We start from the raw sequence: 72,089 nt of genomic DNA, 5'->3' as shown, positions 1-72,089 counted from the left end.
TATTGTCATGATCCCTTGCTTCATCTCGCCTTTTCTTGCAGCTATAAAATTGTCGAGAAGCATTCTCGAACTCTTCCTCGTAAGATTTTTCTTCTTTCATAAGACCCCTTCGAGGATGCCTAATTGACTGAAGAAAATTCTGATCCGGTCTCCGTTGAGATTGCTCAATTTGATCTAACCTCTCATGAATAGGCTTAAACGCATTCTCTATGATTCTCTGCAGCTCTTCCACCATATATGTAGGCAAATCGACTCCAGTCATACTCCTGAAGAATTCCTAGGAATTTATCAATTCGTCGCTGAACAGGTCAGCCAAATTCAACCCTTCGTTTTAAGCATCAAACGTCCTCCAATCGTATTTTTCCCAGAAATACGACTTCTTCGTCTTCGAGAGAGCTTTCTGTGACCACCTGTTTCGCCTTAATCCAAGCTCTGTACAGAAAGTTATGGCCGTTTTTCGGAGACTGCCAGAACTTGATTTCCTGCGAAAATCTGGATACGAAACGCGGCTCTGGTGCCAAATGATATGATCCTTGCCGACCAATCGAACACTATGCAAACGGAAGACTTGAAAACACGAATAGAAGATGGAATCCCAAAACCTCTGAATCTAACCCACGGAATGATTTAGGCGAACGAATCCCTAAACCCCAACGTGAAGTTGACGCAGCAACTCGGGGAGGATGAATGACACGCGACGAGGGATGGTTGACTCGCCGTTACGCCGGATAAATGAACTCTCTTGGAATATACAAGAGAAAATTCGAAACTCTCAAGGAGAAGTGATAACTCACGAAATTTGATATAAAATTGGTTGATAATTCGTTCATAACAAGAGGCCTATATATAGGCAACAATAAAGAGACCTAGTCTAATAAGGAAACAACTAAACCTAATCTAAACCCTAATTTTCGTCCATCATAAAGACTACAAATAAGGTATGCGAAAACCTAACCAAACTAAGAGAATAAACATGGAAAATAACTCATAATCTAATAAGGAAACATATCCTTAGTCAAAACAATGTATAAAACTCAAAATTGACTCAACTAAGGCCTAATTTCAGCCACCCTAACATAACCCACGAAAATTATAAGATAAAACAAAATAAAATATTAAATCAGCCCACATATGCAACGTAACTTGGGCCTCCATGGCATGCATCAATTATTAATCGAGTTTTCTTTAATAACTTCTCACTGATTCTTCATAACGATGAAGGTCCTTTTGGGAAGTAACGACTTGAGGGAGAGAGTGACGATACTCATTGATACAGAGACACAACGAGGTGGGCTTTCTTAAACACGTATATAGAGATCCCCTGCATACAGGCCTCTTATACGAAATGAAATGAATGACATGATATAATTGTGAAGTTTCGATTTTATGAAAATGATCAAATGATGAATGGTTCTTTATGAAATGAAATGAAATGAAGGGAATTATTATATGATGGATGTTATATTGAAGTTATTGCATTGCCAAATTTTTGATGTTTTGGTATGTTATCTATCTGCTTGAGATGAAGAATTCGGTCCTATGCTAGTATAGATACTAGTAAGGATTTGTGTACACTGAGGTGGTCGTGAGTCATCGAGCGGGTTGGCCGATCACAGTGCTGCAGAGGGAGGCCTCCCTCTCAGTACTTGATGTTATAACAGATATGATACTTACCTGATGAGAAAAGTCTGCGCAGACAACTTTGAGGAAATGAAAATGAGTTTAGCTAATACAAGGCCTTTCTACAAATTCCTTGTATTATGCATATGGCAATGACAATATTTACAGCTTTATAAGCATGAGATGAGATGAGATGTTTGGCATGTGTTCACTGAGTGCTTTTGTACTCAGCCCTGCATATGTTTTTCAAAAATGTGCAGGTTGAGCTGATGTGATGATGGTGCTGCAATGAGCGGAGTCTCCAAGGTTGTTAATAAATAGTTAACCTGTCTAGAATATGTCTTCATACATATGTCTAGCTACTTTCCGCTGCAAAATGTTATGATGTTATAGTATGTTATGTCATACTTCGAGTTTTAAGAGAATGGTTTCATATGATGTACAACTTGATTAATGATATTAATTAAGTTTTTATGTTGTCTTTCATAGACTGTTTAAATGAGTATTGATGAGGAATTATGACGAGTTTTCTTAAGTTGAGCAAATTTTACGGTTCCAAATGACGCCCCTTTCTTCCCCTTATTCTTTAATCCCATCCTTAGTCGTAGATCACTCGTCTTAACTATCCTTAGTTAGGGCGGGCTGCAACAGGAAAGGTGGTCAGAGCTGAAAGTCAGCTTTGGAACGGAATGACAAAGCTGAAAGTCAGCTCTGGTGCGTCAGCTCGGGAAAGGCAGTCAGCTCTGGCGAGAATGGGCAGAGCTAGAAAGTCCAGAGCTGAAAAGTCAGCTCTGGCGAGAATGGGCAGAGCTGGAAAGTCCAGAGCTGAAAAGTCAGCTCTGGCGTGTTTACTCTGGAATTTTAGCTCTCGAGTGTTGACTCTGGAAATTCAGCTCTGGATCGTTGACTCTGAAAATTCAGCTCTGGAGCGTTGACTCAGGCGTACAGAGCTGAAAAGTCAGCACTGGCACTTAGCTTTGCTCTGCTCAGGAGATGTATGCTCTGCTCTAGAGATGTTGGCTCTGCTCTGGCGTCGCGTGCGCTGAAAAGTCCAGAGCTGAAAAGTCAGCTCTGGCGGTGGACTCTGGCATTTTACTCTGGCGTACAGAGCTGAAATGTCAGCTCTGCTCTGGCGAGTGGGCCTTCAGCTCTGGCGCGGGCCTTCAGCTCTGCACACCAAAACACTTTAAAAAATGCCAATTTCATCCACAATTGCACTCTTCCATCTATAAAAATCTAAATATCCTGCAAAGCATAAAATGAACCATAAAACGCACCAATTTCCAGAAGATTAACTTAAAATATGCGCATTCAAACCCCAAAATTTAGCACAATTAAGCATAAATCACAAAGCTTTTCTCTCTTGTCCACAACCGCAGAGGAGATGATCCATGGCAAGCGCAGAGGAGACATCTCCAAAATGAGAATGAATCCAAGCCCGACGATCCTGATGTGATCCCCGCCAGTAATCAGAAGAACTTCGCTGGACTAAACAATGAACACGCGCGGAAGAACAGAAAACGAGAACTGAACAAAATAAAGTATGGAATTTATCCCAAAACCCCTGACCTAATCTACGAAGTTATTTAGAGAACGGATCCCTAAACCCCAACGTATGATTGATGCAGCAACTCGGGGACGCTGAATGACACACGACGAGGGATCATGAACTCACTGATACGCCGATAAGATGAATTCGACTTGGCACAATCAAGAGGAATTCGACGAACTCAAGAGAGATTAACTCACAATTTCATATATCAATAATAGTTAAACGTTTGCCCAACAATAAACAGCCATATATATAGGCAACATTAAACCCTAATATAAAGAAGGAAACAACATGAAACAAAGGAAACAACGAAACTTGCTCAGCAAGCTAAAATAACACTAGCGAGAAAGTCATCTCCAGGAAACGCCAGCTCTGAAAACTCCAACTTTGGACACTTCAGTTCTGAAGACTCCAGCTCTGAAAACGTAGCTCTACTCTGAACTAGAGTCAGCTCTGAAGCTCACCTCTACTCTGACTAGAGTCAACTCTGAAGTTTAGCTCTGCTCTAACTCGGCAAGTCTACTCTGCTGTGCTCTGCAGTTCTGCTCTGCTCTGCAGTTCTGCTCTGCTCTGCAGTTCTGCTCTGCAGTTCTGCTCTGCTCTGCAGATCTGCTCTGCTCTGTAGGTCTGCTCTGTAAGTTACAAGGTTTACCACACTTGAACTCTGCTCTGTCAGCCTGTCTCCAATCGGCTTTCTCAGCTCTTGCTTCCAGATTTCTTCCACTAAAGTCATTAAGTTAGCCTTGAACGTCTTAGATCTAGCTCTCGTCACCGGACCAATGATACTCGGCGTCCGGGATCCCAATCCTGTCAACCTGCCGGTAGCCAAGCCAGCTATCCATCCAGAACAAAATAGAAGAGCTAGAGCCAATAGAGCAATGGGTGTCATTAACCAAAGAGCGGATAGAATCCCGCGAACCCAGCCAAATCGTAGAAGAAAACCAAGGGGAACGACGCCGCAAGCAGGAGTCTAAATAACATTGTCGGAACAACTTAAAGCCCAAAGACTCTGAAGTGATCAACAACCACCCCAACCTAAGCATGAAGCTCTGACTGATGTGAGAGAAAGACTTAACGTTGAACCCACCCTGGTCCTTAGGAGCACAGATTATATTCCAAGCCATCGAAGACCGTGGCTTGGATGTGGTGTTGCCCGTCCAAATAAAGGAACGACAAGCCTGATCCAGGTCATGCAACAGCTTAGCCGGCCACTTGTAAATTAACATGCTATGAACGATAGCACTTTGAATGACAGAGGTGACCAGACAAATAGGACCCGCCATAGACAATTGCATGCCTTGCCACTTAGGAAAGTGAGAAATGATGCGATCCCGAATGCAAGCTAGTCGAGCAGCCGAGGCTCGGCCTACGAAGATAGGTACCCCCAAATATACAAAACGGAAGAACTAGAGAAGAAACCCAAATCCCTTTGAAGCCGGCGCCGCAACTGCAGGGGGACCCATTTGCCAAAATAAGCCGTGGACTTGGCTTTGTTGCAGAACTGACCAGAGACATTAGCATAAATCTGAAGAATACTCTATCATCCTGCAACTACGTCTGTCAGCCTTACAAAATAAAAGAACATCATCTGCATACAGGAGATGGGAAGGGAAAAGCATCGAACGGGACATCCGCATACGAGCGATGAAGGCCCTATCCGCAGCATCCAAAAGAAGGCGGCTCAACACCTCCTCAGCCAGACCAAACAAGACCGGGGATAAAGGGTCCCCTTGCCGAACCCCACGGGAGCAGCTAAAAACCCCATGTTGCTCCCTATTAAAGAGGACAGAAATCCGTGCCGACTGAAATATGACATTGATCCACTCATGGAAAAGGTGAGGAAACCCAAAACTGCCCAAAACAACATCCAAAAACACCCAACTCAAAGTATCAAAGGCCTTCCGGATATCCACCTTGAGGGCCATATTTCTCCCCTGAATCGAATGTTCCATGCAGTTGACACCTTCTAAAGCAAGCAGAATACACTCCTGAATAGAACGGCCTGAAATAAAGCCGAACTGATTGGTCGAAACAATCTCTGCCGCCACCGTATTCAACCGAGAAGCCAGAATTTTGCTGATGACTTTGAAGAAGAAATTACCAAGCACAATGGGCCGAAAATCCGAAACAAGGACCGCCTCAGCCTTCTTGGGAAGAAGGCAGAGAAGATTGGAATTGAGCCCATGAGGAAGATAGCCATGAGAGAAAAACCGTCTCACAGCCGCAACCATATCCTCCCCCACCACCTCCCAAGAATGTTGAAAGAAGGCACCATTAACCCCATCTGGGCCAGGGGCGCTATTCCCATCCATGGAGAAGACCACTGAGCGAATATCATCAGCAGAGGGGAGCGCAGTAAGCATCTCAGACTGGGCCAAGGAGACAGACGAGGGAATGTAACCAGAAATCCAAGATCTATCCACAGCCCCAGAAATTGGCTCAGCAAAAAGATCCTCAGAGAAGTGAACCACATGAGCCGCCATGGTGGCACTATCCTCCGACATAACACCATCGATACTAAGCTTCTTGATGGTTTGATTGGAGCGACGCCATTTCACCATAGAATGGAAAAAAATGGGTATTCCTATCACCATCAGAAAGCCAAGAGACCCGACTTTGTTGCCGCAGGTGCTCAGACTTGCGCAAAAGGATCGTGCCAATGCGAGCCTGCAAACGAACCTCCTGATCAAAAGTATCATCCGTGTAACCCTGCTCATCAATTCCCTCTTGAAGGGAGCTCAAATCCTGTTGCTGCTCAGCCAAGGCAGAATTATAATTCCCGAAGACATCCTGGTTCCAGGCCTTGAGAGTCGGGCGAAGACGTTTCAACTTTTTCATAACACGGACCATAAGACAAAGATAGTCCAGCGGCGAAGACCAAGAGACACGGATCTGATCCAAAAATCCCTCATGAGAGCACTACATATTTAGGAACCGAAACCATCGGCCAGTCGGAGTAGAGGCCGTATCCTGGCATCTCAATAGAATAGGAGAGTGATCGGAACCCAGCCTAGGAAGAACCAGCGCAGAAGTGGAAAACCAAATATCAAAGAAGTCCTGAGAGAAAAGAGCTCTATCCATAACCGACTCAATCGGAGAAGGAAACCTCCGCCGATCCGTCCAAGTGAAGAAAGGACCAGATGAATCAGGCTGAATCAAGTCGTGGTCCTCAATGAAAGCAAGAAACTCAGAATAAGGTCTAGAAGCGGAGATCTGCGACCCCGCCGCTCATGAGCACCCAAGACAGCATTGAAATCGCCAATCATAAGAGAAGGGCCAACGATGAAAGGGTCCACATCCAGCCAAAGCTGACGACGCTCAGTGTAATCACAGGAAGCATGGGTGAAAGCTAACGTGCAAACAGTTCCCAAAAGAGCATCTAATAACCACAACCTGAGAAGAAGAGAAAACCACATCCGGAGTCAAAGAAGGATCAGCAAAAACCCAGATATTAGAACGACGTCTGCCACGATCATTCTGATGAACCGGGGAAAGGTGCAAAGAACGCCAGTAAGAACTCAGGATTCCAGAGAACCGAGATTTAGACTTGAGAATGCCAAGGAAACTCGGTCTATAAGTGCTGCAGTACTGAGAAAGGAAAGACATAGAGGAAGAAATGCCTCTAATATTCCAGCACAACACATTCATTGAGAAACCAGAAGAAGGCCTTCCTCCTAAAGAGGATCATCAGCAATGTCAACCTCATCATCTCCCCATCTCGGTGGAGTGGCTCTAGCAGAGACCTCTGACATCCTCTGAAAGGCTCTGAAAGAAGATGAGTCAATGGTGAAATTCTTAATTACTGCGCCAGCCGATTGAGCAGCCGCAACTTTCTCCAAGAATTCCACTGGCTCAGGGGAACAGCCACGACGTGCCGCCATTAAAGGTTTGTTCCCTCCTTTCTTCCCGGGATGATCGATATAAACTCCTCCTGTCGGGGAAGAGCTCTTGAAAGAGACATAATTATACCTGCCAGAGTCAGTGACCAACGAAGACCGCCCACCCCGGCCCTGAGGTATAGGAGTACGAGCAGCCAAGACCTTCTTCGGATGAGGAGAAGGCGAGCCAAAATCATATGATCCTTGCCGATCAATCGAAACTACGCAAACGGAAGACTTGAACAACGAACAGAAGATGGAATCCCAAAACCTCTGAATCTAACCCACGGAATGATTTAGGCGAACGAATCCCTAAACCCCAACGTGAAGTTGACGCAGCAACTCGGGGACGATGAATGACACGCGACGAGGGATGGTTGACTCGCCGTTACGCCGGATAAATGAACTCTCTTGGAAAATTCGAAACTCTCAAGGAGAAGTGATAACTCACGAAATTTGATATAAAATTGGTTGATAATTCATTCATAACAAGAGGCCTATATATAGGCAAAAATAAAGAGACCTAATCTAATAAGGAAACAACTAAACCTAATCTAAACCCTAATTTTCGTCCATCATAAAGACTACAAATAAGGTATGCGAAAACCTAACCAAACTAGGAGAATAAACATGGAAAATAACTCCTAATCTAATAAGGAAACATATCCTTAGTCAAAACAAGGTATAAAACTCAAAATCGACTCAACTAAGGCCTAATTTCAGCCACCCTAACATAACCCACGAAAATTATAAGATAAAACAAAATAAAAGACTCTATTAAATCAGCCCACATATGCAACGTAAGTTGGGCCTCCATGGCATGCATCACAAAACTTCGCTGAGAGCCGGACGTAAGAGGACCTGAGACCGTCTGCCGCACCGAGAGCGAGTTCTTTTGAGGCGAAGAACAAACCAACGTGGCCGAGGTAGAGGAAACCGCCGCCACCACTGCAGCATCTAAATTATTGTTCAAGGAACCCACATCAGCCGAGGAGCTACCTAAGGAGACAGACGAGGGAATGTAACCAGAAATCCAAGATCTATCCACAGCCCCAGAAATTGGCTCAGCAAAAAGATCCTCAGAGAAGTGAACCACATGAGCCGCCATGGTGGCACTATCCTCCGACATAACACCATCGATACTAAGCTTCTTGATGGTTTGATTGGAGCGACGCCATTTCACCATAGAATGGAAAAAAATGGGTATTCCTATCACCATCAGAAAGCCAAGAGACCCGACTTTGTTGCCGCAGGTGCTCAGACTTGCGCAAAAGGATCGTGCCAATGCGAGCCTGCAAACGAACCTCCTGATCAAAAGTATCATCCGTGTAACCCTGCTCATCAATTCCCTCTTGAAGGGAGCTCAAATCCTGTTGCTGCTCAGCCAAGGCAGAATTATAATTCCCGAAGACATCCTGGTTCCAGGCCTTGAGAGTCGGGCGAAGACGTTTCAACTTTTTCATAACACGGACCATAAGACAAAGATAGTCCAGCGGCGAAGACCAAGAGACACGGATCTGATCCAAAAATCCCTCATGAGAGCACTACATATTTAGGAACCGAAACCATCGGCCAGTCGGAGTAGAGGCCGTATCCTGGCATCTCAATAGAATAGGAGAGTGATCGGAACCCAGCCTAGGAAGAACCAGCGCAGAAGTGGAAAACCAAATATCAAAGAAGTCCTGAGAGAAAAGAGCTCTATCCATAACCGACTCAATCGGAGAAGGAAACCTCCGCCGATCCGTCCAAGTGAAGAAAGGACCAGATGAATCAGGCTGAATCAAGTCGTGGTCCTCAATGAAAGCAAGAAACTCAGAATAAGGTCTAGAAGCGGAGATCTGCGACCCCGCCGCTCATGAGCACCCAAGACAGCATTGAAATCGCCAATCATAAGAGAAGGGCCAACGATGAAAGGGTCCACATCCAGCCAAAGCTGACGACGCTCAGTGTAATCACAGGAAGCATGGGTGAAAGCTAACGTGCAAACAGTTCCCAAAAGAGCATCTAATAACCACAACCTGAGAAGAAGAGAAAACCACATCCGGAGTCAAAGAAGGATCAGCAAAAACCCAGATATTAGAACGACGTCTGCCACGATCATTCTGATGAACCGGGGAAAGGTGCAAAGAACGCCAGTAAGAACTCAGGATTCCAGAGAACCGAGATTTAGACTTGAGAATGCCAAGGAAACTCGGTCTATAAGTGCTGCAGTACTGAGAAAGGAAAGACATAGAGGAAGAAATGCCTCTAATATTCCAGCACAACACATTCATTGAGAAACCAGAAGAAGGCCTTCCTCCTAAAGAGGATCATCAGCAATGTCAACCTCATCATCTCCCCATCTCGGTGGAGTGGCTCTAGCAGAGACCTCTGACATCCTCTGAAAGGCTCTGAAAGAAGATGAGTCAATGGTGAAATTCTTAATTACTGCGCCAGCCGATTGAGCAGCCGCAACTTTCTCCAAGAATTCCACTGGCTCAGGGGAACAGCCACGACGTGCCGCCATTAAAGGTTTGTTCCCTCCTTTCTTCCCGGGATGATCGATATAAACTCCTCCTGTCGGGGAAGAGCTCTTGAAAGAGACATAATTATACCTGCCAGAGTCAGTGACCAACGAAGACCGCCCACCCCGGCCCTGAGGTATAGGAGTACGAGCAGCCAAGACCTTCTTCGGATGAGGAGAAGGCGAGCCAAAATCATATGATCCTTGCCGATCAATCGAAACTACGCAAACGGAAGACTTGAACAACGAACAGAAGATGGAATCCCAAAACCTCTGAATCTAACCCACGGAATGATTTAGGCGAACGAATCCCTAAACCCCAACGTGAAGTTGACGCAGCAACTCGGGGACGATGAATGACACGCGACGAGGGATGGTTGACTCGCCGTTACGCCGGATAAATGAACTCTCTTGGAAAATTCGAAACTCTCAAGGAGAAGTGATAACTCACGAAATTTGATATAAAATTGGTTGATAATTCATTCATAACAAGAGGCCTATATATAGGCAAAAATAAAGAGACCTAATCTAATAAGGAAACAACTAAACCTAATCTAAACCCTAATTTTCGTCCATCATAAAGACTACAAATAAGGTATGCGAAAACCTAACCAAACTAGGAGAATAAACATGGAAAATAACTCCTAATCTAATAAGGAAACATATCCTTAGTCAAAACAAGGTATAAAACTCAAAATCGACTCAACTAAGGCCTAATTTCAGCCACCCTAACATAACCCACGAAAATTATAAGATAAAACAAAATAAAAGACTCTATTAAATCAGCCCACATATGCAACGTAAGTTGGGCCTCCATGGCATGCATCACAAAACTTCGCTGAGAGCCGGACGTAAGAGGACCTGAGACCGTCTGCCGCACCGAGAGCGAGTTCTTTTGAGGCGAAGAACAAACCAACGTGGCCGAGGTAGAGGAAACCGCCGCCACCACTGCAGCATCTAAATTATTGTTCAAGGAACCCACATCAGCCGAGGAGCTACCTAAAGGAGCCAGAGTAGAGTCTTTGATGATGCTCATATCATTCGGCCTCTTCTCTAACTCCGTCTCCATCCCATCATCAAGAGCCTCAAAGGAATTGAACGTCGAAATGCCCGAGGAAACAGCCACCGGAGTGTGATGGGTCTCCTCCGAGGGAACCCCCAAACTGTTTTCTCCGTCACCCCCAACGGGTCAACCGACGTAACATGTGGCTCAGCCCTACCATCTGAGGTCCTACTGAGCGAGGTCGCCAAACGGACAGGTTCCTGGCATGTCTGCGTCGAGACTTCTTCCTGCGCCCCCTTCCACGCCTATCATTAGTAAGCACAACAAGCTGAGTCGAAGAAGATGGCTCCGTGCCAGAAGGATCTTTCTCCGAGAAGAGTTTCCTGCAATTCTCAGTAGAATGGCCAAGCGTAGAGCAAAGACAACAAAAAGAAGGTAAATCCTCATATTTGAACTCAATTTCAAAGACATCCTCATCGCATTGCACATCAATAAACTCAGGAATATTTAGAGCCAAATTCATCTCAATAAGCACTCTGGCGAAATAACCAACAGATGCCTCTCGCAGACAAGCCATCATCAAGTAAGGGATTACCAACATGCTTAGCAATGCCAACAAGAACTTCAGGATGCCAAAACTCATGTGGTAAGTTAAAGATCCTAACCCAAACCTGTGCCGTGGAGGATTCTAGTTTGTTAGGGTTGAAATTCGCAGTCCAGGCCTATAGAAAGAGAGTCCCGACACGAAGACGCCAAGCAGTCTTAGCAAAAGCAACAACAAAGTCCTCCGGAGAGGTGAACTTCAGCGTGAAATATCCCTTGCTAAGAGGGATAACCTCCCATGCAGACGACGGCTTCCAAATGGCAGAGAGCTCCGAAAAAGATCCGCAGCAAACCGCGGCGCCTCACCTTTCCTGAGAAACATCCGACCATGAATAGCATGTTGGAAGACTTAATCTGCCTTTGTCGGAAAGTAGAGGAAATTGACAGGCATGGGCGGTTCGCCAACATGCCAGGCTTAAGGACCGTAAAATTGTTTGAAGGATCCTATCATTATCATATCATTTGGTACCAAATTATATCATTTGGTATCATTTGTCCGGGTAGACGTTTTTTAGGGTTTCCCATTTTTCCGTGACTTTTGTTTCTGTATTTTTTCGTTTTTTCCTATTTACTGCGTTTTAGGGTTCTGTCGTTTCTGTTTGGGTTCTGTTCATAATTTCATTTGTTGGAACGTTCTGTCCTACATATATAATCAGTTTTTCTCGTGTTTTAGGGTTAGACGTTTAAGGTTTCAGTCCTTATCTTTTTTGTGTTTTCATATATCTTCCTGTGAGAAGTTTCGACCATGCCTAACAAGGAATTTCCATCTGACTGGAGTATTACTGACGCCGATTTGATGTATATGAAGGAAGAGGTGCGGAGAATGGTAAAGGATGCATTTAAGCCTATGTATGAGAGGTTCGATCGATTTCTGTAATATCACCAGAGATCGGCTCGAAATTTTCGAAGGGGTCTTATGAAAGAAGAAACATCTTTCGAGGATGACTATGAGAATGCTCGTCGACAATTTTATGGCGGCAAGACAAGACGAAGTGGAGCAAGGGATCGTGAGGATATGAAGTATCCATCCATCCAAAAGAAACACCATCATCCATCGTATCTTGGAGGAGTGTGGGATAATTGGGATGAAGACTTCGAGAATGCTCGTCGACACTTTTATGGCACCAACAACAACATCAATCAGCGCCAGACTCAGGGCCATTGGAGGCAGTCTCAACCAGTTTCTCGTGGTTCCTCGTCAACAGGGAATCCATGGAAAAAGGAGGCGCCCCCACGTGATGACAAGAGGCAGTTCTTTAGGTCTCAGACGGAGGGTGTGAGTTCAGAAAATCGGGGCACTCCGACAGTTTCCGATGGTTACAATCGAGATAAAAAGTGTTTCACGTAGCAGGGATTCAGGCATATTATGAGTGAAAGTTCGAACACACAAGTTATGATCATGAGAGATGATCGGGAGGTGGTGACTGCTGGTGAGGAGACTGATCCCGATATGCCAAAATTGGAGGGGTCCGACGAAGAAGTGGCAGTTGTGGTGGATATCAAAGATGAGGAGTCTAATTTTCAGTTGCTGGAATTGAAGGATTCACGTGAGGAAGGGCGTGAGGAATCTACTCCATCTACTTTGGAAGCAAAGGCTTTGATGCAAGCTAAAAGCGTTGAAAAGGAGCAGCGATGCGATGTTGCCAATAAGTTAGGGATGATCTTGTTACAGCAACCAAAGCTGCAGTGGATGAATGATATTGGAGATACCAAGTTGATGAAGTTGGTGAAAGTTCCGTTTCAAATAAACTCGTATAACAGTGCAGTCTTTTGTGATGAAGCGTTGATGCACGCTACATACAAATGGTTGAAGCAACCATGGCTGTTCGAAAGAGAAGTGAAGCATGGCGGTAATTTCAACAACAACTTCTTCATGTTCAAGGTTCAAGAAAAATTAGAGTTAGAGCCGAAGCATCTGGTTTTTGATCCCGGCAAGACAAATGATGGACAAGAGAGAAAAGCTATGATCCAACAGTCGTTTCTTGCAACAAACGAAGATTTGGTTTTTGATCCAGGCATTGGCATTGACGACTTGGAATTGAGGATAAATCCTCTTCAAGAGGAGGGGAATGATGCAGCCCGAACAGAGCCAAGCTCGCGCCAGAACAGAGCCAAGCTCGCCAGAGTTGAAGTCGTTCTGCCAGAGCAGAGCAGGTCCTCAGAACAGAGTAGGGTGGAGTATCCCAAAACCTCTTAATCTAATCCACAAAATGATCTAGGCGAACGGATCCCTAAACCCCAACGTGTGATTGATGCAGCAACTCGGGGATGATGAATGACACCCGATGAGCGTTGGTTGAACTCGTTGTTACGTCGATAAATTGAATTCACCTTTGGCAAAGTCAAGAAGAATTCGAAGCTCTCAAGAAAGAATAAAACTCACAATTTTTATATATCAAAAGTTAATTGATTTCGTTCAACATGCAGCAGCCTTATATATAGGCAAAACTAAACCTAACCTAATTAAGGAAACAAACGTAGAAACAAGGAAACTTAAAAACAAGGAAACAAAAGAAAAAACTTGTTCAGCAAGTTTTGACAATTCTGGCGAGAACGTTAGTTCTGGAAACGCCAACTCTGGAAACGCCAGTTCTGGAAATATAGCCTACTCTGCTCTGGACTTCAACTCTGGCGAGAACGCCAGCTCTGAAAGTATGCTCTGCTCTGGCAATCTGTTCTGCTCTGAAGATATACTCTGGTGTCTGGACTTCATCTCTGAAAGTATGCTCTGCTCTGGCAATCTACTCAGCTCTGAAGACCTGCTCTGTTCTGACATTCTGCTCTGGCACTCTACTCTGCTCTGAAGACCTGCTCTGCTCTGGCATAACGACTTCAGCTCTGGCGAGCTTGGTTCTGTTCTGGCGCGAGCTTGGCTCTGTTCTGGCGCGATCTTGGCTCGTTCATGCTGCATCATTCCCCTCCTCTTGAAGAGGATTTGTCCTCAAATCCAAGTCGTCAATGAAAATGCCTGGATCAAAAACCAAATCCTCGTTTATTGCAAGAAACGACTATTGGACCATAGCTTTTCTCTCTTGTCCATCATTCGTCTTGCCGGGATCAAAAACCACATGATTCGGCTCTAACTCTGATTTTTCTTGAACCTTGAAGATGAAGAAGTTGTTGTTGAAAATACCACCATGCTTCACTTCTCTTCTGAACAACCATGGTTGCTTCAACTATTTGTATGTAGCGTGCATCAGCGCTTCATCACAAAAGACTGCACTGTTATACGTGTCTATTTGAAATGGAACTTTTACCAACTTCATCAGCTTGGTATCTCCAATATCATTCATCCACTGCAGCTTTGGTTGTCGTAACAAGATCATCCCTAACTTATTGGCAACATCGCATCGCTGCTCCTTTTCAACGCCCTTAGCTTGCGTCAAAGCCTTTGCTTCCAAAGTAGATGGAGTAGATTCCTCACGCATTTCCTCACGTGAATCCTTCAATTCCAGCAACTTAAGATTAGACTCCTCATCTTTGACAGCAACAACCTCTCTATCGATTTCCACCAACTCCTTTGGATTCAGACATGCCTCCTTTTTTAGAGCAACAACCTCTCTATCGATTTCCACCAACTCCTTTGGATTCAGACATGCCTCATCTTTGATAGCAACAACCTCTCTATCGATTTCCACCAACTCCTTTGGATTCAGACATGCCTCATCTTTGATATCCACCACAACTGTCACTTCTTCGTCGGACCCCTCCAATTTTGGCATATCGGGATCGGTCTCCTCACCAGCAATCACCACCTCCCGATCATCTCTCATGATCATAACTTGTGTGTTCGAACTCTCACTCATAAAATGCCCGAATCCCTGATACGTGAAACACTTTTTATCTCGATTGTAACCATCGGAAACTGTCGGAGTGCCCCGATTTGCTGAACTCACACCCTCCGTCTGAGACCTAAAGAACTGCCTCTTGTCATCACGTGGGGGCGCTTCCTTTTTCCATGGATTCCCTGTTGACGAGGAACCACGAGAAACTGGTTGAGACTGCCTCCAATGGCCCTGAGTCTGGCGCTGATTGCTGTTGTTGTTGGTGCTATAAAAGTGTCGATGAGCATTCTCGAAGTCTTCATCCCAATTATCCCACTCTCCACCAAGATACGATGGATGATGGTGTTTCTTTTAGATGGATGGATTATTTTGCCACTTCATATCCTCATGATCCCTTACTCCACTTCGTCTTGTCTTGCCGCCATAAAATTGTCGACGAGTATTCTCGTAGTCGTCCTCGAAAAATGTTTCATATTTCATAAGACCCCTTCAAAAATTTCGAGCCGGTCTCTGGTGATATTGCAGAAGTCGATCTAAAATACTTGGAGTTTTTGATCCTACGTTTTTTTTAAATGAAACTAGACTCAAAGAGGTTTCATTTGGTATGGAGTACGACTGCAGTGGAGTTCTGTACCGAGTCTGGTGAGGTTTTGAAGTCGAGTCAGTGCAGAGTGAAGGTTGTTTTTGACTTGTCTATGTGTGAATTTTATATGCTTATGTGTTTATGCTTGTTTATGTGCTTGAATGCTATGAGTATGATCCGACTTGAGTGTTAAGTCGAGAGTAGGACGTGTGAATCCTTAGAAGTTGAGTATACCTAGGGATTGAGTTTTAGTGGGTAAATAGACGTTGAATGAGAAGTTATGGTTTGAGATGAGATTGGTTTTAGTAATGAGTTCTAACTAAGGTTTGTTTTATCACATGAACCTTCGATGACGATGATGATGAATTATGAAGGCCGAGCTAGATGAAGATGTAAGTCGCCTGATTTCTTTCCCGATTTTGCGAAGGACTTCAGGTGGGCAATATTTTGAGTATACACATATTACGAGCTTTCTAAAATGATTTAATGATGTTATGAGCTTATCAAATGATTTGAGATAAATGATGTTTGAGAACTGTTTGACTTGCCAATTTTTGATGTTGAGCTTGTATGTTACCCTCTACTGATGAGATGAGACGAATTCGGATCCTGCTACAAGCAGGGTTGTGTACACAGAGGTCACTGTGAGCCGTCTTCGGGTTGGCCGGTCACGGTGCTTGAGAAGGAGGCCTACTTCTCAGTACCTTTGATGATGATGAGTTGTAGATGTGGTGCATGCATGTTGAGATCTTTGACAGCTGTCATTCGTTTATTCTTTATGGTGTTTATTAAAACTGCTTACACAGGTTCATTTACGCTAAACTTATTCCTGTGTATTGCTGAGATGTGGTAAGTTTCAAACATATAGCTCTAAGAGCACCTTTCTTGTTTTTCAGCGTTTGCCCACAGAGTATTATGTACTCACGCCCTGCATGTATTTCTAAATGTGCAGACTAAGCAAGGAGCGAGATTGGACTGGTGCTGGTGGGGAATTGTTAGAGGATGTATTTACTTTATCGCATTTCCCTTTTGACGATAAAGTCTTGATGATTAATATACTTTGATTTTCTTTTGAAATTAAGCAATGTACTCACGGTTATATGTCTTCATACATATAATCGATTCACCTTTTGCTGCGATACTCCTTACGAAAAATGAGCGATACCCGATTTGTTTTTGTTCGTGAAATTCCTGATATTTACGAAGTTATGACGATGTTGACGTTTTTACCCTTGGGTTAATTTATGATGATTTTTCCTCAGCATGCTTTGATGCGAGCTTCCGCATGATGTTCAATCTATTCTTCTTATCTTTTATTCTTTTAAAAATAGTCGTATCGATACTCGTACCCCGCTATCACTAGCGTCGGGAATCGGGCTGCGACAACTCTGCTCTGAAGACCTGCTCTGCTCTGGCATAACTACTTCAGCTCTGGCGAGCTTGGTTCTGTTCTGGCGCGAGCTTGGCTCTGTTCTGGCGCGAGCTTGGCTCTATTCTAGCGTGAGCTTGGCTCTTGTTCTGGCGCGATCTTCGCTCTGTTCGGGCTGCATGAAAACCCCTATCCGCAGCATCCAAAAGAAGGCGGCTCAAAACCTCCTCAACAAAACCAAACAAAATCGGAGATAAAGGATCACAACTAAATACATCCTCTAACAATTCCCCACCAGCACCAGTCCAATCTCGCTCCTTGCTTAGTCTGCACATTTAGAAATACATGCAGGGCGTGAGTACATAATACTCTGTGGGCAAACGCTGAAAAACAAGAAAGGTGCTCTTAGAGCTATATGTTTGAAACTTACCACATCTCAGCAATACACAGGAATAAGTTTAGCGTAAATGAACCTGTGTAAGCAGTTTTAATAAACATCATAAATAATAAATGAATGACAGCTGTCAAAGATCTCAACATGCATGCACCACATCTACAACTCATCATCATCAAAGGTACTGAGAAGTAGGCCTCCTTCTCAAGCACCGTGACCGGCCAACCCGAAGACGGCTCACAGTGACCTCTGTGTACACAACCCTGCTTGTAGCAGGATCCGAATTCGTCTCATCTCATCAGTAGAGGGTAACATACAAGCTCAACATCAAAAATTGGCAAGTCAAACAGTTCTCAAACATCATTTATCTCAAATCATTTGATAAGCTCATAACATCATTAAATCATTTTAGAAAGCTCGTAATATGTGTATACTCAAAATATTGCCCACCTGAAGTCCTTCGCAAAATCGGGAAAGAAATCAGGCGACTTACATCTTCATCTAGCTCGGCCTTCATAATTCATCATCATCGTCATCGAAGGTTCATGTGATAAAACAAACCTTAGTTAGAACTCATTACTAAAACCAATCTCATCTCAAACCATAACTTGGCAGATTATCATTTTCTCATGCAGCCGGTCTCGGATTATTATTTTGACGAAACTTGGCACTTCACTCTGAACTTCGTGCAGGCTTTTCCGGATATTGCTGTTGACATTGTATCAACTCCTATCAGCGGGGGGGAGGATTGTCGTGCTTGGATTCATTCTCACTTTGGTGGATGTCTCTTCCGCGATCGCCACAGATCATGTTCGTCCTTCTTGCCCGAAGGTGAGCTGGGGCAAGTGGATTTGGGCCTCGTTTATCCCGGTGCGTCGCTCTATTGTGACCTGGAGGGTTATTCTGGGCAGGCTCCCTACGGCCAGCGCTTTGCGTCGTTCGGGTTACTGCGGTCCGGGTTGGTGCCCTTTGTGTAAGAATGCGAGCGAAGATATCTGTCACCTTTTTTGGGAGTGCGAGGTTGCTAGACAAGTTTGGGGTTCCCTTTTTACCTGGTTCAGGATGGACGGTTCTGGATCCCAGGAGATTGGAAGCTTCATCATTTGGGCCATGAACAGAACTGTGAGCATGCAGGTGAATAACCTCTGGCGGGTGGGTGTTATGTCTACTATTTGGAGTATTTGGCATCTGAGGAACAAGGCTATTTTCAATGACGCTCCGGTGTCTGCTATGGCCTTAGCTGTGCAGATCAAAGCTTTCATTTTAGAAGCCTCTCGCATCAGCCTGGGGGAGATGGCGAACTCTGTGGACGATCTTCTTGTTCTTCATGGTCTTGGGGTCCCGGGTCGCCCTCGCCGGCCTACTTCCTACATCTAGGTGGGGTTATGCGTGACGCCTCGTCTGTTCTTGGTTGCTTCCATTTCTCTGTTGGCCGTGGTTGGGCGTTTGAAGCCGAGCTTCTTGCCTTCATCATCGCCCTGGAGCAGATCATTGCTCAGAGATGGGATTTCGTGTGGATTGAGACGGACTGCACTTACATGGTCGATCTCCTCCGTTCGCGCTCCCACACGGTCCCGTGGAGATTTCTCAGTCGTTGGAGGAAGGTACTTTCTTCCATTGCTGATTTGCACATTATTATCACTCACATTTACAGGGAAGGAAACAGGGTTGCTGACTACATGGCCTCTTCGGTGACGAAGGAGGGGATTTGGCCTTTTGCGATCCCGGATATTCTTCAATTGGTGAGAGATGACAGAAGAGGCCTTCCTTACATTCGTATCGTCCCCTAGGTGCGCTGGGTCGTACAGGGAAGTTTCTGTCTTTTCCTATTTTTGCTATTTTTTGGTTTTCGGTTACTTTGGGCTGTCGCTTTCGGGTCTTGCTCTTGGGCTCCCTGGATCCGCTGGTCTTGGGTGGTAATCTCTTCTTTGCGTGCCGCTGAGCTACTTCACCGCTTTGGTTTTGCCCTGGCTTCCGAGGCTCTGGCTTGTGTTGGGTTCTGGTGGCTGATCTTGGCCTTAAGCTCGGTGCATACCTTGGGTGTGATCCGGAGTTTACGGTTTTGGGAGGCAACGGATGGATGAGCTTCTTTGATGGGATTTGTCCGGTTGATGTTTGCAGGAGTGTCTTCATGGCAAGCTGGTTTCTCTGGTTGTGTTGTTTGTTTCTTGGTCTCTGCTCCGATGACAATCGAACCGTTATGAGCATGGGAAACCTCGCGGGAAGTCTTTGGTGATCCCAACTACTTCATCCCGTGAAGTTGGCCTCCTCTTGGCCTCTGCTCCTATGATGGTGGTATTGTTATGAGCATGGGAAACCTCACGGGTTTTCTTTGGTTACCCCAACTACTTCATCCCGTGAAGATGGCCTTCAATGTTTATGTTTAAGTTTGTTGGTTGAGTTTCTTAACGGCTTCGCTTTAGGAAACTCAAAGCTTGCGGGGAACCGGGTCTGACCGGATTGGTCGCTTTTCTTGATGTTGCCTCCCCGGACTTTTCTTTGTTCTCATCCTCGGTCTGCAATGCTTGAGGCAGGTCTGTTTCAGGCTTGTTTTGGTGGGGGAGCCTCGTGAAGCCTTTGCTTTCCGGAGTCGGTTTGGTGGTTCGATGGAACGATTGAGGTGTTGATCCACCCTTGACCTTTGTCCCTGGGGGGAAGGGTCGGCTTTTCGCTTTGTCGTTCTTCTTTTCTTTGTTGCTCCGTTGCGTTTTGGTTTGTTTGGTCTGCTTCTGTTTTGTTTTTTGTTTGGCAGGTTTGCTCTCTCTGGCGCTTGATCTCTCTGGCGCTTGATCTCTCTGGCGATTGATCTCTATGACGCTTGATCTCTCTGGCGCTTGTGTCTCTGGCGGTTGATCTATCTGGCGCTTGTTCCTTCTGGCGCTTGATCCCTCTGGCGCTTGATCTCTCTGGCGCTTGATGATATGATCTTCGCCGGCAATTACCGGAAAATTATGAAGTTTCTCCAGAAATCACAAACAATATCGCAAAGAACTGGAAAATTCCGATCTATTTGATTTGTACGCGGAAGACTGAAATTGAAAGGAACAAATTGAAATTACAGATAAGAGATGGAATGCCTCAAAACCCCTGAATCTAAACCATGAAATGATCTAGGCGAATAATTCCCTAAACCCCAACGTGCATTTGACGCAGGAACTCGGAGACGCTGAATGACACACGGCGAGGGATGGAGATCTCGTCGATTCGTCGATAAGTTGAATCCTTGTTTATCAAGAAGAATTCGAAACTTGAGAGAGAATTAAACTCATTGTTTTTAATATCAAAATTGTCTAACTTTTCAAACACATAACAGCCCTATTTATAGGGAACGGGAAACCCTACGTAAAAAGGAAATAAACAGAAATTAAAGAAATAACGGAACTTGTTCAACAAGTCAAAAGAATCCCCAGCGAGGACTCCTCTGAAAAGCGCATTGGAAACGAGTCTGCTCTGGCAAAGCCAGAGGAATCAAGTCTTCTCTGGCGGGTTGAATCTGCTCGGGCAGACTCCATTTGAACTCTCTGCTCGGGCAGACTCCACTTGATTTCTCTGCTCAGGCAGACTCCACTTGATTTCTCTGCTCGGCAGACTCGCTGTGACTTCTCTGCTCGGGTAGGCTCGACGTGAATTCTCTGCTCGGGCAGACTCGACGTGAATTCTCTGCCCAGTCGGTTCTTCCCGGGGGTAACGATTCCGCTCCTCTGGCAAGGCCAGAGGAATCGAGTCTTTTCTGGGCGGCATGATTCCGCTGTTCTGGCAAAGCCAGAGGAACCGAGACTCCTCTGGTGGTTCAACTCGGTAAGCAATAAGGTTTACTACCTTTGAGCCCTGATCCATCGGTCCTTCTCCAATTGGCCTTTTCAGCTCTTGCCTCCAGATTTCCTCCACCAATGTCTTTAAATTGGCCTTGAACGTCCGGGCCCTAGCTCTCGTCACTGGACCAACGGGTACGTGCACCGGATCTTCACTCTGTGCAGCCTCTGAAATTCGGCTCTGCTCTGCATCCTGGCCTCTACTCTGAACTGCATCATTCCCCCTCTCTTGAAAAGGATTTGTCCTCAAATCCACAGCGTCGCCTACATCAAAGGGACTTAAGTCAGTTACATTGAATGTAGCGCTCACATTATACTCACCGGGTAAATCGAGTTTGTAGGCATTATCATTGATCCGTTCCAAGACTTGAAATGGACCATCTCCCCGAGGAAGTAACTTGGAACGCCGCTGCTCTGGAAATCTTTCCTTGCGCATGTGCAGCCAAACCCAATCACCGGGCTCAAACACCACTTTGCGACGACTGCGATTAGCTTGCTCGGCATACTGCCGCGTGCGGCGCTCAATGTTTGCTCTGGCACGTTCATGGATCTGCTTCACGAAGTCAGCTCTGTTCTGTCCATCCATATTAACCTGCTCAATCTCGGATAACGGACTCAAATCCAAAGGTGTCAGAGGATTAAATCCATACACGATTTCAAATGGAGAAAATTGAGTAGCAGAATGAACAGCACGGTTATAAGCGAATTCCACATGAGGGAGACACTCTTCCCACGATTTAATGTTTTTGTGAATAATGGCTCGAAGTAAAGTAGATAAAGTCCTATTTACTACCTCTGTTTGACCATCAGTTTGTGGATGACAAGTAGTAGAAAACAAAAGTTTAGTACCCAACTTACACCACAAGGTCTTCCAAAAATAGCTCAAGAACTTTGAATCCCGATCAGACACAATAGTCCTAGGCATGCCATGCAATCTAACAATCTCGCGAAAGAATAGATCAGCTACATGAGATGCATCATCAGATTTATGACAAGGGATAAAATGTGCCATCTTAGAAAAACGATCAACAACCACAAAGATGGAATCCCGACCACGTTTAGTCCTAGGTAATCCTAACACAAAATCCATAGAAATATCAATCCAAGGTGCGTGAGGAATAGGCAAAGGAGTATACAAACCATGGGAATTCACCCTAGACTTAGCTTGTTTACATGTAACACATCGACCACAAATTCTCTCCACATCACGTTTCATATGAGGCCAAAAGAAATGCTCTTGCAGAACAGCCAAAGTCTTAGCAATGCCAAAGTGTCCCATCAAACCCCCACCATGAGACTCAAGCAATAATAACTCACGTAAAGAACATTGAGGCACACATAACTTATTCCGCCTAAAAAGAAAATCATCATGCCTAAAATACTTTCCACTAGTAGCTCTCGCACATGCTAGATAAAGCTCACCAAAATCAGCATCATTCGCATACACACTCTTGATACATTCAAAACCAAGCAGCTTAGCATCTAAGGTAGAAATCAAGGCATACCTCCGAGAAAGTGCATCAGCCACAACATTCTCTTTACCTTGCTTGTATTTGATGACGTAGGGAAACGTCTCAATGAACTCCATCCACCTCGCATGCCGCTTGTTCAACTTGTGCTGCCCTTTCAAATGTTTCAACGACTCATGATCCGTGTGAATGACAAATTCGTTGGGCCACAAGTAGTGCTGCCATGTTTGCAAGGCTCTCACCAACGCATACAACTCCTTATTATACGTTGGATAACTCAACGTTGCTCCATTTAACTTCTCGCTGAAATACGCAATGGGACGTCTCTCTTGCATCAACACTGCACCAATACCAACACCAGAAGCATCACATTCAATCTCAAAAGATTTGGAGAAATTTGGAAGAGATAATACCGGGGCATGGGTCAATTTGTATTTTAACTGCTGAAATGCATCCTCTTGCGCTTTGCCCCATTTAAACTCCACATTCTTCTTGATGACTTCCGTCAAAGGTGCGGCAATACTGCTGAAGTGAGGCACGAATCGCCTATAGAAGCTAGCAAGACCATGAAAGCTTCGGACTGCTGCAATGTTCCTCGGTGTTGGCCACTCTTGGATTGCTCGGATCTTCTCCTCATCAACCTGTACACCTTGTGCACTAACAACAAAACCAAGAAACACAAGCTTGTCCGCAGCAAAAATGCACTTCTTGAGGTTAGCAAACAACTTTTCCTTGCGAAGTACATCCATAACAGACCTCAAATGATCAACATGCTCATCAAAATGCTGGCTATAAATGAGGATATCATCAAAGTAAACAACTACAAATCTACCAATGAAAGCACGCAAAACATGATTCATAAGACGCATGAAAGTACTAGGCGCATTAGTCAAACCAAAAGGCATAACTAACCACTCATACAAACCAAGTTTTGTCTTAAAAGCAGTTTTCCACTCATCACCTTCCTTAATCCTAATCTGATGATATCCACTACGCAAATCGATCTTAGAAAAGACACAAGAACCATGTAACTCATCAAGCATATCATCTAAACGAGGAATGGGATGGCGATATTTTACCGTGATGTTATTGATAGCTCGGCAATCACAGCACATCCTCCACGACGAGTCTTTCTTTGGTACAAGGAGAACTGGTACCGCACAAGGGCTCAAGCTTTCCCGCACATGCCCTTTGGCCAACAACTCGCCAATTTGCCTCTCCAACTCCTTCGTCTCCTCCGGGTTGGTGCGGTAGGCTGGTCTGTTCGGCAGAGTAGCTCCGGGCACAAAGTCAATCTAATGCTCAATCCCTCGAAGTGGTGGTAAGCCGGTAGGTGTATCTTCGGGAAAAACATCAACAAATTCCTGCAACACACCACGAATAGAAGGGGGTAGAGAAGAGAGATCGTTAGTCATAAGCAACGTCTCCTGATATCGCAACAGCAAGATCGGCTTCTCCTCCTGAACACACCACTTCAAATCACTAGCCGTAGCAAGAAAGGACTTATGGTTCAACCCCTGCTCCTTCTTCTCCACAGGCTGCTCCTTGGACTTCAGATTGTCCGCCTCCCTTTGCAATTGCACTTGATCCTCATAAACTTGGGTAGGAGTAAGAGGAACAAGCGACACCTTCTTCTGCTTGCAGGTAAATGAGTATTTGTTGGTGTAACCATCATGAATTGCACGGCGATCAAATTGCCACGGGCGCCCCAACAGGATGTGGCTCGCTTGCATAGGGATCACATCACACACCACCGCATCCTCATACGTCCCAATGCGAAAAGGGACCTTCACTTGCTTGGTCACTCTGATAATGCCAGTCTCATTTAGCCACTGCAAACGATACGGCTTGGGATGCTTCTCCGTGGTTAGCCCCAATCTCTCAACCATGGCTCTACTAGCCACATTCGTGCAACTCCCGCTATCGATGATCACACTACATACCTTGGCTTGAACAAGACATCTCGTGTGGAAAAGATTCTCCCTCTGCTCACGTTCCGGGGGTGGAGTTTGGACACTCAAGGCTCGCCGAGCTACAAAAAGTTGTCCATTGGGCGCAAAAATCTCCTCACACTCCTCCTCATCAGCGGTATCATCGACATCCTCCAATTTCGGCATATCAGGGTCGGTGTCATCCCCATCCGTCACAACTTCGCTGTCATCGCGCATTATCATAAGTCTCCTGTTCGGACAGTCACTCATAATATGCCCGAACCCTTGGCACTTAAAACACTTCTTATCGCGATTTCGACCATCGATAACGGTCGGACTACCCTGATTCGCTGCACCGGAGCCCTCTGGTCGGGACCGAACAAATTGCTTTTTCTCCTCGCGCGGCGGGGCTTCCTTCTGCCAGGGGATCCCTCTGGACGAAGAACCGCTGGCAACGGGTTGCGACGACCTCCACTTGCCTTGAGTCTGGCGCTGGTTGCTGCTGTTGGTGCCCCTCCGCTTGAGTTGAGTCTCTATCTTGATGGCCATGTGGACCATGTCCTCCAACTCAACGTAGTGCTGCAACTCCACCTTATCACGAATATCCCAATGCAGCCCAGCCAAGAATCTGGCCATGGTCGCCTCTCGCTCCTCCTCCACATTGGCTCTAATCATGGCAACCTCCATCTCCTTATAATACTCATCCACACTCTGACTGCCCTGCCTCAAGGTCTGCAACTTGCTGAAAAGCTCTCGGTAGTAATGAGTTGGCACAAAACGTTTCCGCATCACAACCTTCATCTCCTGCCAAGATTGAATAGATGGCTCATTGTTTCTTCTCCTACTCGTTACCAGTTGATCCCACCAAACAAGTGCATAATCTGAGAACTCAACCGCTGCCAACTTCACCTTCTTGAGCTCTGAATAGGAGTGGCAATCGAACATAAGCTCCACCTTTCTCTCCCAATCAAGATACAAGTCGGGATCATTCTTCCCTTGGAAAGGAGGAATGTTCATCTTGATGTTGCCCAGATTGTTGTCCTGCCATGCTCGTCCATCGTCGTCCTCATCCTCAAATTCGGTATCATCAACATGCTCCTCATACTGACGGTGGAATCGGCCGGCTCCACCACCACGGCCTCCTCGCCCGCGTCTGCCTCCTCGTGTGAAAGTGGGTGCACGCGAATGAGACTGTTCCAGCAATTCGATCTTGTCATACACGCCCTCGAGTTCGGAATGTAGCATCCTGCCAAACTCGGAGCGAAGAGCCTCCATCACTAGTTTGAACTGAGGATCCATAACAGGGCTATCGCTCAAATCCAGACCCTGTTCAGGTTGTTTTGACATAGGAACACAAACAGAAAACAAGAAACGTTAGTGAAACAACAAAGGAAAAATAAAAGGACCTCACCACCTCACATACACTCGTGTATCACTCAAAATGAAATCACACAGCGCTCGTGTATCACACACAAATCAAGGCTTTTACCCTCTACGATTCTCACCACTCTTGCCTTTTTCCGCTCAACTTCTCTGTCAAAGAATCAAATTCCCTCAAACTACCAATGGAATTCACAAACCAACGGCACAACGAGATCAACAAGCGCACCCGACGCGAGCACTCGATGTCACGCCTCACAAGCACCACAGCAAATACACAGATAAGATAGGACTCGACAAAGTGATATGATCCTTGCCGATCAATCGAACACACGCAAACGGAAGACTTGAAAAACGAACAGGAGATTGAATCCCAAAACCTCTGAATCTAACCCACGGAATGATTTAGGCCAACGAATCCCTAAACCCCAACGTGCAGTTGACGCAGCAACTCGGGGACGCTGAATGACACCCGACGAGGGTTGGTTGACTCGCCGTTACGTCGATAATTGAATTGTCTTGGAAAAATCAAGAGGAATTCGGAATTCTCAAAAGAGAAATAAAACTCACAAGTTTATTGATAAAAGTATGCTGTAAATTTCGTCCAACACAAAGCCTTATATATAGGCAAAGTAAAGACTAAACCTAACTTGACTAACAAGCAAAAGACACCCTAATTTTCGTCCATCATAAAGACTACAAATAAGGTATGTGAAAACCTAACCAAACTAGGAGAATAAACATGGAAAATAACTCCTAATCTAATAAGGAAACATATCCTTAGTCAAAACAAGGTATAAAACTCAACATTGACTCAAGTAAGGCCTAATTTCAGCCACCCTAACATAACCCACGAAAATTATAAGATAAAACAAAATAAAAGACTCTATTAAATCAGCCCACATATGCAACGTAACTTGGGCCTCCATGGCATGCATCATTCCCCTCCTCTTGAAAGGGATTTGTCCTCAAATCCAAGTCGTGAGTGCCAATGTCGGGATCAAAAATCAGATCTTCGGTTATTACAAGAAACAATTGATGAACCCTAGATGGTCTCTCTTGTCCATCAATCATCTTGCCGGGATCAAAAACCATATGCGTCGGCTCAAACGCTGAATTTTCTTGAACTTGGATCATGCCGAAATTGTTGTTGAAAATACCTCCATGCCTCTTTTCTCTTCCGAACAGCCATGTAGTTAGCATCGGCGTTGCCTCACCAAAGATTTCCCTTTCATATTGATCGATGTGGAACAGACCCTTCACCAACTTCATCAGCTTGGTGTCGCCAATATGAGTCTGCCATTGCAGCTGATGTTGCGTGAACAAGGTCAGCTCGAACTTATTTGCATCATCACATCGCTGCTCCTGTTCAATACCCATAGCTTGCGGCAAAGCCTTTGCTTCCAAAATAGATGAAGTAGACTTCTCAAGCACTTCCTCACGTGAGTCCTCATCCTTGATAGCCACCACAACTTTCACTGCAACCTTCATCTCCTTTTTCTCCACCGGCTGCTCCGTAGACTTCACTTTATCCGCCTCCTTGTGCCGTTGCTGCAGTTGCAAGTGATCCTCATAAATTTGTTGAGGACGAAGGGAAACAATTGCCAACTTCTTTTGCTTATACGCGAAGGAGTACTTATTGGTGACTTCATCATGAATAGCTCGTCTATCGACCTGCCACGGTCTACCCAACAAAATGTGGGTCGCCTGCATGGGAATAACATCGCACAAAACCTCATCTTCATACTTGCCAAGGCGAATGGGCACTGTCACTTGTGTGGTAACCTCGACGACGCCGGTCTCATTCAGCCATTGCAAACGATACGGCTTGGGGTGTTGCACCTCGGTCAGCCCCGATTTCTCCACCATGTATCTACTCGCCACATTCGTGCAACTTTCTCCATCAATGATCACACTGCACAACTTGTCGTGGACAAGAACTCTCGTGTGACAGAAATTTCCCCACTGCTCACTCTCATGGGATCTGAACCCTTGACACGAACGACACGTCTTATCTCGATTGCAACCATCAAAAATTGTCGGATGGCCGTGATTTGCTAAACTGACACTCATACTCTCTCAAGCACGTAAAGACCCAAACAGAAAGACAAAACACTGGATAATTTCAACCCTTACGAAACCTGGAAAACTGATACCAGATGATATGATCCTTGCCGATCAATCGAACACACGCAAACGGAAGACTTGAAAAACGAACAGGAGATTGAATCCCAAAACCTCTGAATCTAACCCACGGAATGATTTAGGCGAACGAATCCCTAAACCCCAACGTGCAGTTGACGCAGCAACTCGGGGACGCTGAATGACACCCGACGAGGGTTGGTTGACTCGCCGTTACGTCGATAATTGAATTGTCTTGGAAAAATCAAGAGGAATTCGGAATTCTCAAAAGAGAAATAAAACTCACAAGTTTATTGATAAAAGTATGCTGTAAATTTCGTCCAACACAAAGCCTTATATATAGGCAAAGTAAAGACTAAACCTAACTTGACTAACAAGCAAAAGACACCCTAATTTTCGTCCATCATAAAGACTACAAATAAGGTATGTGAAAACCGAACCAAACTAGGAGAATAAACATGGAAAATAACTCCTAATCTAATAAGGAAACATATCCTTAGTCAAAACAAGGTATAAAACTCAACATTGACTCAAGTAAGGCCTAATTTCAGCCACCCTAACATAACCCACGAAAATTATAAGATAAAACAAAATAAAAGACTCTATTAAATCAGCCCACATATGCAACGTAACTTGGGCCTCCATGGCATGCATCACAAAGAAAAGAGAGACGCCTAAACGCAGACTGGAACCCAAAATCAGTGCTACGCAGAAACATACAAATACCACAACGAGCGATTAAACCCAAAGAATGAAGGAAAACACAACGGGGTAAACACAAATTTAAGACGTACTGTTTTCGTCTTTTTTTTTTGTTTTCGACAGATCGTGTTGATTGTGCTCTGTTTTTTTTTTACTGTAAATATATAGATAACGTAACCCTTACGAAACCCGGAAACTGATACCAGATGATATGATCTTCGCCGGCAATTACCGGAAAATTATGAAGTTTCTCCAGAAATCACAAACAATATCGCAAAGAACTGGAAAATTCCGATCTATTTGATTTGTACGCGGAAGACTGAAATTGAACGGAACAAATTGAAATTACAGATAAGAGATGGAATGCCTCAAAACCCCTGAATCTAAACCAGGAAATGATCTAGGCGAATAATTCCCTAAACCCCAACGTGCATTTGACGCAGGAACTCGGAGACGCTGAATGACACACGGCGAGGGATGGAGATCTCGTCGATTCGTCGATAAGTTGAATCCTTGTTTATCAAGAAGAATTCGAAACTTGAGAGAGAATTAAACTCACTGTTTTTAATATCAAAATTGTCTAACTTTTCAAACACATAACAGCCCTATTTATAGGGAACGGGAAACCCTACGTAAAAAGGAAATAAACAGAAATTAAAGAAATAACGGAACTTGTTCAACAAGTCAAAAGAATCCCCAGCGAGGACTCCTCTGAAAAGCGCATTGGAAACGAGTCTGCTCTGGCGGGTTGAATCTGCTCGGGCAGACTCCATTTGAACTCTCTGCTCGGGCAGACTCCACTTGATTTCTCTGCTCGGGCAGACTCCACTTGATTTCTCTGCTCGGCAGACTCGCTGTGACTTCTCTGCTCGGGTAGGCTCGACGTGAATTCTCTGCTCGGGCAGACTCGACGTGAATTCTCTGCCCAGTCGGTTCTTCCCGGGGGTAACGATTCCGCTCCTCTGGCAAGGCCAGAGGAATCGAGTCTTTTCTGGGCGGCATGATTCCGCTGTTCTGGCAAAGCCAGAGGAACCGAGACTCCTCTGGCGGTTCAACTCGGTAAGCAATAAGGTTTACTACCTTTGAGCCCTGATCCATCGGTCCTTCTCCAATTGGCCTTTTCAGCTCTTGCCTCCAGATTTCCTCCACCAATGTCATTAAATTGGCCTTGAACGTCCGGGCCCTAGCTCTCGTCACTGGACCAACGGGTACGTGCACCGGATCTTCACTCTGTGCAGCCTCTAAAATTCGGCTCTGCTCTGCATCCTGGCCTCTACTCTGAACTGCATCACTTGATCTCTCTGGCGCTTGATCTCTCTGGAGCTTGATCTCTCTGGCGATTGATCTCTCTGGCGCTTGATCCCTCTGGCGCTTGATCCCTCTGGCGCTTGATCTCTCTGGCGCTTGATCTCTCTGGCACTTGATCTCTCTGACTCTTGATCTCTCTGGCGCTTGTTCTCTCTGGCGCTTGATCTCTCTGGCGCTTGATCTCTCTGGCGCTTGTACTTGTGTTTTGTGGTCTACCCGGGACGGATCTGGCATGGACTTTGCTCGGCCTCGGTTGTCACCCTTTGCGGCCCCGTCCCGTCTTTTGTTCGTTCTTGTTGTTTTTTCTCCTTTTGCTTGGGTTTTTTATCTCTTTCTGGTTTTGGTTTTTCCGGACTCCCCTTGTTTGCGCCTGTGCTCTCAAGGGTGGGTTTTTGTTTTTCTTCAATAAAATTTCTATTTCAGCAGATTCACCTTTTGCTACGATGATGCATGCCATGGAGGCCCAAGTTACGTTGCATATGTGGGCTGATTTAATAGAGTCTTTTATTTTGTTTTATCTTATAATTTTCGTGGGTTATGTTAGGGTGGCTGAAATTAGGCCTTAGTTGAGTCAATTTTGAGTTTTATACCTTGTTTTGACTAAGGATATGTTTCCTTATTAGATTAGGAGTTATTTTCCATGTTTATTCTCCTAGTTTGGTTAGGTTTTCACATACCTTATTTGTAGTCTTTATGATGGACGAAAATTAGGGTGTCTTTTGCTTGTTAGTCAAGTTAGGTTTAGTCTTTACTTTGCCTATATATAAGGCTTTGTGTTGGACGAAATTTACAGCCTACCTTTAATCAAATTGTGAGTTTTTATTCTCTTTTGAGAGTTTCGAATTCTTCTTGATTTTTCCAAGACGAATTCAATTTATCGACGTAACGGCGAGAACAACCAACCCTCGTCAGGTGTCATTCAGCGTCCCCGAGTTGCTGCGTCAACTGCACGTTGGGGTTTAGGGATCCGTTCGCCTAAATCATTCCGTGGGTTAGATTCAGAGGTTTTGGGATTTCCACCCTTTCCGTTCCAGTTCAGTCTTCCGCGTGCGTTGTGTTCGATCGATCGGCAAGGATCGTATCATTTGGTATCAGTTTTCCAGGTTTCGTAAGTGTTGAAATTATCCAGTGTTTTGTCTTTCTGTTTGGGTCTTTACGTGCTTGAGAGAGTATGAGTGTCAGTTTAGCAAATCACGGCCATCCGACAATTTTTGATGGTTGCAATCGAGATAAGACGTGTCGTTCGTGTCAAGGGTTCAGATCCCATGAGAGTGAGCAGTGGGCAAATTTCTGTCACACGAGAGTTCTTGTCCACGACAAGTTGTGCAGTGTGATCATTGATGGAGAAAGTTGCACGAATGTGGCGAGTCTACCATCTCTCGTCGGGTGTCATTCAGCGTCCCCGAGTTGCTGCGTCAACTGCACGTTGGGGTTTAGGGATCCGTTCGCCTAAATCATTCCGTGGGTTAGATTCAGAGGTTTTGGGATTTCCATCCTTTCCGTTCAAGTTCAGTCTTCCGCGTGCGTTGTGTTCGATCGATCGGCAAGGTTCGTATCATTTGGTAGATACATGGTGGAGAAATCGGGGCTGACCGAGGTGCAACACCCCAAGCCGTATCGTTTGCAATGGCTGAATGAGACCGGCGTCGTCGAGGTTACCACGCAAGTGACAGTGCCTATTCGCCTTGGCAAGTATGAAGATGAGGTTTTGTGTGATGTTATTCCCATGCAGGCGACCCACATTTTGTTGGGTAGACCGTGGCAGGTCGATAGACGAGCTATTCATGATGAAGTCACCAATAAGTACTCCTTCGCGTATAAGCAAAAGAAGTTGGCAATTGTTTCCCTTAGTCCTCAACAAATTTATGAGGATCACTTGCAACTGCAGCAACGGCACAAGGAGGCGGATAAAGTGAAGTCTACGGAGCAGCCGGTGGAGAAAAAGGAGATGAAGGTTGCAGTGGAAGTTGTGGTGGCTATCAAGGATGAGGACTCACGTGAGGAAGTGCTTGAGAAGTCTACTTCATCTATTTTGGAAGCAAAGGCTTTGTCGCAAGCTATGGGTATTGAACAGGAGAAGCGATGTGATGATGCAAATAAGTTCGAGCTGACCTTGTTCACGCAAGATCAACTGCAATGGCAGACTCATATTGGCGACACCAAGCTGATGAAGTTGGTGAAGGGTCCGTTCCACATCGATCAATATGAAAGGGAAATCTTTGGTGAGGCAACGCCGATGCTAACTACATGGCTGTTCGGAAGAGAGAAGAGGCATGGAGGTATTTTCAACAACAATTTCGGCATGATCCAAGTTCAAGAAAATTCAGCGTTTGAGCCGACGCATATGGTTTTTGATCCCGGCAAGATGATTGATGGACAAGAGAGACCAGCTAGGGTTCATCAATTATTTCTTGTAATAATCGAAGATCTGATTTTTGATCCCGGCATTGGCACTCACGACTTGGATTTGAGGACAAATCCCTTTCAAGAGGAGGGGAATGATGCATGCCATGGAGGCCCAAGTTACGTTGCATATGTGGGCTGATTTAATAGAGTCTTTTATTTTGTTTTATCTTATAATTTTCGTGGGTTATGTTAGGGTGGCTGAAATTAGGCCTTAGTTGAGTCAATTTTGAGTTTTATACCTTGTTTTGACTAAGGATATGTTTCCTTATTAGATTAGGAGTTATTTTCCATGTTTATTCTCCTAGTTTGGTTAGGTTTTCACATACCTTATTTGTAGTCTTTATGATGGACGAAAATTAGGGTGTCTTTTGCTTGTTAGTCAAGTTAGGTTTATTCTTTACTTTGCCTATATATAAGGCTTTGTGTTGGACGAAATTTACAGCCTACCTTTAATCAAATTGTGAGTTTTTATTCTCTCTTGAGAGTTTCGAATTCTTCTTGATTTTTCCAAGACGAATTCAATTTATCGACGTAACGGCGAGAACAACCAACCCTCGTCGGGTGTCATTCAGCGTCCCCGAGTTGCTGCGTCAACTGCACGTTGGGGTTTAGGGATCCGTTCGCCTAAATCATTCCGTGGGTTAGATTCAGAGGTTTTGGGATTTCCACCCTTTCCGTTCCAGTTCAGTCTTCCGCGTGCGTTGTGTTCGATCGATCGGCAAGGATCGTATCATACGATACTCTGCATATTATGATTCCTTACGAAAAATGAGCGATATCCGTTTTGTTTTTGTTCGTGAAATTCCTGATATTTACGAAGTTATGACGATGTTGATGTTTTTACCCTTGGGTTAATTTATGATGATTTTTCCTCAGCATGCTTTTTGATGCGAGCTTCCGCATGATGTTCAATCTATTCTTCTTATCTTTTATTCTTTTAAAAATAGTCGTATCGATACTCGTACCTGAAGGAATATTAAATTGAATTAATACCCGATTGCCCGATGATCGTTTCTTGGATTATTATTAATTCATCATACAACGATTAATTCCTAACATGCTCCTATGAATTTAACAGTTGCACACAGGTGTTAAGAAAACTTACTTGAGAATCGGATGCACAAACGGTTGATGATCGCGTCGAAAGATTCTGACTCCAGCTCTGATCTTCTCGACTGTATCCCGCTCAATTCCCAACGTTGGATGGACAACGAGCTATGGAAATTCCCAAGACAGAAAAGCCTCACACGTTTCCTGCGCCTCCCTCTGCTCTTAAAACCCTAATTTTTATCAGTATATTTCCCTGAGAGCTGACAGCTGTATTTAATAATACAGAAAAGGGGAGGAGGCGCCACTTTCTTAGTGAGGGCCGAAAATTCTGTCTTCTTGGGCAAGGAGACATTGGGCCAGCCCAGGGACCAGATACAAGGAATAAAGATGGGCCTCAAATAAATTAATTTATCCATGGTCAGCCCAGACCATAATTAATTTATAAATATCAGTTCATTCCACTAGAGAACCGATACTGACTTACCCCTTTATTGCCGGTGATGAGTCGGGGCTTGTATTTAGACTTATTAAATCTCCGTATTTAAAATATCCGACATCCATTAATTAATTAGAGCTCTGACAGCTTAAATTAATTAATCTCTTAATAATTCCTTAAGCAGTACCACTCAAACTTTATTATTACGCCTGAACTTAATCAACCTGCAGGGTTTAGCGTAATAAACCTTATTGAGCTCCTTAAGGGGATGTCATTATCCTATACCGGATACGGGTACTAATACAGATAATCAAATATCATATATTAACCGCTATCACCCAAGATACAGAGTACTCGAGTTAGTATATAACTTTCACCCATAGTAAGTCAAAGTGATATACGAATTAACATATATATCTGAATACTTATTAGTATTAAGATTTATAAGTCACCGAGATCTTGTGATATGGATAGAAGTGGACGAGGACCCGTTGGATATAATGACCCAAGAACCCGACGTATGTGAGTAGGCAGCGGACTCCCTAGATCGAGAATCTAGTTTGATCAACCCCTAAGAGCGTGGAAACCTCGACCCGTTGGCTATATAATCAGCCAAGAACCTCGGTATGGATGAACGCCACAAGACCTTGCTCAAGTGTCTTGATAAGTTCTAAAACAAGTGAAAAACTCAACAAAGAGAATTCAACTCACTAAGCAAGAATGCTAATTTTCGTTTTATATCAATGGTGTCTCTAATACAAGTGATTAACGAGACTATTTATAGGCTCAAAAGTGACTTTTGGGAGCCTAACACTAATGTCAATACTTAAGACTCATAATTGAAATAAATACACACTAAAATGTAACCACAAATGGCTCTTCAACTTGGCTGCACATTTTTGGACGAAAATCCTCTTATTTTATCTTCAATTGGGCTTCAAAAATCAAATGTGTAATAAGCCATCACTTCAAGTAGGAACAAGCCCATCAACTTGAATAATATTCACCATTTGGCCCAATGTAGATTGGTCTTGGACTTGGGCTTTAATTTGAGCAACCAACTCCAACACTAATGAACTCCTTTATTTGTTGTGTAGTTGACCCCTTTTTTTATTAACTCAATAACCTGACTTGTAATCGATAAGTTGTCCGGCCCTGCTCACATCATCTTGATTCTTCACTTTTAAGTCAGATAGAAGAATACATCTCAAACTGTGGTCCTATCAATACGTAATGACGTACCAGTATAGACAAGTAGCCAAGACAAACTACTTCCATCTATACTGCAGCCTAAACCAATAACTTGTCCTAGAGTTATTTCGGCTGTGATCATATTATATCTCTTAAGGTTATTCCAATTATATGGTCTTCTGTGATCTACAACACACCATATAATCTACTTATACAGAGATAAAGAACATGCATATGCAATCATGAACACAATCAGATAGGAGATAAGAATAGTGAAAACATGAATCATTGTATACAAGCATAAAGTTCTTGCTTTCAGTATACAAATCCAACAATCTCCCACTTATACTAAAGCAAAACTTTTAGTATACAATGTGTCTAAATACTAGCTATTACAAAAACTTCACTTCATCTCTCCCACTTATACTGAAAGTTTTTCTCTAAGTGGGTGGCATCAACCGCAATCCCATCCCTCGAGCATGCTTCTCATAGGTCTTTTGCGGTAAGCTTTTCGTGAAAGGATCAGCTTGGTTCTCCAATGTATCAATCTTTTCTACTAGCACATCTCCTCTGTTTACGATTTCTCGTATGATGTGGTACTTTCTCTCTATGTGTTTTGACGCCTTGTGGCTCCTGGGTTCCTTAGAATTTGCCACTGCACCCGAGTTATCACAATAAATTATGATACTCTTAGGCAAATTAGGGACCACTCCTAGATCCAAGACGTAGTTCCGGCACCATACAACCTCTTTAGCAGCTTCCAAAGCAGCTACATACTCGGCTTCCATGGTGGAGTCTGCAATGCACTTCTGCTTTGCACTCCGCCACGATACGGCTCCACCTCCCAAGGTAAACACATAACCAGAGGTAGATCTCTTCTCATCCCGGTCAACCTGGAAATCCGAATCGGTGTAACCCAAAGGAAATAGACTGTCTGATTGGTAAACTAGCCTATAATCTCGAGTCCTCTTCAGGTACTTGAGAATATGCTTTACCGCATTCCAGGGTTCGACTGATATCTTGCAACCATGCCAACGACATAGCAAATATCAGGTCTCGTGCATAGCATCGCATACATGAGGCTACCTACGGCGGAAGCATAGGGTATCTTCCTCATTTCCTCAACCTCACTAGGCGTCTTAGGACACATATCCTTAGACAGAGGAATGCCATGTCTAAAAGGTAGCAAGCCTTTCTTGGCATTTTGCATGCTAAAACGAGCAATCACAGTATCAATGTAAGACGCTTGAGATAAGCTCAACATCCTTTTCTGGCGATCACGAACGACCTTGATCCCCAGGATGTACGCTGCATCTCCTAAGTCTTTCATTTGAAACTGTTCGGATAACCACTTCTTTATGTCTGATAATATAGCTCAACATTGTTGCCAATGAGGAGGATATCATCTACATAAAGTGCAAGGAAAACCACGTCACCATTGGCATCTAAACGGTACACGCAACTTTCGTTCTCACAACGAGTAAATCCATAGGATTTAATGACCTCGTCAAAACGTTTGTTCCATGACCTCGAAGCTTGCTTAAGTCCATAAATGGACTTCTTAAGCTTCCACACAAGATGCTCTTCGCCCTTCTTCACAAACCCTTCAGGTTGCTGCATATAGATATCCCTTCCTTCTTCAAGAAAACCGTTTAGGAAAGCGGTCTTGACATCCATTTGCCAAATCTCAAGGTTCATGTGGGCTGCTATGGCAAGGAGTATTCGGATAGACTTGAGCATGGCAACCGGCGAAAAGGTCTCATCATAATCTATACCCTGTTCCTGGGTATAACCTTTCGCCACCAGCCTAGCTTTAAAAGCTGCGACTTCGCCATCCGAATCTCTCTTTCTCTTGTATACCCACCTACTACCTATAGCTAAGAAGCCATCTGGTAGTTCGGTCTTCTCGTATACATCCATAGCACCCATGGATTCTATTTCAGAAACCATGGCTTCGTACCAAGAATCTGCATCTTGATCTTTCATCGCTTGTCTATAGTTATCAGGGTCGATATCCTTTTGTTCATCAACAGGAAGAAGATCCTGATGCAAGCCCAAGGTTCGTTGGTGCAAGACCCGGTGCATGTTCCTGTTGGTCCGGTTACAAGAGCACGAGCCAAGAAGTTCAAGGAGAGCTTGATGAGCTTAGTTCAAGAAGTGTGGGCTCAAGAGTTGATGAAGAAACCCATTGGAGATGGTGGAGTCGGCCTAAGTCTAATTAATATCATTACATGCGAGTGGGCCGAAGCTTGAAGATGTGATTTATTTTGAAGACTTCTTTTATTTAGTTTAACTTTGTTATTTTCGCAGCCCATGAGTTATAGGGCCTTGTTATTTTCGGATTTATTTAGTAAGGGCCTTGTTTGGCTTATTAGGGCTTATTTTTAAGTTGTTTCCTTATTAGATTAGGTTTAGCCTTTGCCTATATAAGGCTTCTATGTGTTGGACGAATTTTCAGGATACCTTTAATCAAATTGTGAGTTTTTATTCTCTCTTGAGAGTTTCGAATTCTTCTTGATTTTTCCAAGACGAATTCAATTTATCGACGTAACGGCGAGATCAACCAACCCTCGTCGGGTGTCATTCAGCGTCCCCGAGTTGCTGCGTCAATTGCACGTTGGGGTTTAGGGATCCGTTCGCCTAAATCATTCCGTGGGTTAGATTCAGAGGTTTTGGGATTTCCATCCTTTTCGTTCCAGTTCATTTGGCAAGGATCGTATCATTTGGCACCAGAGCCGCTTTTCGTATCCAGGTTTCGTTTGTTTGTTTTCGTTTCTGTGTCAAGGGTAGAATTTTAGGGTTTCTGTTTTCTGTCCTAGTGTTCTGTTCCGCTGTCTGATATAATTCCTAGGGTTTCGATTTTTTTCTTCTGCTGTGTTCAATACCATAATATCTGGGGTGGTCTGAATTACTCATAAACATACACGGTTATACACATCCATCATCATACGACTTACACACATCCATATAAATCCATACGTCATAATTTCGTTTGGTTCTTGAATTTTCTTTTTTTTCAGAACCTATAGTCTGTTAGGGTCCGAAAATTTTCTTACAGCATCTTGTTCCTACAGTTTCACTGGCATCGTATAGAGCCTTTTGGGGCAGTTTCTGCGTACATTTTTTTCGGTTTTTGATTATTTCTCGTTGTGTTTTCTAGAGTCCTTGGGTAGTATAGAGCCCTTCGGGACAGTTTCTGCGTACACTTTTTTTCAGTTTTCGATTATTTCTCGTTGTGTTTTCTGAAATCCTTGGGTAGAATAGAGCGTTTTGAGCCTGTTTCTGCGCAGTACTTTTTGGGTTGTTCAGTCTGCGTTTCTGGTAGTTTTCGTTTTCGTTGGGGGTTTCCCACCTTTTCGTATCCGTTTAGTGTTGTTGGTGTGGTCTCTTGTGGGACGTTTCATTGAGTGCTCTCGTTGAGACAGTTTGGCAATCTCGTTGCTGCAGTTGGTTTTTGAGTTCAGTTGGTAGATTGAGGGAATTTGATTCCTTGAGAGAGAAATTGAGTGGAAAAAGGCACGAGAGAGTGAGATTATTAGAGTGAAAAAAGCCGTTGAATTGTGTGATACACGAGCGCTGAGTGATTTCATCTTGAGTGATACACGAGTGTTTGTGAGGTGGTGAGGTCCTTTTATTTTGCTTCACTAACCGTTTCTTGTTTTCTTTGTCACTATGTCTAAGAAAGATGAACAGGGTGCGGATGTGAGCGATGGCCCTGTTATGGATCCACAGTTGAAACTCGTAGTGGAGGCACTTCGCTCAGAATTTGGCAAGATGTTACACTCAGAAATCGAGGGAGTGTACGACAAGATCGAGCTGATGGAGCAGTCTCATTCTCGAGAGACCACTTTCACACGAGGAGGTCGCCGCGGGCGAGGAGGCCGTGGTGGTGGCGGAGGTCGATTCCACCGTCAGTATGAGGAGCATGTAGATGATACAGGATTTGACGAAGAGGATGATGGCGGCAGAACTTGGCAAGATAACAATCTGGGCAATATTAAGATGAACGTTCCGCCCTTCCAAGGGAAGAATGATCCAGAATTGTATCTTGATTGGGAGAGAAAGGTGGAGCTTATGTTCGATTGCCACAACTATTCAGAGCTCAAGAAGGTGAAGTTGGCAGCAATTGAGTTCTCCGATTATGCACTTGTTTGGTGGGATCAGATGGTGACGAGTAGGAGGAGAAACAGTGAGCCACCTATTCAGACTTGGCAGGAGATGAAGGCTGTGATGAGGAAGCGTTTTGTGCCGAATCATTACTACCGCGAGCTTTTCAACAAGTTGCAGACTTTGAGGCAAGGCAGTCTGTCACAGCCCACTTTCCCAATGACGGGTTAACAGGGGTTATGACTTGGGGTGAACAATAAGAAATGGAAATGGACAATTACTTAACATTAAAGTATATGGAAATGTCACTCATAGATAAAATGCTAGGATCATATATGATTATTTGGATACTTATAAAACATACACATAATTGAGAACTGATTAAGGTGGTTACCCAATAACACGTATCACAACTTCATATCATAGAGTTATCCTAATCAAAGTGTTTTGCAGCGGAAAACGTGTGAGATATACATATGAAGATGTATACTCAAGGTTACATTTCTTGAAATGTCAAAGGAACACCCGCTCAACATCATTCCATTCCATCAACTGCTCAACCTGCACATTTAGAAATACATGCAGGGCTGAGTATAAAAATACTCAGTGGGCATAGCCGAAAATACAACATGCATACATATATAAATTGAACTGCCATCACAGTAACACACAGGGGTTTTCTTAAATGACCTGCGCTTACTAAAATATTTCTTTCATTTTCATAAAGTCGATCGGCCGATCATTTTCCTTCATATGATCCATATCTGTTCCTTTCTGTCACGCGCCGGGAAGGAGGCCTCCTTACCACGGACGCCAAGACCGGTCGCAAGCGACTCGCGGTCTCCATGAGTGTACACGTTAACCCTAGCTAGCGACCTTTGTCTAGCATAGGATCCCAATTGGATTTCCTTTAAAGTTGGCGAACCAACACAGATAGGATACATATAAAAACATAAACATTTTTGGCAGTCAATCATTTCATAAACATTTCATTTCATTTCATGAACATTTCATTTTCATTTCATAAGAGTCATTTATCATTTGGGCATAATAATAAACTGAAATTAACAGTTAAAATCATCTCATGCATATATTCGTATAAGAGGCCTACGACACGCAGGGGATCTCTATATACGTATAGTAAAAGTAATGCCCACCTGGTTAGGCAAAGCCTGAAGATCATAATCACATATAAACCTGTCTTGGGAAGCAGCGCTAATCCCCCTGGTCACAAAGCCTACAAGAAATTCTATTCTTAATAGGTCTCGTGAAGCTAACTTAAAGTCTTAGTGGATGTACTAAACATACTTGATTCATCACGCCGGGTTTCCAAAATTTAGTAAATAAATAATTGAAAACTAAATTCTTGAGTTAAGGACACCAACAATATCCTTACTCGATTTTCTTAAAAATTGGAATTATAATTAAAACCAATTAAATACTTTTATTGCAAGTATAAATGCAATTTCATGTCATGCTTAGCATATAATAAGTAATTCACTTAAAATATGCACATAATAATAATATAATATTATTATGCAATAATTCTTTAAAATAATAATTAATCAAACTCAATTATGAAGTCCAATTAATTAATAAGTTTAGTCCATTTTATTAAGAACTGCAAAGCCCAAAACCTCTTTAAAATCGGTCCAACTGTTTTAATTAAATAAAGGGCCCAACACCTTAATAGAATACTGCAGCCCATCTTTTAAATAAAAGAGACCCAACTGAAAAAAATAAAGCAAGGCCCATCAGCCAATTAAATTAAAATCGGCCCACCTCCTCATTACAGCCCAATCCTCAAACCCAAAATCTTACTCAGCCCAAGTGAAATTAAAGTATAGCCCATCTGCAAAACCCAACTCCCAAGCCCAACCCTAGCCCAATATCCCCACCCCCCTTTTCTTCCCCCATCGGTCACAGACTCACACTCACACATCTCTCTTCCTCACAGCCGCTCACTCTCTCTCGCTCTCTGCCTCTCCCGCCGCCACCACCGGACGGCAGCACCGTCCCCGGAGGCCGGCGGCTCCGCCTCCTCTCTCCTTCCCTTCGACCTCAAGTCTCCCTCTCACTCTTCCCCCACCTCACAAACCAACACACGCCGCGCCATCCCCCTTCTTCCTTTTTCCCGGCGAAGAGCGCCGGCTTCCCGAGCAGCAGCAACCGCGGAGAACCCACGGCCGCCGCAGTCAGAAACAGCCACCGCCGTCGATCTCACCCTCTCTGGACCGTCGGTCGACCTCAAAGGCCGAGGCCGCCGTCGCTCCCTCCGCTGAACAGCCCCGCCGTCCAGCCGCCTCCCATTTCTCTCTCTATTTCTGGCAGACGGCCAGCAGGCCGCCGCCATCCATCGGCGTCGCGGCCACCACGCCGCTCCCGACAGCAGCACCGCCAAACCCCTCTCTCCTCCATTCTTTCTCTACTCCAACCCGCCTTGACTCTCAACAGTAGCTGCAGCCTCCCAAAACTCACACACCAACACACACAACACAATAGCATAGATATTCCTTCTTTTTCTTCTCTTTAATAAAAACAATTATGCATAAGATAAGTAGATTATGCAAGATGATGCATCTGTAGATTTTACCCCAAATGAACTCATGAATTGTTGGGTTGTAGTAAAGATAATTTTGATAAGTTATGCTATATGTGTCTTTGGTATGAGAGATGATTCTGTGAGTGTATGTGAGGTTGGGATGTTTGTTACAATTGCAGTGTCATAACTGAATGAGCAAGTATAAAATAGATAGAGAGATTCAAAGATGAAACCTCTGGTTTGAGTTGCTGAAATCTGAGTTTTGTGGCAATTTGATTCATTCGCAATATGGCTGAGCTCTGCACTTGGATTTCTTTGGGTTTGTTGGAACTAGAGAGTAACTTGAGGGAGAAATGAGATTGATCGAAAATGCTAAGTGAGGGAAAAGATAGATCCTTTATTGAAGTGAAATGACTTTGTAGAGAAAGGTATGGTGATGAATGAGGTGTATGGTATGATTGCAGATAATGGTATGATTGAAAGGTATGGTGGTGAATGAGGTGTCTCAACAAAAAGCTAATAAGTTGTGGCATATGGTGGCTGATGGAGTAGGTGGGTGTAGGAGTAGATGGGAGTAATAAAATAAAATAAAATAAAAATCTTCCGGGTTGTACTATGAAAACTGTAATAATCGTTCAGTGTTCGTTAAATAAAATAGTTCGTGTAAATGATCGATGCTCAATTAAATAAATATGTAATGCATATAAATTTAATAACTAAATTTACAAATGTTTTTGTAAATCCTTTGTGTTGGAATTAAAAATAAATTCTTTTTCTCATTCCGGCGTGAATCATCTTAAATCTAAGTTCAAAATAAATTCTAAATTTAACTCAGGGAAACGGGGTATTACATCCCTCCCTTCTTATAAAAATTCCGTCCTCGGAATTGCATATCCGGTATTCTATCTTGTGATACTAGTCATTCGTTTCATTCATCTTTTTTTTTTTTTTTTTTTTTTTTTTTTTTGGCCTTTTCCATCCTGTGATGGTTCCACTACATGACGAGAACAATATTATTGCCTCGTAAAACTTGAATCTTGCGATCAAGTATCTGGACTGATTTCTCATCACAACTTAGGTCCTGGCTAGGACTACTTTATCTGGCTTAATCAAATGCTTTGGATTAAACACATACTTTCTTAACTGAGAGACATGAAACACATTGTATATGTCTCCAATACTGGACGGCAATGCCAACCTATAGGCTACAGGGCCTAACTTATCTAGGATCTCAAAAGGTCCTATATAACGGGGTCGTAACTTGCCCCTCTTTTCGAAACGTATAACTCCCTTTGAGGGAGAGACTTTGAGGAAAACTCGATCCCCAACATTAAATTCTAATTCCGATCGGCGTTTATCGGCGTAAGACTTTTGTCTATCTTGAGTTTCTTTGATTCTTTGCTTGATGTGGTCGACTTTCTCAACCATCTGTTGGACCAGTTCAGGACCTAACAACATTCTTTCACCCACTTCATCTTAGTAAAGTGGTGAACTACCTTAATTGTTTCCTTCGTCCTAAGTCACCTTCTCAGATTTGACTAGGGAATTCTAATATCAAACTTTTTCTCATCATCTTGGTAACTTTCACTTAAAGATTAATGGCACTCCTTCTGCCATGTAAACTCATTTTCTCATTTCCAAATGATTATTTAATGAGGGTTTCTAAGTTTCCATTGTGGTGGCGTTCCAACTTTATTCTTGCTGTAGCTTCTGGCACTTTAGTCAAAGCATTCACTCTCTTAGCTTGAGCCTACTAGCCTTGGGGTTGGGTTATACCTTAAGTTTAGTTCTAGTGCTTTCCTTCCATTTCCTTTTTCTTTACCTCCATCTTGAGGTGGTGTACATATCTTGTTTGTGCGTGAACTTTTTCCTTCTCCAATTGTTGTAGTGACTCGGTGGTGAGAGTCTCGTTCATTGCTTGTTCCTTCATAATATCTCCCTAGTTTACTAGGGAAATTGAAAATCTCATGCCGCGATTCATTTACGAACTTCTTTACGCATTTCTCATTATTCATTTATAAATGACTTAAATAAGCATTTTAAACTCCATTAAAAAAAAATTGATTTAAAACATTTTAATCCTTTTAAAATCCATACTTATAAAGCCTTAACTCATGCTCTATCTCATATTCTATCTCTTTACTCATCTCTATATAAACTCTCCACTCATCTCAAATCCTTAAGTTCAAGGATAAGTTTCAAGAAAATCATGGTACTAAGTCTCGATTTATCTCTCATATAAGGCTCGTCTAATCTCATTCAACACATAGACAACACAATCACATAAGACACATAAGAAAACACAATCAAACATTATCAAAACATGCTCTGTTTTTACACTGACTCAACTTCAAAATCCAACCTGTTCTTACTCCGACGCCTCTTGGACTCGAGACTCATACCAAAAGAAAGGTCTTCGAGTCCATTTTCATAAAAAAAAAAGTAGAGTCAAAAACTCCAAGTATTGTAGGAGACATGACTGTTTTACTACAGTCTACCATATTCGGCAGTTTTAATCAATCGAAAACTTGGATTTTTGAAAAATAGTAAATGTTGTCAAACTGAGCTCAAATTTTGTGGATATCTAGCTAACTCAATAAGGTTAATACCATAAAATTTTGGAAAGCTAGATCACACAGGAAGCTACTGAAATGAATGACTCTTTCCCTTGCTCTCTGAAACTCTCGGTAGTAATGTGCAGTTTCGGTTTTGTATTTTATAAAAATAATAGACGAAGTCCAAATGACTTGAAATTTTACCGATGTTCTCAAGACTCATGTAGAGACTTGGTATAAAATTTTCAAAGCTTTTTACCATTGAAAAACCGTCGATCACAGTAGGTCAGTAGGCCTACGAAATTCACCACAATCTCATCTCAAACTCTTAAAATACTCAACTCAACATTCCTTCAAGGAAATTCATTAAAGCTCATTTTAAACACATATAACACTCACAAACATTCAAGCACAATATAATGCTCATCATACTCAAATCTTGACTCTCTTCTTACATCATAACCTCAAATCTCTAGTAAAACGTTTCAATGAACGCATCATTAAAATTCTCCTCTCATTTTCATGATCAAAATTACTCAAATACTCAAACATGATCTCATTCATCATATAAATCATTATACACATATAGATTCCCTTTTGTCATGTACTAAACTCTAATGAAACTTCATGTATCATCATAAAACTCTTAATAAAACATGACAAACTTTCCCATAATGGTCATAAAGCAACTAGACCTCATTTCATCAATCATCGACTTCTCAAAATATGAAAACTCAAAAACTCATACAAACTAAACTAAGTCAAAAATTTTCTTAGCCAACAAAAGACTTACTCAAATATAATTATACACTAATATCATGCTCAAATACATATATCTTAAGCCAAAATCACTTTAATAACACATAGGCAAAAAGTCCTAATTTTTATTAAACTAAACTCTTTTGAAAATATCACTAATCATGTATAACCTATTGATCAAATCATAGATCTAACATCCTAGGTTACCAATTAGCACAAATCAACATCATAAAACAAGATCACATATAGATACATATGTATGTCATCTTTTTCCTCAAACTAACACTTTTCATTTTTCATTTCTCAACCTCAAGCTTCAATCTCATCCATCATTAATCATCTAGATCATCTCATAAACTCAAATCCATCATCAATACATCAATTGATTCATAGGATCTCAACATCCCAATTTTAGGTAAACTAACCTAATAGAAAAATCTATATCTCATGGCTAATCATCAAGATATTCATATATATTAACTCAATAATCATCAATCATCATCATAGACATCACATAGACTCATTCTCATCATCAATTCATCATTTAACACATCAACTCACCAATTCAAATTTTTTTTTTGTAAACTAAACTCAATCGACTTTCACATCTCAAAGCATATACTTTCACAACACACATCAATCATAAACAAACACCACATAGATCTCATTTTTTTTTTTCCAAATCAAGGAAAGAAAAAGAAAATTTTTTAAGGGTAAAGACCCATTTTTTTGAAAATTTTAAGAACAAGGGAGAGGTGATTTTCTTTCTTCATACAACATTATTCAAGCAAGATTTATGGAATACATGACCACTTATCCAAATTTCTCACCAAAACTCACATTTTCTCACTCTAGCTTGGAAGCCTTTCTTCAATGATTCTCTTGAATATAAGTAGCTAGGATGTGTTTATGGAAGATTCTAAAGTGGATTGAGGTGTTTTGTAAATTTTTTTGGAAGCTTCGAAGGTCTCTTCAATGGATGAAAATGGAGGAAAGTGAGAGAAAGAGGGAGAGAGGTGTTGGTCGAAAATGATGAGTGAGTAGTGAGAGATGATTTTGCAAGATTGTAAATGATCTTGTGATCTTTAAAGAGGATTTTGTAATCTTAAGGAAATATTGGCAATTAATGCCTTGATCTCTCTCTCTCTAATCTCTACACTCTCTCAATAATCTCTACACTTGGCAAATTGTGGTATTTAGTCACATGGTAGGGAAATTAAAGTAATAGTGTGAGAAGGGTGATCAAAAATAAATCACAAAAACTATGGAAATGTACTAATTAATAAAATACCAATACATAATTATTCATGTGACCACATAAAATAATTATAGCACTAATATTAGTGCACTCACTCAATTATAATATTCCTCATCATAGGAAAAATGATTTGAAAATATTTTGTTTGGAAAAATTTTCATAAACCGGCATTCTTTGATTTCTCGGTAAAAATAAACTGCACTTGCTTTGAAAACTTAATTAAAATTCCAAGTGCTAAAGTCATCAAATAAAAATCATAATAACTTGCTCACAATGACATACGTAACAAAACTCACATAATCAATCAGTCACGTAATTTCACATAATATCACGTCAAAGCAGTCGGCAAACACAGACAAACTAGACGTCTCTCCGACCGATTTTTTTTTTTTTTTTTTTTTTTTTTTTTTTTTTAATCAAGGTTTTTCACTCTTTCTTTCTCGACTCTATTTCCAACTTATTATTCCTATTTTCTTAATAGGACAGTCAATCTCTCTGACATCTCAGTATTCTCAATAGTGTTAAGACACTATCTCACAACATAGGGAAAAGTACGGGGTGTTACATGTACTATCAAATTTAGATAAAATTCATGACTTCATGCATAATTTAAAATTCATGTGGCTCATATAGATACACTTAACTCACCAATTAAAACTTATGCACCACATTTATAAAAATTTTCCTTTAACTAAGCACATTAAAACACATATATAATGATTAAATCACATCAGATAAATCAAACCAGTTTTTTTTTATAAATGGATGTCGAATCCTAATTATTAATAATTAAGCCCTTAATCAGGGATTAAAAGTCGGGTATGACATACTATCCACTTTAAAAGAAATTTCGTCACGAAATTTGTACCACAGAAAATAATTATGGGTACTTCTCATTCATGCTAGAATCGAGTTCCCACATCGCCTTTTCTTGATCATAGTGCTTCCAAAGAACTATTACTAAGGGTATCGACTTATTCCTCAGTACTTTAACTTTCCGATCTAGAATAGATTCGGGCCTCTCCTCATATCAATTGGATTCCCAATTCCAATTTATAGGAGATTTATTTGAGAATAAGTTCCCTCGTCCTTTTTCGGCGGTTCATTTTGCTCCTACCTCATTCCTAGGGCTCATCTACGGGGTATTCCTTTTTTTCCAAAGACTAAAATAGTCATCAACCCATTTCTTGTTACCTATCACATGAATAACACTTTCCTATTAATTTATCTTAAAACTATCATAGACCAATTAACTTAAGTCCTCGTACTCGAACACTATATTACGGTCTTAGCTTGGACTCTGAATTTCTATCATAATGAGTGGTCGATATCATTTATAGGACAAAAACTAATCTCAACCAATCACAATGAGACACAATAATATGAAGTCATAGTTTGGATAGTATACTACATCGGTAGACTAACATTTCTTGGTCTTATCAAACAAGGGGATCTATTATGACAACTCACGAGTTGCAAGGCTCAAACTCAACACAACATCAAAACAAGGTGTTGTAGAAATTGTTCAAGAGAATCAAAAGAATGACCAGAGGGTATGAAATGATTAACTACTAGGTCGAACAAAATGACCTCGAGTAAGAACCCATCTAGCTTTTCAACCGAAAGTTGAAACACATGGGTTTTCAACCCAAAAGACGTCTACTGAGATTTGGATCATGTGGACTGGCCAGGTCCAACATCATCACCTCCCAGTCACACGGGAAACATCGTCCCGAACTTGAAGAGCCATGAACATACTATACATAACAAAACATAAGTTCATTATGACAATTAAACTTATCTTAAGGTTCCCTATCCTATTGATCTCAAACCCCAAAACTCTCTTAAGACATATACACACAGACATACGTACACAGGCAAAAACACTCTATTCATAAAATCTATCCTGTAGCAAAAGTCGATTTGATATTCCGTCGTACTTGAACATTTGAACGTAGAGACTATGGTTCAACCTTTGATGCAACGTTTACCTTGAATTCGTCGCGTATCGTCATTCTGTGTTTTTCCTTTACCTCGTACATATCTTTCCATTCCTCTTTGTAGTTCAAAAGAATCATTGTTTTCTTGAGGGAGCTGAAATGCTCTAAGTTCTCTTTCATTCTTCTACTTCATCACCTTAAGAATCTAGATTGTAGAGATATCCTACTAATCTAGTAGTCTATGTTCTTTTAAAATTGTGATCATGCAACTTATAGCAATCTATGTTCTCCGGGAAAACATATGTCACTTTTCTATCATTCATCTGATCATAACATCATAGACTGCGAAAATATGCCATGAAAGGCAAAACATTCAACATTTCATCATAACATGCTCTTCACATAAACATATTCATGAAGCATTTTAGAACATTAACATCTTTAAAACGTTGAAACTGCAGTTACCTTCTTTCCTTGATTGAGCACGATGCAATGGAGTGTTGAGCGGTGCCATATGAACCCATGTAAGTATAAAGAATCAAACTAAACTCGACTCTTTAGAATAAGGTTTCTAGGGCCAGAGCGAACGAACCGCTCTGATACCACTCTGTCACAGCCCACTTTCCCAATGACGGGTTAACAGGGGTTATGACTTGGGGTGAACAATAAGAAATGGAAATGGACAATTACTTAACATTAAAGTATATGGAAATGTCACTCATAGATAAAATGCTAGGATCATATATGATTATTTGGATACTTATAAAACATACACATAATTGAGAACTGATTAAGGTGGTTACCCAATAACACGTATCACAACTTCATATCATAGAGTTATCCTAATCAAAGTGTTTTGCAGCGGAAAACGTGTGAGATATACATATGAAGATGTATACTCAAGGTTACATTTCTTGAAATGTCAAAGGAACACCCGCTCAACATCATTCCATTCCATCAACTGCTCAACCTGCACATTTAGAAATACATGCAGGGCTGAGTATAAAAATACTCAGTGGGCATAGCCGAAAATACAACATGCATACATATATAAATTGAACTGCCATCACAGTAACACACAGGGGTTTTCTTAAATGACCTGCGCTTACTAAAATATTTCTTTCATTTTCATAAAGTCGATCGGCCGATCATTTTCCTTCATATGATCCATATCTGTTCCTTTCTGTCACGCGCCGGGAAGGAGGCCTCCTTACCACGGACGCCAAGACCGGTCGCAAGCGACTCGCGGTCTCCATGAGTGTACACGTTAACCCTAGCTAGCGACCTTTGTCTAGCATAGGATCCCAATTGGATTTCCTTTAAAGTTGGCGAACCAACACAGATAGGATACATATAAAAACATAAACATTTTTGGCAGTCAATCATTTCATAAACATTTCATTTCATTTCATGAACATTTCATTTTCATTTCATAAGAGTCATTTATCATTTGGGCATAATAATAAACTGAAATTAACAGTTAAAATCATCTCATGCATATATTCGTATAAGAGGCCTACGACACGCAGGGGATCTCTATATACGTATAGTAAAAGTAATGCCCACCTGGTTAGGCAAAGCCTGAAGATCATAATCACATATAAACCTGTCTTGGGAAGCAGCGCTAATCCCCCTGGTCACAAAGCCTACAAGAAATTCTATTCTTAATAGGTCTCGTGAAGCTAACTTAAAGTCTTAGTGGATGTACTAAACATACTTGATTCATCACGCCGGGTTTCCAAAATTTAGTAAATAAATAATTGAAAACTAAATTCTTGAGTTAAGGACACCAACAATATCCTTACTCGATTTTCTTAAAAATTGGAATTATAATTAAAACCAATTAAATACTTTTATTGCAAGTATAAATGCAATTTCATGTCATGCTTAGCATATAATAAGTAATTCACTTAAAATATGCACATAATAATAATATAATATTATTATGCAATAATTCTTTAAAATAATAATTAATCAAACTCAATTATGAAGTCCAATTAATTAATAAGTTTAGTCCATTTTATTAAGAACTGCAAAGCCCAAAACCTCTTTAAAATCGGTCCAACTGTTTTAATTAAATAAAGGGCCCAACACCTTAATAGAATACTGCAGCCCATCTTTTAAATAAAAGAGACCCAACTGAAAAAAATAAAGCAAGGCCCATCAGCCAATTAAATTAAAATCGGCCCACCTCCTCATTACAGCCCAATCCTCAAACCCAAAATCTTACTCAGCCCAAGTGAAATTAAAGTATAGCCCATCTGCAAAACCCAACTCCCAAGCCCAACCCTAGCCCAATATCCCCACCCCCCTTTTCTTCCCCCATCGGTCACAGACTCACACTCACACATCTCTCTTCCTCACAGCCGCTCACTCTCTCTCGCTCTCTGCCTCTCCCGCCGCCACCACCGGACGGCAGCACCGTCCCCGGAGGCCGGCGGCTCCGCCTCCTCTCTCCTTCCCTTCGACCTCAAGTCTCCCTCTCACTCTTCCCCCACCTCACAAACCAACACACGCCGCGCCATCCCCCTTCTTCCTTTTTCCCGGCGAAGAGCGCCGGCTTCCCGAGCAGCAGCAACCGCGGAGAACCCACGGCCGCCGCAGTCAGAAACAGCCACCGCCGTCGATCTCACCCTCTCTGGACCGTCGGTCGACCTCAAAGGCCGAGGCCGCCGTCGCTCCCTCCGCTGAACAGCCCCGCCGTCCAGCCGCCTCCCATTTCTCTCTCTATTTCTGGCAGACGGCCAGCAGGCCGCCGCCATCCATCGGCGTCGCGGCCACCACGCCGCTCCCGACAGCAGCACCGCCAAACCCCTCTCTCCTCCATTCTTTCTCTACTCCAACCCGCCTTGACTCTCAACAGTAGCTGCAGCCTCCCAAAACTCACACACCAACACACACAACACAATAGCATAGATATTCCTTCTTTTTCTTCTCTTTAATAAAAACAATTATGCATAAGATAAGTAGATTATGCAAGATGATGCATCTGTAGATTTTACCCCAAATGAACTCATGAATTGTTGGGTTGTAGTAAAGATAATTTTGATAAGTTATGCTATATGTGTCTTTGGTATGAGAGATGATTCTGTGAGTGTATGTGAGGTTGGGATGTTTGTTACAATTGCAGTGTCATAACTGAATGAGCAAGTATAAAATAGATAGAGAGATTCAAAGATGAAACCTCTGGTTTGAGTTGCTGAAATCTGAGTTTTGTGGCAATTTGATTCATTCGCAATATGGCTGAGCTCTGCACTTGGATTTCTTTGGGTTTGTTGGAACTAGAGAGTAACTTGAGGGAGAAATGAGATTGATCGAAAATGCTAAGTGAGGGAAAAGATAGATCCTTTATTGAAGTGAAATGACTTTGTAGAGAAAGGTATGGTGATGAATGAGGTGTATGGTATGATTGCAGATAATGGTATGATTGAAAGGTATGGTGGTGAATGAGGTGTCTCAACAAAAAGCTAATAAGTTGTGGCATATGGTGGCTGATGGAGTAGGTGGGTGTAGGAGTAGATGGGAGTAATAAAATAAAATAAAATAAAAATCTTCCGGGTTGTACTATGAAAACTGTAATAATCGTTCAGTGTTCGTTAAATAAAATAGTTCGTGTAAATGATCGATGCTCAATTAAATAAATATGTAATGCATATAAATTTAATAACTAAATTTACAAATATTTTTGTAAATCCTTTGTGTTGGAATTAAAAATAAATTCTTTTTCTCATTCCGGCGTGAATCATCTTAAATCTAAGTTCAAAATAAATTCTAAATTTAACTCAGGGAAACGGGGTATTACACAGTCGGAGTGTGGATGAGTATTATAAGGAGATGGAGGTTGCCATGATTCGAGCGAATGTGGTGGAGGAGCGAGAGGCGACCATGGCTAGATTCTTGACTGGTTTGCATTGGGATATTCGTGATAAGGTGGAGTTGCAGCACTACGTTGAGTTGGAGGACATGGTTCACATGGCCATCAAGATCGAGAATCAACTCAAGAGGAGGGGCAACAACAGCAGCAACCAGCGCCAGAATCAGGGCAATTGGAGGCAATCGCAACCAGTTTCTAATGGTTCCTCGTCAAAAGGGAATCAATGGAAAAAGGAGGCACCGCCGAGAGAGGAGAAGAAGTCGTTCGTTAGGTCCCGACCCGAGGGATCCGGTGCAGCAAATCAGGGCAGTCCGGCCATTTCTGATGGTCGAAATCGAGATAAGAAGTGCTTCAAGTGCCAAGGCTTCGGGCATATTATGAGTGACTGCCCGAACAGGAGAATTATGATCATGAGAGATGACGGCGAAGTCGTGACAGATGGTGATGAGACCGATCCTGATATGCCGAAATTGGAGGATGGAGATGGTACCGATGATGAGGAGGAGTGTGAGGAGATTTTCGCGCCCAATGGACAGCTTTTTGTAGCTAGGAGAGCCTTGAGTGTCCAAACTCAACCCAATGAGCGAGAGCAGCGGGAGAACCTCTTTCACACGAGATGTCTTGTTCAAGACAAGGTATGTAGTGTGATCATTGATGGCGGGAGTTGCACGAATGTGGCTAGTAGAGCCATGGTTGAGAGATTGGGGCTGACCACGGAGAAGCATTCCAAGCCATATCGTTTGCAGTGGCTGAATGAGACAGGCGTCATCAAAGTGACGAAGCAAGTGAAGGTTCCATTTCGCATTGGGAAGTATGAGGATGAGGTTGTGTGTGATGTGATCCCTATGCAAGCGAACCACATCCTGTTGGGGCGACCGTGGCAGTTTGATCGCCGTGTTATTCATGATGGCTTCACCAACAAATATTCATTTGAATACAAGCAGAAAAAGGTGTCCCTTGTTCCTCTTACTCCTAAACAAGTTTATGAGGATCAAGTGCAATTGCAAAAGGAGGCGGACAAGGTGAAGTCAAAGGAGCAGCCCGTGGAGAAGAAGGAGAATGGGTTGATTCATAAGTCCTTTCTTGCTCGGGCTAGTGATTTGAAGTGGTGTGTACAGGAGGAGAGGCCGATCATGCTGTTGCGATATCAGGAGAACTTGGTTATTACTAACGATCTCTCTTCTCTACCCCCTTCTATTCGTTCTGTTTTGCAGGAGTTTGATGATGTTTTTCCCGACGATACACCTGCCGGTTTACCACCAATTCGAGGGATTGAGCATCAGATTGACTTTGTGCCCAGCGCTACACTGCCGAACCGACCAGCTTACCGAACCAATCCGGAGGAGACAAAGGAGTTGGAGAGGCAAATTGGCGAGTTATTGGCCAAAGGGCATGTGAGCGAGAGTTTGAGTCCTTGTGCGGTACCCGTTCTACTTGTACCAAAGAAGGACTCATCTTTGAGGATGTGCTGTGATTGCCGAGCCATCAATAACATCACGGTAAAGTATCACCATCCTATTCCTCGTTTAGATGATATGCTAGATGAGTTGCATGGTTCTTGTGTCTTTTCTAAGATCGATTTGCGTAGTGGATACCATCAGTATAGGATTAAGGAAGGTGATGAATGGAAAACTGCTTTTAAGACAAAACTTGGTTTGTATGAGTGGTTAGTTATGCCTTTTGGTTTGACTAATGCGCCTAGTACGTTCATGCGTCTTATGAATCATATTTTGCGTGCTTTCATTGGCAGATTTGTTGTTGTCTACTTTGATGATATCCTCATTTATAGCCAGAATCATGATGAGCATGTTGAAGATTTGAGGTCTGTTATGGATGTGCTTCGAAAGGAAAAGTTGTTTGCTAACCTTAAGAAGTGCATTTTCGGTACGGACAAGCTTGTGTTTCTTGGTTTTGTTGTTAGTGCACAGGGTGTACAGGTTGATGAGGAGAAGATACGAGCTATCCAAGAGTGGCCAACGCCGACGAACGTTGCAGCAGTTCGAAGCTTTCATGGACTTGCTAGCTTCTATAGGCGATTCGTGCCTCATTTTAGCAGTGTTGCTGCACCTTTGACGGAAGTCATCAAGAAGAATGTGGAGTTTAAGTGGGGCAAGGCGCAAGAGGATGCGTTTCAGCAGTTGAAATACAAATTGACCCACGCCCCGGTATTATCTCTTCCTAATTTTTCCAAATCTTTTGAGATTGAATGTGATGCTTCTGGTGTTGGTATTGGTGCAGTGTTGATGCAAGAGAGACGACCCATTGCGTACTTCAGCGAGAAGCTAAACGGGGCGACGTTGAGTTATCCCACGTATGATAAGGAGCTGTACGCATTGGTGAGAGCTTTGCAAACGTGGCAGCACTACTTGTGGCCCAATGAGTTCGTCATTCACACGGATCACGAGTCGTTGAAACACTTGAAGGGGCAGCACAAGTTGAACAAGCGGCATGCGAGGTGGATGGAGTTCATTGAGACATTTCCCTACGTCATCAAATACAAGCAAGGTAAAGAGAATGTGGTGGCTGACGCACTTTCTCGGAGGTATACCTTGATCTCTACCTTAGATGCTAAGTTGCTTGGTTTTGAGTGTATCAAGAGTTTGTATGAGCATGATGATGATTTTGGTGAGATTTATATAGCATGTGCGAGAGCTGCTAGTGGAGAGTATTTTAGGCATGATGACTATCTTTTTAGGAAGAATAAGTTATGTGTTCCTAAATGTTCTTTACGTGAGTTGTTATTGCTTGAATCTCATGGTGGGGGATTGATGGGACATTTTGGTATTGCTAAGACTTTAGCTGTTCTGCATGAGCATTTCTTTTGGCCTCATATGAAACGTGATGTTGAGAGAATTTGTGGTCGATGTGTTACATGTAAACAAGCTAAATCTAGGGTGAGTTCCCATGGATTGTATACACCTTTGCCTATTCCTACAGCACCTTGGATTGATATTTCTATGGATTTTGTGTTAGGTTTGCCTAGGACTAAGCGTGGTCGAGATTCCATCTTTGTGGTTGTTGATCGATTTTCAAAGATGGCACATTTTATTCCATGTCATAAATCTGATGATGCATCTCATGTAGCTGATCTATTCTTTAGAGAGATTGTTAGATTGCATGGCATGCCTAGGACTATTGTTTCTGACAGGGATTCGAAGTTCTTGAGTTACTTTTGGAAGACTTTGTGGTGTAAGTTGGGTACTAAACTTTTGTTTTCTACTACTTGTCATCCACAAACTGATGGTCAAACAGAGGTAGTGAATAGGACTTTGTCTACTTTGCTTAGAGCTATTATCAAGAAGAACATTAAGTCTTGGGAAGATTGTTTGCCTCATGTTGAGTTTGCTTATAATCGTTCTGTTCATTCTGCTACTCAATTTTCGCCATTTGAGATTGTGTATGGATTTAATCCTTTGACTCCATTGGATTTATCTCCATTACCTGAGCATGAGTATACTAACCTTGATGGCAAGAAAAAGGCTGATTTTGTGAAGCAGATTCATGAGAAGGCACGGCTGAATATTGAGAGGCACACGAAGCAGTATGCCGAGCGAGCCAACCAAGGACGTCGCAAAGTAGTGTTTGAGCCCGGTGATTGGGTATGGCTGCACATGCGCAAGGAAAGGTTTCCATTGCAGCGGAGATCCAAGTTACTTCCTAGAGGCGACGGGCCATTTCAAGTGTTGGAGCGCATCAATGACAATGCCTACAAGTTGGACTTACCAGGTGAGTATAATGTGAGTGCTTCTTTTAATGTGACTGATTTGAGTCCTTTTGATGTAGGTGATGCTTTGGATTTGAGGACAAATCCTCTTCAAGAGGAGGGGAATGATGCAGCCCAAGGTTCGTTGGTGCAAGACCCGGTGCATGTTCCTGTTGGTCCGGTTACAAGAGCACGAGCCAAGAAGTTCAAGGAGAGCTTGATGAGCTTAGTTCAAGAAGTGTGGGCTCAAGAGTTGATGAAGAAACCCATTGGAGATGGTGGAGTCGGCCCAAGTCTAATTAATATCATTACATGCGAGTGGGCCGAAGCTTGAAGATGTGATTTATTTTGAAGACTTCTTTTATTTAGTTTAACTTTGTTATTTTCGCAGCCCATGAGTTATAGGGCCTTGTTATTTTCGGATTTATTTAGTAAGGGCCTTGTTTGGCTTATTAGGGCTTGTTTTTAAGTTGTTTCCTTATTAGATTAGGTTTAGCCTTTGCCTATATAAGGCTTCTATGTGTTGGACGAATTTTCAGGATACCTTTAATCAAATTGTGAGTTTTTATTCTCTCTTGAGAGTTTCGAATTCTTCTTGATTTTTCCAAGACGAATTCAATTTATCGACGTAACGGCGAGATCAACCAACCCTCGTCGGGTGTCATTCAGCGTCCCCGAGTTGCTGCGTCAACTGCACGTTGGGGTTTAGGGATCCGTTCGCCTAAATCATTCCGTGGGTTAGATTCAGAGGTTTTGGGATTTCCATCCTTTTCGTTCCAATTCATTTGGCAAGGATCGTATCAGATCCGAAGATTCTCCCAAGAACATAAATCGATCGGGTTGAACTACAACCCTCCCACTACGACGAAGCGGTGGTGGTACAGCTGTGACAATGGTTTGTGCAGTGTCTTGTGGTGCATTCACTTGCACACTTGGCTGGGGTGATGGAATCGCCTGTCCACTGCCTTCGATTTCTTGAAGGACAATCTCGGACCTAGACTTGTGTTTATCTATATAATCCTGTTCCAAGAATCGTGCGTTGGTGCTAACAACCACTTTCCGATCCTTAGGATTATAAAAATAACCACCTTTCGTTCCTTTAGGATATCCTATAAACAGCATTACTTCACATCTAGGTTCCAATTTCTTCGCTTCCTTGTCTAGCACGTATGCAGGACAACCCCATATCTTTATATGGTTTAGACTGGGCTGGTACCCATACCATAACTCGACAGGAGTTTTAGGAACCGATTTGGAAGGCACTAGATTCAGCAAGTATACCGCTGTTTCCAAGGCATATCCCCAAAACGAAATAGGCAATGATGCATAACTCATCATTGATCTTACCATTTCCAGAAGAGTTCTATTTCTTCTCTCTGCTACACCATTCTGTTGGGGAGTACCCGGTGCAGTCAATTGGGATGTAATCCCTGAATCTGACAAGTATTGCAAGAACTCGTTCCCGAGGTATTCGCCACCGCGATCAGACCGCAATGACTTGATAGATTTACCCAATCTCTTCTCCACTTCCGCCTTGAATTCTTTGAATTTCTCAAAGCATTCAGACTTGCGTTGAAATAGGTAAATATACCCATATCTTGAGTAATCGTCAATGAAAGTGACGAAGTACTCATACCCTCCACGAGCTCTAGTGGACATCGGTCCACACAAGTCAGAGTGAATCAATTCTAACACATGCGAGGCCCTATTCCCCTTGGCCTTAAAAGGCCTTGCCGTCATCTTTCCCTCTATACAGGATTCGCAGGTTCTAAATGGAACAGCTTGAAAGTCTTTCAAGACTCCATTTGAAACGAGCCTTTGGATCCTATTTAGATTGATGTGGCCTAACCTTAGGTGCCACGCATGTGTATATTGTTCATGAGAATAATATTTCCTCTTATTTGGATTTGGAAGAATTTGTGATGTAGATGCAACATGGACAGAGTTATTCATTGGACATGTAATAGTATAGAGAGAGTTGTTCAAAATTCCAGAACAAATAATCTTGTTATCTCTCATGATAGAGACACCCCCATCAAAAGTAACAGAATATCCATTCAAAAACAACTTTGAAACAGAAATTATGTTCCGCCGAAACTCCGGCACATATAAAATATCTCTCAAAACTAAAATGTCATCACCAAAACATAAAGATAAATCTCCAATTGCAACAGCTGCGACCTTCGACGCATTGCCCATGGAGATGGTGATCTCATCACTTGCTATCTCCCTTGTTGGGTTGAACCCCTGCAAGGTGTAACAAACATGGTCAGTTGCCCCCGTATCCACTACCCACGAATGAGTAGAAAACGAAGCTAAACATGTTTCTGTTACCAAAACTTGTGACGTACCTTGTTCCTTTGATGCATGCCATGGAGGCCCAAGTTACGTTGCATATGTAGGCTGATTTAATAGAGTCTTTTATTTTGTTTTATCTTATAATTTTCGTGGGTTATGTTAGGGTGGCTGAAATTAGGCCTTAGTTGAGTCAATTTTGAGTTTTATACCTTGTTTTGACTAAGGATATGTTTCCTTATTAGATTAGGAGTTATTTTCCATGTTTATTCTCCTAGTTTGGTTTGGTTTTCGCATACCTTATTTGTAGTCCTTATGATGGACGAAAATTAGGGCTTCTTTGCTTGGTAGTTAAGTTGTTTCCTTCTTAGATTAGGGTTAGTCTTTGCCTATATATAGGCTTATGTTGGACGAAAATGAACCTACTTTTATCAATAAACTTGTGAGTTTTATTTCTCTCTTGAGAATTCCGAATTCCTCTTGATTATTCCAAGACGAATTCAATTATCGACGTAACGGCGAGTCAACCAACCCTCGTCGGGTGTTATTCAGCGTCCCCGAGTTGCTGCGTCAACTTCACGTTGGGGTTTAGGGATTCGCTCGCCTAAATCATTCCGTGGGTTAGATTCAGAGGTTTTGGGATTCCATCTTATGTTCGTGTTTTCAAGTCTTCCGTTCGCGTGGTGTTCGATTGATCGGCAAGGATCATATCACCCTTTGCCTTGAGCACTGGACAATCTTTCTTCCAATGCCCAACCTTGCCGCACTTGAAGCACTTTCCCTTGGCCATTGGCTTGTTCACGCCGCCGGTAGGGCCATCAACTTTGGCTTTACCGCTCCCACTAGCCTCATGGTCATGCTTGCCCTTTGGACCCTTCCACTTCTTTTTCCCGCCTTTCGACGAAGAAGTAGATCCCTTGGCAGCAACAAGGACCTCTTTCCCATTGCGCGTGCCCATGACTCCCTCGGCCGAAACTAGAGCATTCAATAACTCATTGAGAGTATAGTTGGCCTTGCTCATAACGACGTTGAGTCGGAAGTTCTCATAGGTTTTGGGGAGAGTGTTGAGGATGATATCGACTTTGGCTTCGCCTTCGATACCCCCCTCCTAGCAGATCAAGCCTGTCAAACAAATTTGTCATATGCATGACATGATCGTGCACCGAGCTGCCCTCGCTCATTTTACAAGATAAGATTTCTCTCATCAAGTTAAAACGAGCAGACCTCTCGGACTCCCCATAAACCTCCTTGAGGTTTAACATGATTTCAGCCGCGTCATTCATGACCTGATGCTGGAGTTGCAAAGTTTGTGACATAGTCATCATAATATAGCACTTGGCCATATTATTTGACTTGTGCCACCTTTTATGCGTTTCTCGTTCCGCATCAGTGGACTCATCAGTTAAGGGCGCGGGACGTGGAGTAGTAAGCACAAAACTGTGCTCATCAGCGTCAAGAATATACATAATATGGCGTTTCCATTCGGTGTAATTTGGACCGATGAGAGGATTGTTTGCTAGAATGTTAATAATTGGAGACATAGACATATCTGAAAGTGAACAAATAAACATGTAAGAACATGAAACACATATAGTTCGTAACAATAATATTGTAACCTTTTGATAAAACAATATTAGTGAAACCTCCAACTGCTCAAAGAATCCATATGCAAGCCACGCGGGTGGACGTTTACACACGAACTCCTCAACCAGACTATTTACCTAGTCGTTTAATTTCTATCCATGTCAACTTAACCTTTTGACAAAAGAAATTAATAGTTGGCACCTTAACTAGACCATATCATCATCAAGAAGGGACTCCGCGGGGAGTTGTACATTGTACTTGATATGATATCTAAGCAATGACCACAATTTAACCTTAATAATTAAATTCTCAAAATTGACATACTCACTCGGACCATGTCGCTTTCGATTTAATTACTTTGGTTATCTTATTTAAAATCATTCTCCAAAGTACTTGTGAAAATCATACAAGCAAGCCACGCGGGTGGACGTTTACTGTATAACTCCCACTACTTTAATGAATTTAAATATTTTTATAGAAACCTCTTCTGACAAACTTATGAGAAACAAATATGAAGTAAGCCACGCGGGTGGACGTTTACCCATACCGCCAATCACTTTGTCTAGAGACCGCATGTGGAGGTCTAAAATAATTTTTAATCACTATAAAAATTATTAAACAGCTTAGTCATTTTTTCTTTCAAAAGGTTTGTTCATGCTCAAGCACATAAACCTAAACATGCTTCTTTAGAACGCAACATGTAAATCATGCTCGCAGAATTCTAAAACATGCTTAAGAAAACGGTAAACCTACTAGCATGCTCGTCTAAGCGAAATTAATAAACAAATATTAACAAGCAAAGACGTGCAAAAGCAGGTAAAGAGCATAAGGGATTAACAACCACGACATGCAAAGAACAGTAATAAAAGAATTAAAATTCTTCGTGACCCATTCGTGGAACCCAACATCTATTCTATTACAAAATAAAATAGAAAACAAGCCCAAAACTAAATGAAAAAACTCGGCCCGAACACATGGGCCCGTCAAACTAGGGTTTGGGCCCCCTAGGGTTTGAAACGCAGCTAGGGTTTGGAAACCCTAGCCGCCGCCGCCCTTGGCAGCCTCCATTGCCGCACAGCAGCCTCCAGCGCGGCCTCCAGCGCGAGCGCAGCAGCAGCAGCAGACTCCCGGCGTGGACTGGACGGCAGCGGCATCAGCGGTAGTGCGCCGCCCGTTGGGCGGCGCAGGCGCTGCCCCCGGACGCGCACAGCCCCGTCGCCCGCCTCCTTCCTGCCCGTCTGATCTGCACGAGCAGCAGCAGCAGTCGGCCTCGGCATTTCGGCGCGCAGACAGCAGCTCGGCAGCAGCGGCCGCGCAACGCCCTCCGGGCGCGCAGCGCGCGAACGCGCACGCGCAGCCCTAGGCGCGCACCGCTCCCCTCGCTCCGGCCCAGCCTCGCCTCGCCTCGCCCAGCACGCAACAGCGCAGCAAGGGCGCACGGCGCCTGCCCAGGCGCGCGACGCACAGCGTGCAAGCACTCGTGCGCGTGCAGCCCTCGGCGCCGGCGGCCTTGCTCGCTCCGTGTCCGTTGCGCCTCCGTTACTCCAAACACCGTTCCTCGTTGTTGATTCGTCGTCATCCTCGTCTCGTTCCTCAGTTTTACAGATTTATAACGGAAAAACAAATACAATTGAAATCCTAATCTAACCACGGATTTTCTCGTGGTGAAAAACGATTACAACGTCAAACGACATATTCCACGAATCAACAAGCCACGAAGAACAACAGCAGTAAAAACAACGCATATTATTAATCGTACACAAATTAATAATAGAGCCAAGAAATTAATCCTGGGCTCTGATACCAATTGAAGGAATATTAAATTGAATTAATACCCGATTGCCCGATGATCGTTTCTTGGATTATTATTAATTCATCATACAACGATTAATTCCTAACATGCTCCTATGAATTTAACAGCTGCACACAGGTGTTAGGAAAACTTACTTGAGAATCGGATGCACAAACGATTGATGATCGCGTCGAAAGATTCTGACTCCAGCTCTGATCTTCTCGACTGTATCCCGCTCAATTCCCAACTTTGGATGGACAACGAGCTATGGAAATTCCCAAGACAGAAAAGCCTCACACGTTTCCTGCGCCTCCCTCTGCTCTTAAAACCCTAATTTTTATCAGTATATTTTCCTGAGAGCTGACAGCTGTATTTAATAATACAGAAAATGGGAGGAGGCGCCACTTTCTTAGTGAGGGCCGAAAATTCTGTCTTCTTGGGCTAGGAGACATTGGGCCAGCCCAGGGACCAGTTACAAGGAATAAAGATGGGCCTCAAATAAATTAATTTATCCATGGTCAGCCCAGACCATAATTAATTTATAAATATCAGTTCATTCCACTAGAGAACCGATACCGACTTACCCCTTTATTGCCGGTGATGAGTCGGGGCTTGTATTTAGACTTATTAAATCTCCGTATTTAAAATATCCGACATCCATTAATTAATTAGAGCTCTGACAGCTTAAATTAATTAATCTCTTAATAATTCCTTAAGCAGTACCACTCAAACTTTATTATTACGCCTGAACTTAATCAACCTGCAGGGTTTAGCGTAATAAACCTTATTGAGCTCCTTAAGGGGATGTCATTATCCTATACCGGATACGGGTACTAATACAGATAATCAAATATCATATATTAACCGCTATCACCCAAGATACAGAGTACTCGAGTTAGTATATAACTTTCACCCATAGTAAGTCAAAGTGATATACGAATTAACATATATATATGAATACTTATTAGTATTAAGATTTATAAGTCACCGAGATCTTGATTCTTCACTTAAGTCAGATAGTAGAATACATCTCAAACTGTGGTCCTATCAATACGTAATGACGTACCAGTATAGACAAGTAGCCAAGACAAACTACTTCCATCTATACTGCAGCCTAAACCAATAACTTGTCCTAGAGTTATCTCGGCTGTGATCATATTATATCTCTTAAGGTTATTCCAATTTTATGGTCTTCTGTGATCTGTACACCATATAATCTACTTATACAGAGATAAAGAACATGCATATGCAATCATGAACACAATCAGATAGGAGATAAGAATAGTGAAAACAGGAATCATTGTATACAAGCATAAAGTTCTTGCTTTCAGTATATAAATCCAACAGTACCCCGCTATCACTAGCGTCGGGAATCGGGCTGCGACAGGGTGGTATCAGAGCAGGTCATCTGCTCTGAGTCTATTGCTTGGTTGAGTCGAACCTTTGATTACTGATATCTTTTTAAATTGAGTACTAGTCTAAATTGAATTCTTAGGCTAGTTTGAGAAAGTCAGTTCGAAACGAAACCCCAGCACCCCATCTCCTCCGTCTTAATGAGGTAAGAGGTTGATGTTGTTTCTTGTTGCTTTCCTGTTGAGAGCTGAGTTTGATTCACTAATGAGTTATGAATTGTTTTGATGACGGAATTGTTTGAGATGATGGATTCTGATATGAGACAGTTGATGTGGAATATGAGGAGAGATGATGAGGCTAGTATAGCCGATGGCCCACCATATCAAACGAGGACAAGTATGTTGTTGATTGAGATGTACCAAGTAAGTTTCGTATCCATTTTCTAATGGACATGATATTTTATATTACAGGATGCAGAGTCGAGAAGAGGCAGCGATACAGAGACTATATAGCAAGGCGATGCGCCGTTGGTTCAGGACTACTGGACCGAGAGAGAGCGATACATTTGGAGAGTTTCTAGCGCTTTACCACCGTCGTTGGTTGGAGGCTAGTATCCACGGGATTGACGAGGCTGAGGCCATTACACATTTGGTCCCGCAGCTGCCACCCGAGTGGTAGGATTAGGCAGCTTCACTGGTGTCGCGATATATTTTTAGGACCGAGTCTGGTCGTTTTATGGACACAGATTTTCGAGGATTTATAGTGATGTTGAGTTACCACTATTTCGCGGATGGTGAGCCATCTGCACCGCTTTATGGAAAGGATGAGGGACCAGCCCAGCGAGGGGAGCTAGTTGTTGTGCCCCCACTTCCCGAGGAGCCATTTCTGATTATACCTCTACCCCTAGCTGATCCGATGCCAGTTTTATCTAAGCCTGTTGTTTCAGAGCCGACTATCTTTGAGACGTACTCCTCAGTGGTTGATGCAGCCCAAGGTTCGTTGGTGCAAGACCCGGTGCATGTTCCTGTTGGTCCGGTTACAAGAGCACGAGCCAAGAAGTTCAAGGAGAGCTTGATGAGCTTAGTTCAAGAAGTGTGGGCTCAAGAGTTGATGAAGAAACCCATTGGAGATGGTGGAGTCGGCCCAAGTCTAATTAATATCATTACATGCGAGTGGGCCGAAGCTTGAAGATGTGATTTATTTTGAAGACTTCTTTTATTTAGTTTAACTTTGTTATTTTCGCAGCCCATGAGTTATAGGGCCTTGTTATTTTCGGATTTATTTAGTAAGGGCCTTGTTTGGCTTATTAGGGCTTGTTTTTAAGTTGTTTCCTTATTAGATTAGGTTTAGCCTTTGCCTATATAAGGCTTCTATGTGTTGGACGAATTTTCAGCCTACCTTTAATCAAATTGTGAGTTTTTATTCTCTCTTGAGAGTTTCGAATTCTTCTTGATTTTTCCAAGACGAATTCAATTTATCGACGTAACGGCGAGATCAACCAACCCTCGTCGGGTGTCATTCAGCGTCCCCGAGTTGCTGCGTCAACTGCACGTTGGGGTTTAGGGATCAGTTCGCCTAAATCATTCCGTGGGTTAGATTCAGAGGTTTTGGGATTTCCATCCTTTCCGTTCCAGTTCAGTCTTCCGCGTGCGTTGTGTTCGATCGATCGGCAAGGATCGTATCATTTGGCACCAGAGCCGCGTTTCGTATCCAGGTTTCGTTTTCGTTTCTGTGTCAAGGGTAGAATTTTAGGGTTTCCGTTTTCTGCGTTTTTAGGGTTCTCTACGTCCGAGTTTTCTGTTCCGTTTTCTGCGTCTGATTTTCTTCTGCTGTGATTTCAATACCATAATATCTTTGAATTCAGTTATCTGCGTGGTCTGATTTTACTCATAAACATACACGCTTATACACATCCATCATCATACGACTTACACACATCCATATAAATCCATACGTCATAATTTCGTTTGGTTCTTGAATTTTCTTTTTTTCTCAGAACCTATAGTCTGTTAGGGTCCGAAAAAAAAAAAAAAAAAAGAGTATAGAATTTCCGAAAATTTTCTTACAGCATCTTGTTCCTATATAGTTCACTGGCATCGTATAGATCCTTTTGGGGCAGTTTCTGCGTACTTTTTTCCCGGTTTTTGCTTATTTCTCGTTGTGTTTTCTGGAGTCCTTGGGTAGTATAGAGCCTTTCGGGACAGCTTCGACGTACACTTTTTTTTCCAGTTTTCGATTATTTCTCGTTGTGTTTTCTGAAATCCTTGGGTAGAATAGAGCGTTTTGAGCCTGTTTCTGTGCAGTACTTTTTGGGTTGTTCAGTCTGCGTTTCTGGTAGTTTTCGTTTTCGTTGGGGGTTTCCCACCTTTTCGTATCCGTTTAGTGTTGTTGGTGTGGTCTCTTGTGGGACGTTTCATTGAGTGCTCTCGTTGAGACAGTTTGGCAATCTCGTTGGTGCAGTTGGTTTTTGAGTTCAGTTGGTAGATTGAGGGAATTTGATTCCTTGAGAGAGAAATTGAGTGGAAAAAGGCACGAGAGAGTGAGATTATTAGAGTGAAAAAAAAAAGCCGTTGAATTGTGTGATACACGAGCGCTGAGTGATTTCATCTTGAGTGATACACGAGTGTTGGTGAGGTGGTGAGGTCCTTTTATTTTGTTTCACTAACCGTTTCTTGTTTTCTTTGTCACTATGTCTAAGAAAGATGAACAGGGTGCGGATGTGAGCGATGGCCCTGTTATGGATCCACAGTTGAAACTCGTAGTGGAGGCACTTCGCTCAGAATTTGGCAAGATGTTACACTCAGAAATCGAGGGAGTGTACGACAAGATCGAGCTGATGGAGCAGTCTCATTCTCGAGAGACCACTTTCACACGAGGAGGTCGCCGCGGGCGAGGAGGCCGTGGTGGTGGCGGAGGTCGATTCCACCGTCAGTATGAGGAGCATGTAGATGATACAGGATTTGACGAAGAGGATGATGGCGGCAGAACTTGGCAAGATAACAATCTGGGCAATATTAAGATGAACGTTCCGCCCTTCCAAGGGAAGAATGATCCAGAATTGTATCTTGATTGGGAGAGAAAGGTGGAGCTTATGTTCGATTGCCACAACTATTCAGAGCTCAAGAAGGTGAAGTTGGCAGCAATTGAGTTCTCAGATTATGCACTTGTTTGGTGGGATCAGATGGTGACGAGTAGGAGGAGAAACAGTGAGCCGCCTATTCAGACTTGGCAGGAGATGAAGGCTGTGATGAGGAAGCGTTTTGTGCCGAACCATTACTACCGCGAGCTTTTCAACAAGTTGCAGACTTTGAGGCAAGGCAGTCGGAGTGTGGATGAGTATTATAAAGAGATGGAGGTTGCCATGATTCGAGCCAATGTGGTGGAGGAGCGAGAGGCGACCATGGCGAGATTCTTGACTGGCTTGCATTGGGATATTCGTGATAAGGTGGAGTTGCAGCACTACGTTGAGTTGGAGGACATGGTTCACATGGCCATCAAGATCGAGAATCAACTCAAGAGGAGGGGCAACAACAGCAGCAACCAGCGCCAGAATCAGGGCAACTGGAGGCAATCGCAACCAGTTTCTAATGGTTCCTCGTCAAAAGGGAATCAATGGAAAAAGGAGGCACCGCCGAGAGAGGAGAAGAAGCCGTTCGTTAGGTCCCGACCCGAGGGATCCGGTGCAGCAAATCAGGGCATTTCGGCCGTTTCTGATGGTCGAAATCGAGATAAGAAGTGCTTCAAGTGCCAAGGCTTCGGGCATATTATGAGTGACTGCCCGAACAGGAGAATCATGATCATGAGAGATGACGGCGAAGTCGTGACGGATGGTGATGAGACCGATCCTGATATGCCGAAGTTGGAGGATGTAGATGGTACCGATGATGAGGAGGAGTGTGAGGAGATTTTCGCGCCCAATGGACAGCTTTTTGTAGCTAGGAGAGCCTTGAGTGTTCAAACTCAACCCAATGAGCGAGAGCAGCGGGAGAACCTCTTTCACACGAGATGTCTTGTTCAAGACAAGGTATGTAGTGTGATCATTGATGGCGGGAGTTGCACGAATGTGGCTAGTAGAGCCATGGTTGAGAGATTGGGGCTGACCACGGAGAAGCATTCCAAGCCGTATCGTTTGCAGTGGCTGAATGAGACAGGCGTCATCAAAGTGACGAAGCAAGTGAAGATTCCGTTTCGCATTGGGAAGTATGAGGATGAGGTTGTGTGTGATGTGATCCCTATGCAAGCGAGCCATATCCTGTTGGGGCGACCGTGGCAGTTTGATCGCCGTGTTATTCATGATGGCTTCACCAACAAATATTCATTTGAATACAAGCAGAAAAAGGTGTCGCTTGTTCCTCTTACTCCTAAACAAGTTTACGAGGATCAAGTGCAATTGCAAAAGGAGGCGGACAAGGTGAAGTCAAAGGAGCAGCCCGTGGAGAAGAAGGAGAATGGGTTGATTCATAAGTCCTTTCTTGCTAGGGCTAGTGATTTGAAGTGGTGTGTACAGGAGGAGAGGCCGATCATGCTGTTGCGATATCAGGAGAACTTGGTTATTACTAACGACCTCTCTTCTCTACCCCCTTCTATTCGTTCTGTTTTGCAGGAGTTTGATGATGTTTTTCCCGAAGATACACCTGCCGGTTTACCACCAATTCGAGGGATTGAGCATCAGATTGACTTTGTGCCCGGCGCTACACTGCCGAACCGACCAGCTTACCGAACCAATCCGGAGGAGACAAAGGAGTTGGAGAGGCAAATTGGCGAGTTATTGGCCAAAGGGCATGTGAGGGAGAGTTTGAGTCCTTGTGCGGTACCCGTTCTACTTGTACCAAAGAAGGACTCGTCTTTGAGGATGTGCTGTGATTGCCGAGCCATCAATAACATCACGGTAAAGTATCGCCATCCTATCCCTCGTTTAGATGATATGCTAGATGAGTTGCATGGTTCTTGTGTCTTTTCTAAGATCGATTTGCGTAGTGGATACCATCAAATTAGGATTAAGGAAGGTGATGAATGGAAAACTGCTTTTAAGACAAAACTTGGTTTGTATGAGTGGTTAGTTATGCCTTTTGGTTTGACTAATGCGCCTAGTACGTTCATGCGTCTTATGAATCATGTTTTGCGTGCTTTCATTGGCAGATTTGTTGTTGTCTACTTTGATGATATCCTCATTTATAGCCAGAATCATGATGAGCATGTTGAACATTTGAGGTCTGTTATGGATGTGCTTCGAAAGGAAAAGTTGTTTGCTAACCTTAAGAAGTGCATTTTTGGTACGGACAAGCTTGTATTTCTTGGTTTTGTTGTTAGTGCACAGGGTGTACAGGTTGATGAGGAGAAGATACGAGCTATCCAAGAGTGGCCAACGCCGACGAACATTGCAGCCGTTCGAAGCTTTCATGGACTTGCTAGCTTCTATAGGCGATTCGTGCCTCATTTTAGCAGTGTTGCAGCACCTTTGACGGAAGTCATCAAGAAGCATGTGGAGTTTAAGTGGGGCAAGGCGCAAGAGGATGCTTTTCAGCAGTTGAAATATAAATTGACCCACGCCCCGGTATTATCTCTTCCTAATTTCTCCAAATCTTTTGAGATTGAATGTGATGCTTCTGGTGTTGGTATTGGTGCAGTGTTGATGCAAGAGAGACGACCCATTGCGTATTTCAGCGAGAAGCTAAACGGGGCGACATTGAGTTATCCCACGTATGATAAGGAGCTGTACGCATGGGTGAGAGCTTTGCAAACGTGGCAGCACTACTTGTGGCCCAATGAGTTCGTCATTCACACGGATCACGAGTCGTTGAAACACTTGAAGGGGCAGCACAAGTTGAACAAGCGGCATGCAAGGTGGATGGAGTTCATTGAGACGTTTCCCTACGTCATCAAATACAAGCAAGGTAAAGAGAATGTGGTGGCTGACGCACTTTCTCGGAGGTATGCCTTGATTTCTACCTTAGATGCTAAGTTGCTTGGTTTTGAGTGTATCAAGAGTTTGTATGAGCATGATGATGATTTTGGTGAGATTTATATAGCATGTGCGAGAGCTGCTAGTGGAGAGTATTTTAGGCATGATGACTATCTTTTTAGGAAGAATAAGTTATGTGTTCCTAAATGTTCTTTACGTGAGTTGTTATTGCTTGAGTCTCATGGTGGGGGTTTGATGGGACATTTTGGCATTGCTAAGACTTTAGCTGTTCTGCATGAGCATTTCTTTTGGCCTCATATGAAACGTGATGTTGAGAGAATTTGTGGTCGATGTGTTACGTGTAAACAAGCTAAGTCTAGGGTGAGTTCCCATGGATTGTATACACCATTGCCTATTCCTACAGCACCTTGGATTGATATTTCTATGGATTTTGTGTTAGGTTTGCCTAGGACTAAGCGTGGTCGAGATTCCATCTTTGTGGTTGTTGATCGATTTTCTAAGATGGCACATTTTATTCCATGTCATAAATCTGATGATGCATCTCATGTAGCTGATCTATTCTTTAGAGAGATTGTTAGATTGCATGGCATGCCTAGGACTATTGTTTCTGACAGGGATTCGAAGTTCTTGAGTTACTTTTGGAAGACTTTGTGGTGTAAGTTGGGTACTAAACTTTTGTTTTCTACTACTTGTCATCCACAAACTGATGGTCAAACAGAGGTAGTGAATAGGACTTTGTCTACTTTGCTTAGAGCTATTATCAAGAAGAACATTAAGTCTTGGGAAGATTGTTTGCCTCATGTTGAGTTTGCTTATAATCGTTCTGTTCATTCTGCTACTCAATTTTCACCATTTGAGATTGTGTATGGATTTAATCCTTTGACTCCATTGGATTTATCTCCATTACCTGAGCATGAGTATTGTAACACCCCGCTTTTTCCTAGCTAAATTTAGAGTAATTTTGAACTTAGAAGTCGGGAGGATTCACGCCGGATATAAAGAAAATGAATTTATTTTTAATTCCAACAAAAATAATTTACAAAAACATTTGTAAATTTAGTTATTGAATTTATGTGCGTCGCATATTTATTTAAAGCATTTTCACGAGTTTTTAGTCAGCAAACCCTGAAGAATTATTACAGTTTTTATAGTACAACCCGGAAGATTTTTTTTATTTTATTTTATTTTATTCCACTACTCCCACCTACTCTCCACCTTTCCTCCCACTTTCCCTTCCACTACTCCCACCACCAACTTCCACTGCACCTTTCCTTCCACTTATTCCATCAACCACCGACTCCCTCACAATTTTATATCATATGCTTCCCTTTACACCACTATACCAACTAAAACATTTTATATCAGCTAAGGGAAGCTTTAACTCTGTTTCAAACAAATCACCACAATTTATTCTCACAAGAAAAACGCAGATGGAGGGCCTTATTCACCAAATTCCCTCTTTCAAGAACAGAACTTGAACTTACAAAGTTTTTGTTGCTGCATGCTTTCACACCACAAGAAGCTTGGTTTTAAAGGACTCTCCCTCAACAGATCAACAAATCAGTATCACAAGGTTTTCTCCACACTGAATAGATCCTAGACCTTGCCTTAAATATTTATTTTCGCAACAATTGTTTTAGAACTCAAGGCCTTTCCCCAAAATTTCAACTTCACCGAGCATCAGATAGAAATGCATACATATACATATATTTAGTGCATCTTTTCGATCATAAACATACTTTACTATGAAAATAGATATGTATACATAATCTGTGCATATACATCAATGAAAGCATGATTTGTTTTAAAAATGAAAAGAAGAGTAGAAAAAAAAGTCTTGAAGCTTTAACTTTCTCTGTTCGAACTTGTTGTGTTGAGTCGGGAGGTGGACGGAGGCACGGCACGGCAGCGGCGCTGCTGTCGCCCGGCCACGGTGAGAGGGAGGGAGCTAGGGCTCGGGCGCCGCTCTTCGCGGTGGGATGTCGGGCCTGTTTCAGCCGAGAGAAGAGTGAAGCCGAGGGTGCATGTCTTCTGTTGGCTGGGTCAGAACTTGTCGGCGGCGGTCTGGCAGCCGCTGTTCGTCGGAGGGAGATGAGGGAGGCTGGGTTTGGCGGCGGTGGTGCCGCTGCTGCCCAGCCAAGGACGGGCAGAGAGGGAGTTTCAGAGGGTGAGCGGCGACGGCGGGGCGAAGCTACTGCCGTCGGCTGCCGAGTCAAGTCGGGGAAGAGAGCGGCTTCCGCTACTCGTTGGCGGAAGTGAGAGAGAGAGGAGGCCGCTGCACGGCGGCTCTGCCCGCTGATGTCGGGCCGAGGACGGAGAGAGAGAGGGTGAGAAGGGGCGGCGACCAGCTACTGGTCGTGGCAGCCGGAGTTCAGCGGAGGAAGGCAGAGCTCGGCGGCCATGGCTGCTGCTGCTCGGCCACGGACGTTTGAGGGAGACAGTCGAGAGAGATTTGAGGGAGGAGAATAGAGGGGTCGAGGGTGATGGTGAGGATGACAGAGCGGCGCTCGTCGCCGGGATGGTGGCACGCGGCCGTGAAGTCCGAGAGAGAGAGAGAGAGTGAGATCTGCAAATTGTATGTGTGTGTGAGTGTTGTGCGACAGATGGGGGAGAAGAAGGGGGGAGGAAGACTTAGGGCTTAGTTTGGGGTTGTTGGGCTTGGGTTGGGCTTAGAGGTTTGGGCTTGAGGGACTTGGGCCGAGTATTGGGCCTATTTTTAAATAGTTTTGGGCTGCGATTTTTTTTAAAAGCTTGGGCCGATTTTTTTAATTTTATTTAGCTGGGCCCGATTCATTTTATTCAGTTTGGGCCATTCCTATTTTATTGAGTTGGGCCTCATCTTTTAAATTTATATGGACTATTATTTATTTAAGCATGGGCTCTATTTCATCTATATAAATGGCTTCCCTATTTTATTTAATTAGTTTGATTAATTATTTTTAAAGACTTTGGATTGCCTTCAATTAATTAAATTGGGCTTTCTTATTTTTAATTAATTGAACTATTAATTAGTTTGATGAATTATTTTCAAAGACTAGTTTTCATAATAATATTAAATTATTATTATGTGCATATTTTAAGTAAATTACTTATTATATGCTAAACATGACATGATTTGCATTATATTTTGCAATAAGAATAAAAGTATTTAATTGGTTTTAATTATAATTCCAATCATTAAAGAAAGATGAGTAAGAATATTGTTGGTGTTCTTAACTCAAGAGAAATATTTTCAAGTATTTATTTATTAAATTTTGAAAACCCGGCTAAGTGAATCATAGAATGTT

At 42.9% G+C, this 72,089-nt stretch overlaps 3 protein-coding genes, 3 long non-coding RNA genes and 1 pseudogene across 6 annotated transcripts in view; 4 read left to right on the top strand and 3 right to left on the bottom strand.

Annotated features, from left to right (window-relative positions):
• Positions 1-18,675: 18,675 nt before the first annotated feature.
• On the top strand, positions 18,676-19,080 carry LOC131025878 (uncharacterized). The gene has a single exon (XM_057955662.1). The coding sequence runs from the start codon at positions 18,676-18,678 to the stop codon at positions 19,078-19,080; it is 405 nt and encodes a 134-aa protein (XP_057811645.1).
• Positions 19,081-19,238: 158 nt separating this feature from the next.
• Positions 19,239-27,751, bottom strand: LOC131025877 (uncharacterized; annotated as a pseudogene).
• Positions 27,752-31,604: 3,853 nt separating this feature from the next.
• Positions 31,605-56,087, top strand: LOC131025876 (uncharacterized; the record flags this gene model as incomplete). Its single annotated transcript, XM_057955661.1, has 9 exons — positions 31,605-32,429; positions 39,216-39,424; positions 52,085-52,296; positions 52,345-52,593; positions 52,636-53,048; positions 53,367-53,615; positions 54,063-54,694; positions 54,827-55,594; positions 55,748-56,087. Coding segments are annotated over exons 1-9 (3,897 nt in total), but the record flags the coding sequence as incomplete, so codon positions are not given.
• On the bottom strand, positions 39,491-40,711 carry LOC131024307 (uncharacterized). Its single transcript, XR_009101753.1, has 2 exons — positions 40,382-40,711; positions 39,491-39,785 (listed from the first exon to the last, which is right to left on the bottom strand). It is a non-coding gene; the product is annotated as an uncharacterized LOC131024307 (long non-coding RNA).
• On the bottom strand, positions 48,954-50,174 carry LOC131024308 (uncharacterized). Its single transcript, XR_009101754.1, has 2 exons — positions 49,845-50,174; positions 48,954-49,248 (listed from the first exon to the last, which is right to left on the bottom strand). It is a non-coding gene; the product is annotated as an uncharacterized LOC131024308 (long non-coding RNA).
• Positions 56,088-65,568: 9,481 nt separating the features above from the next.
• LOC131025875 (uncharacterized) overlaps positions 65,569-72,089 on the top strand; it is a gene marked incomplete at its 3' end in the record, with an annotated part of 17,759 nt that continues 11,238 nt past the window's right edge. The window contains exons 1-7 of the mRNA XM_057955660.1: positions 65,569-65,758; positions 65,876-66,412; positions 66,461-66,709; positions 66,752-67,164; positions 67,483-67,731; positions 68,179-68,810; positions 68,943-69,724. Of these exons, the coding sequence (XP_057811643.1) occupies positions 65,569-65,758; positions 65,876-66,412; positions 66,461-66,709; positions 66,752-67,164; positions 67,483-67,731; positions 68,179-68,810; positions 68,943-69,724 (3,052 nt within the window). The remainder of the gene's footprint in view (positions 65,759-65,875; positions 66,413-66,460; positions 66,710-66,751; positions 67,165-67,482; positions 67,732-68,178; positions 68,811-68,942; positions 69,725-72,089) is intronic.
• LOC131024306 (uncharacterized) overlaps positions 69,928-72,089 on the top strand; it is a 3,114-nt gene continuing 952 nt past the window's right edge. Inside the window, exon 1 of the long non-coding RNA XR_009101752.1 lies at positions 69,928-70,375. This is a non-coding gene — a long non-coding RNA (uncharacterized LOC131024306). The remainder of the gene's footprint in view (positions 70,376-72,089) is intronic.

Source organism: Salvia miltiorrhiza, chromosome 5 (assembly GCF_028751815.1).
Source record: "Salvia miltiorrhiza cultivar Shanhuang (shh) chromosome 5, IMPLAD_Smil_shh, whole genome shotgun sequence".
Classification (NCBI taxonomy): Eukaryota; Viridiplantae; Streptophyta; class Magnoliopsida; order Lamiales; family Lamiaceae; genus Salvia; species Salvia miltiorrhiza.
Note: the sequence above shows the minus strand (reverse complement) of the source record. Positions and strands in the feature narration are given on the sequence as shown.

Coding starts and splice junctions, on each gene's coding strand:
- LOC131025878 (XM_057955662.1), top strand. CDS start 18,676: ATGCGTGACGCCTCGTCTGTTCTTGGTTGCTTCCATTTCTCTGTTGGC.